Source organism: Toxotes jaculatrix, chromosome 9, assembly GCF_017976425.1.
Source record: "Toxotes jaculatrix isolate fToxJac2 chromosome 9, fToxJac2.pri, whole genome shotgun sequence".
Taxonomy (NCBI): Eukaryota; Metazoa; Chordata; class Actinopteri; family Toxotidae; genus Toxotes; species Toxotes jaculatrix.
Window position 1 is genome coordinate 13,673,796 of NC_054402.1, and position 60,948 is coordinate 13,734,743.

At 40.0% G+C, this 60,948-nt stretch overlaps 1 protein-coding gene across 1 annotated transcript; it reads left to right on the top strand.

Moving 5' to 3' along the window:
- The first annotated feature begins 10,828 nt into the window (after positions 1 to 10,828).
- Positions 10,829 to 59,997, top strand: LOC121187643 (cGMP-inhibited 3',5'-cyclic phosphodiesterase A-like). Its single transcript, XM_041046989.1, has 15 exons — positions 10,829 to 11,743; positions 40,239 to 40,484; positions 43,220 to 43,365; positions 43,499 to 43,614; positions 43,753 to 43,996; positions 44,247 to 44,323; positions 44,733 to 44,929; positions 45,358 to 45,495; positions 46,026 to 46,137; positions 46,474 to 46,581; positions 47,202 to 47,401; positions 48,261 to 48,464; positions 48,717 to 48,878; positions 52,000 to 52,267; positions 53,592 to 59,997. Exons 1-15 carry the CDS (start codon positions 10,829 to 10,831, stop codon positions 53,906 to 53,908), a joined length of 3,450 nt encoding a protein of 1,149 aa, XP_040902923.1. The 3' UTR covers positions 53,909 to 59,997.
- Positions 59,998 to 60,948: the final 951 nt, after the last annotated feature.

The window sequence follows — 60,948 nt, forward strand, 5'->3', positions numbered from 1 at the left end:
ATTGTAGCTCTTGACGTATTAACTTATCATTACTTATCACTGGAATGTTGATTCCCTCAATCCAACATATACTGTATGTGACTGTGGCTGGATTCATTGTCAAAGCACTGATGAACTGTAAGGAAAATCAAATTTTGATTGGGATCAACTCTGAGCCACTGAATCACTGGAAAGACTAGTTGATGTGGCTGTAAATAGATTTCCCTAGGAGGCTTGTCACACACCTCAACCTCTGTATTTACTGAGGCATTGAGGCAGGATAGTGTGCAGCCATGATTGCATTTTTGTGTTGTGCCTGCCATTCAGGATTTCGGTTCTGGGCTCTTCATATCACATTAGCAGTTGTAATAAAGCTTGCAGTAGGATGGGTTATAGGAATTAGTGATAATAGCTTTTCCTAAAGCTTTTGGTTGTCACTGGTTTGCATTCCAGCATTTTGTATCCTGTGTGGATGTATGTGTGCGTCAGTGCTGTCAGCACCACAGCAATGCACGCTAACATGCTGGTAAGTATTATGGTGCAGCAAAGGGCAGATGCGATACAGGTGGGTGAGAGTCAGTAGATAACAGAGGAACTCAAGCCAGTGAGGTAGGACAGATGAAGATGGGGAAGGCCCAGCATCACAGAGACAGACAGAAAGGCTTTGGACTCCTCTGACTGGAGTTCAGCTAGGGACAGCGAGAAGGGATGGCACAATGTGAAGATGATGGGAGTACTGTGCTAAATGGACTGGTTCTGTCACTAACAGTAAGATCAGCAGGGATATGAGGGCTGGACCTTCTTCTGCACTTAGACAAAAGCACACATAAACAAAGGTTGTCTGGAAGAAACAAGACACGTTCTCTGTAAGGCTAATTGTTACGGAAAGACAGACGTTTAGCATCAATGCCCTCGGCTGTTTCTGACCTTAGAGCAGGAGCTGTTTGTATTGATGCTGCATCGCCCCTTTTTCTCTTGGCGTGTCTGTACGTTTGCTTCCTCCACATCTGTGTGTTGTCGCTTGTGCGTTTTTGCGTGCTGGTGTTTCTGTTCAAGCAGGCGCAACCATGCATGCACGTGTACAAATGTTTTTCCATGTCTGCCTGAGTACACCTTCATCTGAGCACTTGGCATTTGTCAGGAAATGCTTCAGAACTATGCCTACATGCTGTGATTTCGTCATCTTACGGAGATTATTTTCAGTGGACATTTTAGGGAGGGATTTTTGCACTTTGTTATTAAAGCCACCCCTTTTGTTGACAGTAGAATTTTAAGGGAAATAAACTGGAAAACAATGCATGTGGATAAATTACTGCATTGCTTTTTATAACTGAACAAATCATCCACTGGTAATTAGAATATATTATCATCCACTTGTCCCAGTTCTGCTGTAGAGCAAAGACAGTGACAGAAATGGAATGAGTACTGGATCTTACATAAGGTGATCAATGTCGGAGTAATTATCAGTGCGTGTTTATGTGTACATACAGTATGTCTAAGTGCTTGCGCTCTATGTAAAGGAGGTGGTTTGATGTTAATCAAAGTTGGCATGGTTACATTAACTTCACTGACTGTCTGTCCTTTGACTCTCTTGCACCTGTTTTCTTCCACTATCTCTGTCAATCGGCTCTATACTGATGGGTCAAAGGTTTACATGGCTCTTTAGGCTTCCATGGAATATAACATGAAATCCTATCAAGTCTTACACTGTGTCAAATGTAATTAGCAAAACAAAAATAGATAAAATGATCGCTTCAATTTTGCAACATGACAAAGAAAATAAGAGATAGCAGATTTAATACAAGAACAAAGCTGGTGCAGTCAGTCCTGCAGCTGGAACAAATATACTATCAGGGAGGTCTGTGCTAACACAGAATTTGCACCAATGTAGAGATAAACAGGAGAGGTTTCCCACATACGGCAATAGCAGAGGAACCAAATTATATTCTGAACACATGTAGTTAAAGGAAGGTTCAAGTTCGACTTTTTGGGAAATACTCTTCTTTGCTTTTTGGCAGAGCATTACATCAGAAGATTGGTATCGCTCACATGTTTGTACAGGAAAAATGAAGCTAAGCGGTTAGTTTAACTTAACTTAAAAACTGGTAACAGGCAGTCTCATTGAAGCTCCTTGAACAACACATTACATCTGGTTCGTTTAATTCATACAAAAACTGAAGTGTAGAAAGAACATTTCATCAGCTTATGGTTACGGTTTACTTCTCGGCCTTAAGTATTTGCCAGGCAACCAGCGGAAACTCCAGCAATTCACTGCTCCCCGCCAAGAAATAGTGCAGCACATAACACCTCATAAAATGGCAAACTGTTGATTTTACACCTAGGTTTCTGTATGAATTAAACTAATCAGAAATAATGTGTGAACTTTAGAGGTACTGGAGGACAAATCATAGCTGTTTCCAGAAGTCTCCAGCTAACCAGCTGCTTGCTTAAAATTTAAAATCTTCTCATCTGACTCTTCACATAAAAGTGTCCAACTTTTCCTTTAATAATCCTTTGTATTTTGTTTTGTCTTTTCAAGACATTGTTTCATGTTTCAGCTTGTTCTTGGGAATTGTTACCTACAAAGTTAGCAAGAAAAGAGAGACTGTGATGCTCTGATTATTGTGAAACCGCACCGGTAGGTAAGTACTGAAAATTATTCAATCAGCTGCCCACATAGAGCCACATGTGCAGCAGTGGGACAAACAACAAACAAAACATTGTGAATAGCAAACAGGTATAAATAGACTATTAGCATAAGGTTCAAAAGCAAAGAACGACTCACACTGGATGGGACACTTGTCTGGAGGACAACAAGAGGCCCTTGGAGTTACACACATAAATACACAGAGACATGGCCCGTGAATAACACTTCCTCTCTTGCTCCCTCCTTCTTGCCTTGTCTCTTTTTGAGTCCAAATTAACCAAATTTGAGTTTTCTTTTTTTTTGTCAGGCCACTTGGACACATGTTCCACACAAATGCAAAATTTGAATTTACATATTAATGGAGAAGTAGGTGCAGTGTATTGTTCATGTTTGATTTTGTTTTATTAATGAATTCATATATGGAATGTGCAGATGCAGCTCTTTACTATGACACAATGAGTGTTGCTAAACCTGAATTCACCTTTCTGTGGCGAATAAATGGAGATGAAAGATTTGTGTGTGTGTGCGTGCGTGCGTGCGTGCGTGCGTGCGTGTGCAGGATGTGTAGGCACACATGTGGCTTGGTTGTATGTTCAAATGCTTGTGTGGCCATATGTTTACTGTATATGATTTACATGTTTTGTGGCTTGAGAAGTACCAAGACACACAGTTTGGAATAACAAGCATGCTCTCTGGTGCAGCCCTGTTCTGTCTAATCACACAGAAGAATAGGAAACAGTCAGTTTCTCTTCTATCATTCTGTTCACTGTGAGGAGAACTCATAAACAGCTGCCTGCATGTATGTCTACACACAAACACACTAAACATGAGCTGAACGCTTACAGATTTCTACAACGGCAGATCACAAGCTAACATAATTCGAAGGCATCCCAAAAATTAGTCTCAAAACTTGAGTTTTTTGCAAATACTCTACCTTAAATGCAATTGGACAATTATATTTAGGCTCAAATCTCATAATGCTTTTGGAACTATGCTGGATAGGCAAGAGAATATGTATTTACACATCACCTGCAACATTTTATCAGATTTTAAAGTCTAAAGATCTTCATAGTGTCCTAAATTCATGAATCCTACAGATTCGAGAAAAACTTTGCTGTACAGCAGCAGGAGTACTCAGTGAAAACACACTGACTGCTTTCTTTTCTTTTTGTGTATTTCTTTATAATATCAACACAATTAGAGCAACAGCCTCGTCCTATATAAAACTGTGAACACTGTTCAGCAGCCTCATCTTGTAGCATTAGTTGTCTGATCCTGAGGCTGACATATAAGAAGACAGACTGTCAAAAATTAATAAAATCACGCTCTTCTATATAATTTATTTGTATTTTAAGCCCCACCTCGGATCTCTTCATCTTAAAGCACTAATGCAGTCGCACCAGTTTAGGTCTTATATTTGTTCTGTTTAAGTGGGATTTGTAAAGCACAGTAGGATGAGCAGCCCTTTTTTGTGTACGTGTGTGGTTTGCAGATAGCCAGACAAACACACACAATGAGAGAGGGTCAGTCAGAGGTGGCAGACACACAAAAATAGAGACCGTGTGCAAATAAATTGGACTGAGACCAGTGGTGAAGCACAGGTATGACTCCTGATAACACATCTTTCTTTCCTTTTTTCTGTCTCTTTATAAGGTGAGGTCTCACAATACCATGCGTACAAATAAAGCAGCGGGTGAATACTCATACTCAAACCACATCTCCTTTTCACCTGTAATCCCATAGATACTGCACACACACATATATGACACACATACTAACAAATACATACTACATGCATGCAAACATACTGTATATGCACAATGGCAAACATGGAAGTGCTCTGAATTTTTCATAGTCTGGCTCTTTCCTGATCCAAGGCCTTTGACTACCTGAGTTAAAGTCACACACTCTCTCACACAGAAACACAAACACACACACACACACACACACACACACACACTGAGGCTGCTATCACAGTCCTGATAAGCAGGTTTTTTCATCCATGGATTCCTGAAGGGTTAGCAGACACAGCTTATCACACTGCTGACGCAAGGCCATCCTGCCGCCCAGTAATGAGACTCTTTCTAGTTTGACCAACAGGGACTGACTGGTTTGGTTGTGTTTCCTGGCTCTGGCTTGATGAGATCAAGGACCAGCATGAGCCTGTATTAGACTGGATTGCCAGTTTGAAGGAAAAGGTTGAGCAGACCATGCTGTGGATTTTCTGCTAATGTCACAGATTTATAGCAAGTTTTTTCCCACCTTGTAAGACTTGGAAGCAAGAGACAAGAATATTTAAACACATATTTCATGATCACAATATAAATTTAGCTTCTACCACACACATATTTACACTACAAACCTATAAAGATGGGAGTATTTAAGCTACATGCTCCAATCACTGGTGCAAACCAGGCCACTGTTGGAGATTTATTCCTGGTGGAGAGAAACAAACAGGATATGGCACATTTTCTGCTGCTCTAACTCATACAACAACAACTCCTCATCCATCATATGCTAACAATTAAAGAGAGATAGAGCTAGACTCAAGAAGGTGTGTGTGTGGGGTGCCTGTTGGGGTATTGCAAGTACATATCTGTGTAATTGTGACATCTTCCCATTTAGCAAAGCAAGTCCATAAAATGAACTTGAATAAAGTCCATAGTTTGACAGTGATTCCACCAAGCAATTTTGCATTATTTGCCATTTGAGAGACAACTACATAAGTGTAGATGTCTCAGCTAAATTCAGGGCTGGAAAGTAAAATGTTAAGTGGCTGTCTGAATCTTAGATTACAGGACATGGCCTCTAGAGGACATAACAATATTAAACTTATGATATTTAATTATTTTTAAGGTAGCAGTGTGTAAAGCCCTAATGGCTGAAAATGCAATTTCTGACAGGCATCCTGCCCATCTCACTGTCTGTGTGAAAAATCAGTGACACCATCTACTCTTGTACTCTTAAACTGTTATGTATTTTGGTTTTCTGTAACAGATCTCAGGCAATACTGATAAGCCAAATCTGAGTTGTTCCATAGCCTCCTACATCATTTGCGAGTCAGCAAGTGTTTCTTACTGATGCGTAAAACACCACTTGTTTCATGTAACATTAATCAGAGCTCTTATGAAGATCTTGTTTTAAAGGTCTCAGTGCAGATAAGGTTTTATTTTCAAGCCTCCTACTGGATTTTCCAATTCAGAAGATTTTGTTTTTATTGTGGTTGAAGATTTAATGAGAATTCAGTTTTTCAGTTTTAACATCTCTAACCAAGAGTTTTATCTCATCATTTTTAACAGATTGTAAGACTTTGAAGTACATTTCCTTGACCCACATTTTATCTGACAGGCTGTTTATCATTCTTTAAAAGGAAAAAAATATAATTATAAACAGATTTCTAGCTCTTAAGACCTACTTTCTTTGTGCTGACAGTTTTGCATCCTGTGCATTTTCAGCTGCTCAGAGATAGAAGATGAAGCTACAAGCAAGTGACCAGCATCATAACACATTTTGGTGTAGAGCCAAAAGGAAGATGACATGATATGTGACTGCACTTCTTGCTTAGATGGATCAGTTAGTCACTCTCTCCTGAAGCGATGATTTTTATATTCTTTTCTGTTATCTGCTGATCAAGTTTTTTTTTTTTGATCAATCTGACTTCAGCTACAGAGAAATGCAAAACAAAATAGCTGCACATGAATTGTTTTCATTGTTTTTGGCTGATCGTAGCTCTGTTGTGTAATGTGCATATAAATGTGTTTGGCCAGAAAACAATGGCTCAGGACTTTGCCCCAAAAGATGCACTTTTTTTTTTTTACATTTTAGAGCAGCACCTCCAGAAATATATTGTACATAGCTCACAAAGATGTATGTTTTGCTTCCACTTCCACACATTTACATTGCCCCCACTCCACACACAAAAACAAACACTGAAAATCATTATAACTGTGCTCTTTATTCCCCTCCAAGGTATTTCAAGCCTTGTGTAAGAGTTGCCTCTTTCTGAACTCAGCTTTTTCCATGACATCCGTAGGCAGTCACTAATTTGGTGTGCATTGTTCAGAGCAGTGAGTCGTTTGTCCTTGGAATACAGGCTCTGCTCAGTCACAGTTGGAGTGTGCCACTGCACCCAAAACTGTAGAGTGCCACAGGCACACATAAAGAGTTTCCCCCCCTCAGAGCAGGAAAAGGGTCAGAGCAGCACCTTCAAACCAATATTCTGGTATTTAGCAAAACATGGCCAGGCAGAACAGTCATCTCCGCACATGTACAGACACTGCAGCACACACACACACACACACACACACACACACACACACACACACACACACACACACACACACACACACATATATATATATACATGCATACACACATATACATATACATAACAGGGGCAGCAGCATAGTCTGTGTTCTCCTTTAACAGGCACAACCACAGGCGGTCTGTTGTCTCTGGCAGCCAAACAACAAGCCAATGACGTCTCTCAGTGTCTCAGAACATGATGGATAGTTTAATGTGCCATTATCCAAAAAGGTTATGACAACAGAAACACAGTCTATGGTGTCTAAAAAGCAGAAGTTCATTCAATGACGGTAAGAGCTGGACGAGACTGTAAACTGTGCACATGTGTATGATTTGGCGATAAACCAAAGGCAGTGACATGCTCGGTTTTGGTTTACATTTTGACAGCCACAAACAAAAACACTGTGATGTGCCAGGGAAATACGTAACAATGCACTGTGCATGCGTATGTTTTACGTCTGTGTGGGTGTTATTTGTGAGAGACAGTTGGAAGTTCCTGGCTCATTAACAGCAGTTAGACAACTGCTTGAACTGGTGTGTTTTGTACTTAAGTTTTTTTTTTCCTATTGCTCACAAATACAGCTATAAAGCCTGACTGAGCTGAAAGAAGAGAAGAGAGAGGAAATCAAAACCTACTGTGGATCAGACTCGTCCCCTCTCGGTGTCCCCCTGTGTGGTGTGGAGTGTATTTTTTCAGTTCTTAAAATGTGCTGCATCTGTGGCTCCTCTCTGTGTGTGTTCAAATCTTCAGAGCCCAGAGGTCTAAGTTAACCATGGCAAAGCTAATTAATCAACTCTAACAAAATTTAAAACTGTCATCATTATAAGTCACCATACGATTTGGAAACTTGCAGTGTTTTGAAAATTCAAATTCATGCTGTTTGTTACCACTATTTGTGTTCATGATTGTAGCTGGTGTACTTTTAATGCATGTACACAGTGTAAATGCAGCTATGTCAAGGTTAATGAAGGTTGTTTCTTTTTTTTTTTTATCACAACTGAACTGATCTTGTTACTCCATCACTGACAATTCAAAGTCACATACCATATCATGTGGTGTTGATGCACATTAGGAAAATATACCGCTTTTTCTTGTTATTGCTGAGGGTGCCAGTCTTTGTGGTGAACACTTTGACTGTATTCCCTGAGATTCTCACAGAGAATGTTTCAGGTGCAGTCAAAAACAAACTAAACAACCGAGAATCAATGGTTCACCACTTTCTGCAGCTGAAAGTTTCAAGTCCTTTGCACATCTGTTGCAAAAGTAAGAACATCTTTAGCTTCGCGAACGTGAGATATTTCTGAGTGAAACTGAATGTGTGAGTGGGATTTAGTTATGAAAAAGCTTGAACTCAAATCCCTCAGATGTGACTGCACTGTTTGCTCAAAAGTGGGCACGGTTTAGTGAACACAGCCCCGTACAGAGTTGTAAAGGACTGTTCACTGCTACCTATACTGTTAGATCAGGAAGAGAAGCGTCAAATGAATAAATTAGACCTCAGTCCCAGTCTTTGGAAACGTAAACAAAGTTTTTGTTTGTGGAAATTCAAACAGACACCTATGATGAAATTGCACTTCTAGCTAGCTAGCGATTACATGTGATTTTATGTGATGGGTGGGGTTAGGTAGTCAACCCAATTCACATTTTATTGCAAAAATGTATGAAACTGCCCGTGAGAAAATGTATTTTTCATTTCACTGTGTTATCAGCAACAGAGAAAATCAATACAGATACCATAGACATTACACAAGCTTACGGGGACATTTTGTAAAGACGCCCTGTCATCTACTCTCACAGGTCAGAACATAAAGCAGAACATTTACATAGAAAGACAATATAAATGTATACTTTCAGGATGTATAAGTGTAGTTGTGTAAGCAGCCACATACAGATGATCTGATGAAAGCCACCAATGACACGTACACACATCCAGTTCTCTTCAAACACTTCACAATAATAGATGACACTGTTACAACACTTCCTCAGTACAACTGGATGAGTGTGTCTGGACAACATCTCTGAGAGCAAAGGGCAAACAATGTTATTATCACCGCTACCTGTGCCAAAATATGATTTAGAGTGTGTTAGCTTTTATTTACAACAAAGACAGGGCTGACCCTCGGCACACTGAGTCTGTCCCTTTAGTGCACCTGTGGGTTGCCATACATTGGACATTTCTTTTTTTTTTTTTGTCTTTGAGATGGTTGCACAACTGCCGATTGACTTGTAAATATTCAGCAAGGGCAAAATAACTGTGTATACCTGTGCAAGGAAATAAAATAAATAAAGCAAGAACAAAACTCTTTGGCCTTTCCTGCATTAAACCGTCCTCCCCTCAGCCCCTCTGACGTCCAAAGGTTTCAGCAGAGCTTTAATAAAAATCAACGATTCACACTGGCAAACGCCCACTGTCCATTGTGATGGGATGACTGAAACACGAGATTTATGCCCTGATTGCACTTGAATGATTGCACTGACCCATGTTGTATAACACCACGTTAATAAAACACTATGCCTATGTTACCATCATAACTCAAAGTACTAATGGGGAAAAGAAGACGCTTCATAAATTTCTGTTGCATCTATACGCAAAACAAATCGTACCCCATCTATCAGACAGATGTTTTGACAGATGTTTTGGATTTCTTTTTCCGCAATTTAGACATTGTACAGCATTTGTAATGCTTGTCCTTTCAGAGAACAAATTTGTATGATTTCGCTGAATTGGTGATACTACAGAAGGAGATAACAGACTTGAAATAGCTTTATGCGATTGCATTGCATCCTTTAAAATCCTCTCATAAAATGTAGGGCAAACAGGTGAAGGCTGCTAACTTGTGCTGGGCCATGCAGTCTGTCACAGGGGAGGCAGAGGATGATGTGATTTAGGATTTTAATCCAGAAAAAAAAAATCATGGATTGCAAGATGATTATTACTAGAGCTAAATTCTGCTTTTTGTTGTTTGTTGGATTGTGCTTTTTTTAATGCTGTGTCTGTTTTGTGGAAGTACACACAGGGTACATCCATGAAAATGACGTGTAGTAAGTGTCACCAGGCCGAGGAAAAGTGACATCAGTAACTTCCCCAGGCATTGAAGATATTATGTAAGTAATAAATTCATACAGGTTCCCCTTTATAGTAACATGTCTTTTACATGTGAGTTCTGAGGGACCTTAGATTGATAAGTGATATTGTTTAAAGTTCTGTGGGACCTGTATGATATCCCTTTTTGATCTCCTGTCATATTTATACAGTGTAGTGTATCTCCAAAATGTATTACAGGATTACTACAGTTAATTCTTCTAATGGGCTGCTCCATCTTCCAGAACAAGCCAGGAAATCTTCATATAAACATGGCATCCATCCACAACGAACTGAGTCACATCCAGGGCAGCCTGCAGAACGAACAGAAACACTGGGAAGAGCTAAAACGTGACGGAGGAATCACCGGAGCGGCACAAAAACGGGATAGTGTCTAGTGGGAGGGGAGAGAAAGAGAGGGAGGATGAGAGAGAGACTATGTGGACGAATGGAGGCAGTGGCCTAGATGTGTGAAACACCAGGGGTTGCTTTTTTGGTTCACTGGTTGACTACCAGGGGCAACTCAATAGTGGACCAAATGTAATGGGGAAGTTCTGAGGAACAAAACTAAAAGAAAAGTTGTGAGCCCCCGTAATTTGGCAGTTTCTTTTCTTTCTTCCTTTTTTTTTATATGCACACTACTTGAACTTTTGTTTTGGAGGCAAACATCTCTGACCAATGCTTTGGTGTCAGCTGCGCACAGACAACATGAATTATCATGGGAATTACAGGTGGAACATGTAGACACTCACACAGAGACTAAATCTATTATTTTCCCGGACGGTCAGCGCAGCATTCCGCTTGACTGATAGTGATGGCCTTGGAGTCAGACAGCGACAGAGGTTCATCAAGAAGCGCTCGTGTAAAATATCCGCGGGCAGCGTTGGAGCGCAACGGCTACGTGAAGACATGTGTCACCCCGTTGCACCAGGACGCAGGGAGCCAGTCGTGGCTGAGACTCGCCGTGACATGGACTTGCCGAGGAGTGTCGTCTGCGGTCTGCGTTGCCTCCGTCTCCGTTACTCTCGCTCTGCTGCTCAGATTGGTCGACTGGGATGCAGGCAGCAGCAGCAGCAGCAACGGAAATAGCAGTGGCTCCGGCTCTCGTCTTCATTTCGCGGCGGGCTGCGCTGTGGAGCTCCTTTTGACTGCGTGTTACTGCGTCTCCCCAGTTTTTACACTCGTATGTGCCTTCTTCTGGGTCGGGCTGTATCTGATACGCTGCGGGGTGCTCATCCGTACGGCGTTTTTTTTGTTAGCGGTGTGCCACTTGGGCGAAGCCGCGGCGCAGTCCCTCCTGCGCGGCGCCGAGGAGCAGCTGCTGTCCCTGCCCGCAACCCTGGTAGTCCTCGGCTGCCTGGGCAGCGGGGCTCTGCTGGTCGTCCGGCTGGGTCAGGGAGTGTCAATCCTCGTCTTCATTAGCGTCATCAGGGCCGTCTCCCTAGTCTCTCTGAGCAGAGTTCGGGCCAGCTGGAGACCCTACCTGGCCTACCTGCTGGGGCTGCTGGGGGTTTTGCTTGCGAGGTATGCTGACCGGCTCCTGCCGGCCTCAGGGACCAGCGGGACGGGGTGCTGTGGCTCTGTGACCGGGGCGAAGGAGGAGGACATCCCTGTCTTCAAAAGGAGACGGAGGTCCAGCTCCATAGCGGCCTCGGAAATGATGGCTCATAGTCAGAGCAACAGCAAGTCCCACCGCAGGACTTCGCTGCCTTGCATTCCGCGGGACCAGGTAAGACACGTCCAACTTTGGACGTCTGAACCAGAGCATAGGGGATTTGTTATTGCTGTGCTTATGACCTTTCAACTACTGTAGGACCGTAACGCTCTTTGGTCTCCTCTCTGTTTCTCTGATGGCTTGTGTGACAGCATTACGCGCGTTTTGTTTATAAAATCGGGCCAGCCGGGATTATAGAGACTGCAGTATCAAGGTTTATTATTATGATACTACTGATTTGTTTGCTCCATAGGCCCCGCATCTACAGTTTCTAAGATCCATCACTGGTCTAGTATTTTTGAGATTTACGCCTGCTGTGGTGTTTTGAATGGCAACATCTTCTACACAGTGCAAACACTGCTGTTTACCTTCACTCTGACACTGCTGTTAATTTGGTCATCATCGTTGTGCTGTGCGCTATGTTTATGCTGCTGATAAGCAAATGGATGGTGCACTTAGCATGCCAAGTTGCTGTGTGCCCGTGACTGAGTGTGTGTGTGTGTGTGTGTGTGTTCGCGCATGCATAGGTGTGAGGTCACATCTAAATATTTTGAAAGCCTCTGTTTATCCTGGGTGCTGGCCAGTGGTGTGGTGCACGTGTTCCCAAACTTTACACATCATGGAGCCAAATTTGATACAAGTGTGTCCTTATAAGAACCTCATCTTGTGTTGCTTGTCAACATTGTTGCTGCAGTGTCAGTGGAAAGAGAGGATTGTGAACAGCCATAGCTGAATTGTATATCACTGTGTTCTTGCTCTGAGGTGTTAACTAAAAGGAAAACCTAAGTAACCCTGTTGTATAACTCACTGATCCTGGAGGTCCACTGACATTTTTGGAAACTCTCAGTGTAGAGAATGGGTAGGGGAGATGTTTAATGTGACCCATGATAATTAGCTGGATGTGACCGAAAATCCATGAATGAGGTGGATGTGCTCTGCCCTGAATACTGGTTCAATGAGCTAACTTGAAGCTTGAAGCACATCTCTGTTTGTTATCCGATTTGAGTTGCTCACATCCCAAAATAGCACTGATTTCAGCTTCCAAACAGACTTTCTTAAAACCGTGGTGTAACATATTTATATTAAGTGTGACACAGTTTAGGATTATTTTATAGAAATCAGCAGGTCAACGTCTCGCACATGTTCTGATTTAAATGTGCAGGTGTAAGGATGTGCTTGTTACAGATCAACCTCACTGTGACTGACTCCTGGTTGTGCACTGACAAACCATAACACATCTATCTTTTTGTTTTACAGAAAGAATTGTGCTTTAATGAATGGTGACTGCTTTGCAAAAATAATGCTCTTTTTAAATTAAATAGCCCTGCAGGATTACCCTTACACTCACATTAAATCTGTATTTTGTGCCTCAGCTACTGGATCACGTTTATTATCACTGAAGAACTATAGAACATTTTTCCATGCCAAATGTGAGCTGGGTAAAAATTCAGCCATAATCATCTATTTGGTAACACAAATGTGTAGAAGGGAAATTAAAGAATGTCAATGCATTGGTAAAAACAGAAAAGGAAGAAAAACATTAATAGTCTTGTAGGCACAGACAGTGGTGTGTGAGTTTTCAGTGCGTATTGCACACATTTTGCACATTGCAGTTATGTGACAATAGCACAGTATGCTAACTTGTATGCATGTTAATTCCCTCGCTCACTCACGCTTGTTAAAGCTGGTGCTCAGGGCAGCAAATATGTTATGTTAGGCCAGAGTACAGGCAACCAAGTAATACCTGACATTGATTATCTCCTCATACCCATGAATGTCTCCAGAACTGAAGGTTTTTCATTCATTGTTTTGCCCCCCTGAAATAAAGCCAAAGAGATGTTGGGGGAATAAAAGAGAAACTGGTGATGTTGTTGCCACATGAGAGACAGAGATGGAGATCCATACATATGCGTACACAGTGGGGATTCATAGTGATCACTAATTAAATGGCTCATCGATTCTGTCCCTTTGATTTGTGGTGTAATTGTAGTCGACAGGGTAAATGCTCAGAGGTATATATACCTTACATAAAAGTTAAATACTCAATATGATAAAGTGTCTGTTAATTGTTGGAGGTTGTTACCTTGTATGTGCTTGAACACTGGCATTCATATTTGTTGGCACTTTATAGCATTACAAATTTTGGTTTATACAGATTTTTACCAAAGATTTCCTGGATTTTTTTTTTTTTGTTAAGTTGCAGATTACATTAAAACGATTTCATATCCCTTTGCATGAAACCACTAAGTTTCCTATTGTAGAGGGGACACTGGTCATCACAGGCTACAGTTACCAAGCTCATTTGGTAATGAGGATAGCTAAGAAAACAGAAAATAATGATCCCTACCTTATTAATCCCTTTAAATAAGGTCACTCTAGTGTTTTTTCTTATCAAGGCGTTAGGCAAATCCCTCATATTGATTATATGGCCATTCTCATAGTTTTAGCCTTTTATGAAGAAGCCTGAAATTTTTGTGTTCTGTGTGGGTGGTGGTGAGCCACTTAGGGCCCCATTGCAGCAGAGCACATTCAACTTTCAGAGTGCCCTGATCTGGATCACACACTTTGTCCCATCTCACGAACTTCATTCCCTCATTTGGACACTTCAGCCTATCCCACATCAGCTGTCCAGCTCTCGATGCTTGGTTGGACACTGCTAACTGGTATCCAGGGAACGCTGAGTTAGTGGACTATCCAAACTATTAGAACAGCTCCATTACCCATTCTACCCTGTCATGTCAGGGACAGCAGTGATGACAAATTGAACTTTAAAACTAAAAAAAAAAAACTCGCAATTGACCAGATGCTGAGGACAACATGTCCTTTTGTACTGCTGCTGTGTAATCTGTGGGACCAGTGAGAGGAACACAGAGATTGACTTAGGGCACCGAAAGGGAGAAACACAAACAAAAGGATTTCACATTGGGTTCCACCAAAGTGCTGCCTATATATCCATTTTCTAGCTTATTGATTCATTGCACTTTTTATAATAAGTGTAGTTGTATATGTAAAAACGTTTACAGTATATATACTACAATACTACATAGCAAGGTGTGCTGATATCCAAAAATAATGGGGGATTCTAGTGTTTGGCCACTTGTTCAATGTAAATCCTGTCGTGTCAGCACTGTTATGGTCTTTACTTTCCTAGAGATTCAACTTTCTTCACAAATTCTTTCTTCACTAACTTTGTCAGAGCTTGTGTGCAGAATACAGTTGCCTGCTGCAGCTCTAAAGAGTTTTGATGAGAGTAGTGAGCCTGAACCAAAACAATAAAGGTGCAGTCTGGAAGGCCTCGACTATTAGCAAATACTAAAAGATGCTAAAAAGCTGCAGAGGTAGGTGATGAATTTCTGTTGGCTCCTCACTGTCAGTGACTCCTTTCACATCTTCACATTTTCACTGTTAATGTAAAAATATTACCTAAACAGGCCTTACATTATATTGGTCATTAGTGTAACCAATGGTTAGATTAGTGTTACCTGTGAGTGTATACACCGTTGTAATGATTGTGAATGTATACAATGAGGTACTCTGTACAATAGCAACATTATCATATAGTTAGTTGTAGCATATATTTGTAGAAATATTCTGTGACTCAGGCTCTGAAATCATTCTCTGTTACCTAGCCCACTAGATCTACTGTCCATCAACTTATTTTTGTGTCCAGTGTTATATATTCGCTATATATTACCCTCAAGAGTTTACATAATGAGTGAAAAATCTATACATTACAACTATTGTTATTATTATTACTTTGTCCTGAACATGTGAAAATGCAATTCTTTGCCTTTACTAGATGTGTGAATTACAGTTATGCAACACTACACCTCCTTGTCAGTGGCAATGCAAAATGAAGGTGATTCATTAGTGTCAGAACTATATAACTCACTAAAGAGTAAAGTACTGAGTGTTAATAACAAAGGGACTGGTGAATGAATGAACAAGAGAGTGATTTTTGGGCGCAGTCCCCTGTCTGCATGTCAAACAGCCCCGGGATCAGGACCCTGAAGTTAAGAACTCTAATCGTTCAGTATTTTAAAAATAAATTTTCCATTTTCCCTATGCCTCCTACCGATACTGCATGTTGTCAAACTCAATAACAGCAGAATCTCACCATGTCTCAATCCAAGCATGAAGTAGAATGCTATCAAATCGTGTGAATGAGCCACATTCCTTAAGTTATTCAAACATGAGATATAAAAATATAGGCCAAGACGTCACGTAAAAAAACATGAAACTTTTCATGTTATAACAAGATAAACTGTATATTATTATAACAATAAAAGTTTATTCTTATAACGTGATGTTTGTGGGTCACACTAATGTGAAAATATCTCTTTACTACATGCAGACATCTTGTTATAAGAATACATTTTTCAGCTTATAATGTGATACTGATCTGTTTTTCTTTTGCTGGCATGGCAACAATGGGCTTCCATACATAACATTTCAAGTCATTTAACAAATTAGTCAAATCAATAACTTGCATTTTCTCTTCCCCCACTCCTTCTCTTTCTCTCAGAGTGTCTCTCTGACACAAACACGCACAGTTTGTAGGTACAGTTTATCCATACTGTGGATAATGAAGCTCTCCAGAGTGCAGTTGTACCTGAGAGAAGTGGGGGTTTTCATCAAGCGTTGGTTGTGCAGTATTTATGAAGCAGGCTGGTGCAGCCTGCCAAGCCAGAGGCAAGACAGGCACTCTGCTGAACTGGAAGCTGGAAAATAGCACTGGCTCGACTCCGTGGCTTTATTTCTGTTTTTTTTTTCTTTTTAAGGTGAATGGGATTTATTGTTTTGCTTTTTTACTGTTATGTATAACAAATGTGCGTATATCAAAATAATGGGAAGTTTCTACACTATCAACTAAATGCAATGTTGAGTCTTAATATTCAAGGATTTTGACATGAATTTTACTTGGTTATGACCTTTCTGGACTAGCTCCACACAGAGGCCCTGTGTTTTGACAGAAGTTGTTTGTCTTTTAGCCAGGGTCTCAGTGGGATGGGGATTTCGGGGGGGAAAAGGCCTCTGCTAGTGGTTTTTGGGTCACATGCAATTGAAAAGCACTCGCTCCCTACAAGATAACAACAGCCATAAATAGAACGTCTAAAAAAAAATCAGCAATATTTCCATGTGTTTTGTTTTGTGATGTTTCACCATGCAGTTTCCTTTCCCTCTCTGTGAAACAGTGACAATAGTTCATTACACAAATGCTAGCATGAGACCGACAAAATGGCTCAAAAAGGTTCAGAAAAGCATAGCATCATACCATGTTAACAAATTAGTTTTCTTGTACTTATGAAGTCTTTGGTCATTTGAAAATGAAGGTCAGAACTTAGGCTATACTGTGTTGCATATTCATCATCTCATCATCATACACAGTGTCTGTGTCCTATGGGAGGCGGGGGGGTGCTCTGAAATCTATTTGAGGGAAGGCCCACATTCTTTCACTGACGCACATACATTTCCAGGGAGACACACAAGCTGTCCCCATTGCCAGAGCTATCTCACTTTTGAGTGACATCCAGGCTTGTTACATCTTCCTTGAGATAAGGAAGAATGCTGTTTTTATGTCTAATAAATAGATAATATAGTGAGGTTTTAACAACCCTTTGGTCATAAAGAATGTTGATATGGGATTATTCAGAATTAGGTTTAATGACTATGTTGTTTTTTTTGTTTTTTTTTCAAGTAAAATCAATGCATTGGTAGGGTTAAGATTAGGTAAACACTGTGATTAGAGCTAATAAAGCCAAGGTATGGTTAAGTTAGACAAATAAGCAACTTTATGGAAAGACTGCTCAACTTATAGGTCAGAATTTACAGAACAGTTACAAAATGTATGAGACGCCTAATACTTGGCCATTTTCCATTCACTCCTATACACTCACAGCAAAATCTGTCGTGTTAAGTGTACATTACATGTTGTGTTTGTCAGGTTGTTTATGAGATCCACTCATAAACAACCACTTTAAAACAGTTTAATTTGTCGCTTTAATATATCGGAACAGAGGCAAACATTGTTTTATATGTTGGACTTAGTCAACTTTAAGATGAGTGTTGAGTCTTACTGGTTGATCATGTACACAAACTTAGTAAGAACAGTAGTGAAAGCAGATCAAAGAATGCACACAGTGGACATGTCGTACATCTGCTTGTTGTACACATCGCACAACCAAGATACGAAAGGGACATGTGCTCCTGCTTGTGTGTGGGGGGTGGGGTGGGGGTGTGTGACAGGCGTAGAGGAAAGAGGTGGAGAGGGAGATATTTTTACATATCACTACACTGTTGTCAACTATGCAACTAAGCTCATCCTTTTTTATATAACAAATAGCATGTACATATTATGTATAAACTCTCTCAGCAGGAAACACAGTAAAAAGGATTGTACTTTAATCCAAAATACATGTAAATCAGTTATAGATAGTAAAAAAACAAAACAAAAAACAACAACACCAGATGAATGCAAATTCAATCAGGGGCCGAAAGCAGCAGAGCATAATCGGATGAAATATCAGCTGTCCTGCTCTTAGGGACTCTTAATTGTGCATTTCTAGAAGAAGAGAATGAAAAAATAAATAAAGTGAAGTGCAGAAATTAGGCAAAGACAAAGAAATCAAAAAGTCAGAAAGTGGGAATTGAATAGCCAGGTCTGTGTTGCCAGAGGTGCAGCTGTGGCCTTCATGAATGGATCAATTCATTCAAAAGAAACAGTGAGAAAAACATCAAAGGTAGACGCAGTGACGGCCACTGAAGATAGTGGAAGAGAGAAAGAAAGATGGGTTGGAAAAAAAAGTGATTGAGAGAAAAGAGCACACTGGCATTAGCACAGGCTGCATCCAGCCCCGAGCAGCAGTCAAATAGCCAAATGCGGGTGAGTGAGTGTGTGTGAGAGAGAGTTTGTGGGGGGGGGCAATCTTGCTTGAGGGGACCTAATGCAGGAGCTACTGCGTGAGAGAGAGAGTGAGAGAGAGAGAGAGAGAGAGAGAGAGAGAGAGAGAGAGAGGGAGGGAGGGAGGGAGGGAGAGGGGGAGAGAGAGTGTTGAAAGATTTGCTGGGGAGGGTGAAGAAAAGAAGGGGAGTGTGAGGTGGTTTGCTGCCAAGCACAGCAGAAGTGTTGATGGTAAAAGGACAACTATCTGGTCCCTGTGTTCAGCCTTTCTGCTGCCGTTCTAAACACACCATTGCTCTGAAACCTCACACGGACTCACAGACGCACTGCTGAGCCGAGTTTGTGTTGATCGCATAGGGTTTGTGCGACAGACATTGCGTGTGTGTGCGTTTTTGTGTGTTGGTCTCTACGTAATGTGAATATGGCTCTGTGCCATATGCTCCCACAGAGAGGGGAGAAGGCAGAGGAAAGAGAGCAAGAGAGAAAAAAAAAAGAAGTATGTGTGAGAGTAATCTCCACGGCTTGCTGCTGAAAGGCAGCAGCAAATAATTTTAACCTGGCCTGGCCACCACTGTATACACGTGCTCACACATTCTCACACATTCACACACACACACACAAACACACAGACACACACACACACACACACATTCATACAGTGGCTTCTCCGCTGGCTGTCCATATGAGGTTTGGTGGCCTTGGACAAGGATTGCCTTGTTACTGGATTCAATGGTGTGTTTTAGCTCCAAAATATGCTTGGTGCGAGGTGAGAGGGGGGAGGGTGGTTGGCCTGGGCGGGGGGCAGCATTGATGAGCAGAATCCAGATCTGTCCATACGTCTGTCTCTCTGTCTGCTCTTCTCTTGCCCTACAGTAAACGCTCTCACCTATGTAATGGGCTGTCAGCAGGGGAGAGTTATAAACAGTTTTGTTCTGTGCTTTTCCTTCTTAACATTTGTCATATCAAAAGTGCAGGTCCTATTTCCCAAAGCATAATTAGGGATTCCCTGTCTTTACCTTTTTCTTTTCTGTGTGGGGCATGGGCAGTTTGGGAACCCTAGGGGAAAAGAGGCAAGGTTTTTAAACTGCATTTATGTAGGAATGGTTGGCATTTACTCCTGTATGTGTTCTTTCACAGCTGGGCCCTTGGTCTGCAGACACAGTTAACACCTACTGACATACCTGGGAGCTGCCCAGTAGCACTGCAGTGTAGCTTCCTCACTTAAAGAATATTGATGGTTTTTATTTTATCTTTAGCAAATAAAAGCTCTATATCTGTTGAAAACACATAAAAGAGCCATACCACTGCACTGGGTGACATTTTTCTTCATTATAATGAACTCTGACAATGCAGTTCACTTATCTGTGTCACATGTACTGTGAATTCCTTCTCCTAACATACTATACAACATATGACACTAGCAGAAAACCAGACTATTCTTGAGTGCTGTTAGTTGCATATTCAAACTCATCGCACTAACCCTAACCCTAATCACACAGAGTTAGACCCAGACATTGTGAATTTCTTTAAAAGTAAGTGCAAGGTAGCTGTAATAAGCTATAATAAGTAGGAAGACAAAACAGCAAAGTACTGTAAACACTGAACAGCATGTTTTGCTTTTCCAGAATAAACTACACTGGTTGTTGTGATCATAAGGAACGAATATGGCTATAGTGATTGTAGGACAATGGAATTCTATGTCATGGAAGAGGCTTAATCAGGCTGTGGCTACACAGACTAGTTGGCAGGAAAAATTCATTGTTTGTTTTTGGCATTTTCATATGATAAGACTTTATTGATCCCTGTGAGCGAAATTCAGGTGTTACAGCAGCTGAGAACAAGTCTGAATAAATATACCAAGAATATTGTTAAAAAAACATTCAACTGTAGAATAAAATCAAGAATATAATACAAAATTAAACAGAATTTGTGTTGATAGTAATAAATAGATAAAACAGCGCCTCGCCTCACACTTTAAAAGCAGTGCTAGTTGATCTTGGAGCAGAGGGCATTACTTATTCAGTAATCTTGCATAGTGACACGGGGGACATGTGTAAGAATCTTCATTTAAACACAGAGCCAATTAAAAATTCTGCCTTTGGCCCTTGTTACCTTGTGTTTTATGATAATAATTTCTCTAAACCTCTGTTCCTCTACACAGATAAATCAGATTATTTATGCACAACACTTCAGCACTCCAGCCTCATTAAGTCAGCCATTCAGTAAACGTTAGGCTACTATTGAGTTCGGCCTGTGACTCTTAGCAGTAACACTTATATGACTGAAACCAGAATGACATCTCAAGGCTGGGAATGGACACAAGTGCTATAAAGCTCTATAGTATCAACAACTGTAAAGCTGTGGAAAAAGAGAATGGGGTTCCTCGCTAAAGTGACAAGTTACAAGACTGTGAAGCCAACAACTATATATTACAATATATACTTGGAGTTTTGGAGTTCCAGCTGTTGCCATTGTCATTGTTGTCCATTTTAGGATGATTTGATGTCTTTGCAAAGAGCATTAAAAACCTCCAATTTACCATGTCTTATTTGCACATACTTTTTAGTTAAAATGAAACTTCTTTCCATTTCTTTGCTGGGTATTCTGCGTAGTTAATTATGTGTGCATAACAGGCATTGCATAAAGACACGTGGACACACACTATATACACAGACACACATACGCAGAGCCTGGCTCCCAGATGTGATGTGTCCTCATAAAGCAGGACCTCTACTCAGATTGAGCTGTTGAGTGTCATTGTGGGTTAGATCACTGACCCAGTCAGTCTCTCTCTCTCTCTCTCTCTCTCTCACACACACACACACACACACACACACACACACACACACACACACACACACACACACACACACACACACACACACACACACACACACACACACACACACACACACATACAATTCTTGCTTGCTGTCAGGCTCATATGTATGTACTCCTGTTGCCACAAATGTTGCAAAACAATAAGCAGCTCAGTTTCCTCAGTTGCTTCCACAATACACAGCTTCCAGAAAAAAACCCACAAAAAACCCACACTTTCTCTTTCTCTTTCTCACACACACACACACACACACACACACACACACACACACACACACAATATGCTCAACTATGTGTGCAGAAGACACACAAATACAATTTTTGTAATGAATTCTAATCACGGCTGCTTTCCTTTTAGCCTTTCTGTTTGGTGTTCACTATATCTATGCATCGTTGAGCACAGGCTCAAATACAGGTGTGTGTGTGCGCGCGTATGTGTGTGTGACTGTGTGTATCCTTCTTAGTGGTTTATGCTCGGTCAACAGTCTGCCGACAGTGTGTTTGTCTTGGACGCCTCCAGCCTGCCTGTAGATTACCCAATCAGATAATCAAGGGTATAATTGCATCACATGCATCTGGGAGTGTTTTTCCCTTCCATTATCCCTCATAATGCACACATACGCATTGTGTGCACACACACACACACACACACACACACACACACACATGCGCTACACGCAGACATTGATGACGTACATACAGCAGCTAATTGCCAGGGGTTGTCTGTGTTGAGAGACAATTCACTTTTGGTCTCATCTGGACATAAAAATGCAAAAGCTGTGTCTTTACTTGCTCTGTTTCGACAGGAGAACATCACTGAGAGCTAAAACTATTTCGAGACACAGACTCTGGCGTACCTGCTCCTTTGAAACTGGCTCTGAAGATATTATAATGATGGGGAAGTGGACCGTGAAATGATGGATAAGAGAGTACAATGTTACTTTGCATCTGATGTTTAAAATAACTTGTAAGGCATGTTGGGCCCTCCTTTCCAAAGAGCCATCCAATGAGCTCATTTTGTTCTAATGTACTGGGTTTTTACTCTGTTTTTTAAAAATATTTTTCACATTTTACACATTTAGTTTCTTACTGGAAGACATTTATTACTGCATTCGGACCAGTGCTTATCTAATCACATGCATCATTGATTCCCAAATGTAATGCCATTTTGTGCTGTAATGTAATTAGCTTGGAAGTGTATTAGTTTGATAAAAGTTACAGTTTTTTTTTTTTTTTTTTATAACTTCTCATCTCATATGTGGAATAAAGAGACAAATATTCAATTCCCAAATCATAATTCAAAGGTAAACAAAGAGGGGGCTTGACACCAACATGCAGGATTGGAACCTCAAAACTCTCTCTCATGTTCTCATGCATATTGCACACCACTGCAGTCCATACATACACAGGCCAGTGTCAAACAACACATACCACACTTCAGAAAATGAAATTCTAATTCAAAGTAAATGATCCAGATCTGCCCCAAAAGTTAATGGATTCTTCTCTGGCCCATTCCCCCATCCCTCCACCAAGTTCAGTGCGAATCGGATCAGTACTTTTTGCATAATCCTGCTGACAAATAAACGGACATGGGTGAAAACGTAACCTTCTTGGCGGAGGCAATTAAAAGCAAGTGCTTTTTTAAAGGGACATGCAAAGTAAAACAATGATGAAACATTCAGGAGGAGTCATCTTAAATTTAACATTTGCACAGCCTAGCTCTGTAAATGAAGAGCATGTCTTGTCTTATCTCAGGAGGAATGTACACACCTGAATACATCCAGTCATTTTTGAGCAGTAAATCATGTCGCTCCATATATTTTTTTGTTTTTATTATTATTGTCTCCTTCCCAAACCTTGATTTGTGCTTGGAGTGCAGATACTCTGAGGCTGCTTATATAAGAACTTTTTGAAGATCTCTTATGAATTGATCAAGAGACAAATCAACCAAACAAATCTGATCTATACATTACCTAATACAGTATGCCTAATATGAGTTTTGCATGCTCTTGCTCATTTAAGTGTTTTTAATTTGATTGCCAATCTATCCTTCAACTATTATAGTTCCAACTCCCTCATTAAAATACACCTCACCTCACAGGTCACTTTATATTTGAGAAGAACTTGCTTTAAAGTTGCATGAAATGTAGTCACATAAAAACAGCTTTGGTGCATCATTTCACAGTCTCAAGCCGCAGTACATAGTCTAAGGGGAAAAGCTTTAGTGACTTTTGATGTAACAAAAAAACTGAGAAGACGTGAAAATGACTGGACTCCAGCATTAATTTGGGTAATATTTTCCCTCAGGGCATTTTGCTTCAGGCCATGGGCATCTGTAGTCAAAAAAAAAAAAAAAAAAATCCCTCTCTCTTTCTCTCTCTGCATCTCTTTCCCTCTCTCAGCCTTTCTCTGCCTCTGTCTCCCTTTCTGTCGCTTTTTTGTCTGCCTGTCCCTCTCTGTTTTCTCTCCCACTCACCCGATTTCCTCTCTGTCCAACTTTCACAGGACAAATGCCAAAGGCAGTATTATTGTGTCCTCAGCTGCCATCACTCACTGTGTTATGTAAGACACTGCTGATGTGTGCGCATGTGTGTGTGCCTCTGTGCATGTGTGCTTGTGTTTTTGCCTGGCTTCAGTCCTGATATGCCTTCTCTGAATTCACAATCATCCCAGCATATCCAAGCTGAGGCCAGACCAGTTTCAGCTCTACAGATGTGTGGTCTGTTTCAGCCTTGACTTATTGAGCTATGGCAATGCTGTGTAAATCGTTATAGAACTGGCAGTGGCGTGGCGGAGAGAATGAAGAGGACTATGTTTATCTGAATGATCCAGGTTCTAGTCCTTATTTTAATGCATAGAGGAAAATAAGAAAAAAATACTTTTTTTTTTCCTCTGGTAGATCAATGCAAAATTACAGCATAAACTGTCATCATAGCTCAGCATGCTTTATGAGTCTGATCCACTTGGACACAATAATAACAGGTACACATGGCTGAGCAGAGACCTCTCAATACAGTACTTTGTCAATCTGTAGGTGTCTATGCAACATGTATTGCAGTTGTGATATTGTAATCCCACGCGACTTTGATTTGTGGTTACTTTCTTTAACTAAAAGCACATGAATAAAATTAGACAACAGACAAGTTGTGGCCCACTAAATGGTTTAAATCTAAACTTTGCGCCCAAACTAGGAATATATCCAGCACTGCACCACAGGGGAGAGAGCAAGAGCTGATCAAAGGACCTGCCTATATACAGCCCACAAGCCAGCACAGGTGCTTGTCAATCAGCTGATTAAACTGGAGCTAGAAACAGGAAAGACCAAACCAAAATGTTTTCATCTGTCATCTCCTTCTGTTTTTTTTCTCACTAAAGGTAGATGAAAAAAATCCACGAGACACTTAACTGAAGTTGAATCTGGTTATTCACATAAACCATGAAAAACTAAACTTAACCAGTTCTCATTTTCTCTCGCGCAGTAAAGTGGTTTGTATAGTGTACCACAGTGACCTAATTTGCCTTATTACATTGCAATGCTTTCAACATGACAGTTCCATATTAATACATGTTTCCACTGCAGCGTGTTTGCTGAAATTATTTTGTTATTTGGGATAAGATTAAAAAAATGGAATACAGATGTCACATTCAACTGCATCATAAAATCACTTTTAAAAATTCACCAGTAAAAAACCAGCAGGTCATAGACCTTGTTTGTAATTGTTCCAGTGCATTGTCCTTTATCTTCTTCTTCTTCTTCTTATCCTCTTTCAGGGATGTGTTTAACCAGGTATGGAGTAGAGAGTTTATTTCAGGTCAAGTTTCAATATTCAGAAATAATTGGATCCATTCTATAAATGGCACCCTGTTTTCTCCGAGCTGCGGTAAAGCATCACAAAGTGAGCGCTTGGTTCTCATCTGAAGAGCAGACGAAGGAGTTGGCCTTGGGCTGTGATGTGTGTACAGGATGGTACGCACACTACACACACACTCAAACACACACACACAGACACACACACACTCTCTCCCTCTCTATCTCTACCAGTCTCGATCGCTCACACAAACATATACAGAGCCGCACACACACATGCACACACACACACACGTGTGTGGCCTGTTTGGTTCCTTTAGGCTTGATGCAGCTTGTGCTAATGTCAATGTGTTCCATTCTTTCATTCAGCTTATTTTCTCCAACATCTTTCTCTCGCTTTCTCTCCCTTTATCCTCCTCCCACTTTTTCCCTTCTTGTCCCCTCGCACTCTCTCTCCAATCTCATTCAACAAGGAATTCAATGAGTAAGTCCTTATTGGATGAAGCTGCTCTGGTGTGAAACATGCTGAGTGTCTTTGGTTTAGCCTGAAGACAAGGCTACTCAGAAGAGCTGCTTTCTCCCTATGGATTTGTTCTCCTTGTTGGTCTCTCAGACCAGTGTTTACAGTGTTATCTTTTGTGTAAACACCCAAGATACACACATACACACACAAACACACATGCCCCAAAAAGAGTCAGAATTTATATGGATCAATATGTAGGTTTTATATGTATATGGATATACAATAGCCTGTGTATTCATCACTGATTGAGTCACAAAGAATTGGTATAAAGAAATAATCATCATGTTCATGTTATTTAGTGGATACTTTCTATTTACAGGCCTCCACTGTGGGGTCTGGGTTAATGTTTCCCAGGTGAAATTGCTCAGATAAACAGCCATAAAATGGTTGTTTCCTGTGGGTTTTGCAAAGGGCGATAGCCCTAGAGTCCAGAAATAACGCTGTATTTTGTTGCGAAGAATATTGGTTTAAATAGTTTATAAATGTGGACATTATTTCTGCTTAGATAATAATATGAAATCCCCTAATCGCCCATAGTCCACCCACACAGTTGTAAGGCATGGCTCTGAAAACTGCATGATATCACAGTACGATGAACCAGCATACATAGCACTGAGCCATGCACCGGTGATCAATTGAAACAACAAACACCCTCTAACTGGGTCCTAATGCCAGCCCATTTGGATGTGCCATGATGCTAACCTCCATCCAAAATACATAGTAAAAAGGAACTGCAGCAAATTTTGCATACTTAAAAACTAATTTGGCACACTTAATTTTCCAAAATGTAAACACATTCACACAAATGAAGACTTTTAAAGTTTAATGTAACATGTCCAAAATACTTTGTTGATATTTAAGCTCATATTCACTATGCAGATAAGTGGGACAGACAACAATGAAACAAAAGCCTCGCTTAATAATAATACCAGCCACATTACTCAGTGACATTAATAGCCATCTCTGACTGCTTCAAAACAAGGAGGAAATAAAAAAGGAGGTAGTTCCATAATGTCCCTGTTTTCTCAAACAGCAATGCTTCACAACCACCTTAACCCATCTGGATCTCTTTTCTTCTTTATGAGATTGCTTCTCGAAAGTATGAAATCGTAAGTCATAATTGCAAGATGAGGTCTCCAAAATGTTTTTGTTTGGTGAATGCAGCGTGCTTCCGTAGAAACGATTTTGCGCAACCAAAATCTAAATCTGAAGTATGGCAGAAAGTGTTACTCTGGCAGAGATGTCTGTTATCAGTTATCCTACTTAAAAAGTGTCATCTGGAAGATTTCAGAGAGGAAACATGAAAGAGCAAAACTTCAAGAAGTAGAGACACAAAATGGGATGTAAGTCATTATGCATGCAGCTCCAAATGGAAGACCAGTGTCTGGACGCTCACGTTGTTCCCGTGGGACTCAGCCTGAAATACTAACGCCCGGCAACGTCGGTGTCAATCAGCGAGAGCAGAAAGATGACAGAGAGAAGTGGGTTGTGGGAGCTGTGACGCACTCCCCTCTCACAGTAATAGGAGTAGAGAATGACAAGCTGGCGTCAGTAGCCTAACATGGGTACAACAACACGAGGGAAAAGCACTCCACTTAGCCATGGAGCCTTGGAGGGAGGAAGGGGGGGTGGAGGAAAACTGGGATGAAATGGTGCGTGTGTGTGTGTGTGTGTGTGTGTGTGTGTGTGTGTGTGTGTGTGTGTGTGTGTGTGTGAGTTTTGTGCATGCATGAGGGCTCGTTTGCGTGTGATGCAGCTTACTCAGTGAAGTAAAGATGACAAGTAGATGTTGCAAGAATAGAAATGCACACATATTATTTTAACAGTTTTGAATGGTATATTGTATGTTTTGTATCTATTATTATTACTAATTATTATTATTGTTATTATATCATTAGTCATTACTTCATTGTTGTCTTGGGACACATTATTATTCATTCAGTCACTCACACCTTCATTCCCTGTAATACAGTCATATGAGCAGCTGATTTTCATTGAGGGACACAAGGCTCTATGTTTTAGTTGGTTTGGTGTTAGCTTATCAATATACTGTTGTTTTCTACTGATTTTCATCAGGATGCTAAGTTAATCTTTTATTGCCTAAATGTCCCAGACATTTGTAATGACATCTCCATCACAACTCTTTACCAAACCTTAATACATTTTGAGTATCAACCAAATTTGGGCTGGATAAATATCTTTTGTTTGAATGTAAGTGTTATAAAAGGTCCTTTATAGAATTCTGGAGTGCTCTTGGGGTCCAGTGAATGTAAATCCTATATTTACTGGTGTTTCTGTCCTAGTTTTGGTCTGTCAAGCCCTGACATAAATATCTGTCTTTGGCTTACTTAACGTTCAGCTGCCTTCACCAGTCACTTGGCTTTCTGTGGTGTTACACCGGTATCATACTGTACAGGCTGGAGCTGGCTCCTGTTCTTATCCTGAGCTGGGAATACATGGTTTCATATGACGCCGTATTATTTCATTAATTTAAAAAAATACTACATAATGCATCACTGAGTGTAGTGTTAAGTGAAGGTGAAAAAAAAAGAAACTAGAGGATAGTTTCAGTGCAGCATTATGAGTACTTCATAAGATTAAAAGCCAAAACATGTCAAACCTCATGCTAGTTTTACTGCTATTGATCACTTATTGATTACTGATTTTACCTTTTGATTCTAAAAGAGAAACACAGTCAACTTAAAGACTGTAATGTCATTCTCTGTTCATGTTTTTTCTGGTCCTTTTTTCTTATTACTCAGGGTGCAGTTACATTAAGTATTAAACACATCAACAGATACAAGGCATCATGCTACAGGCCACGTGATCACATGGCACAGTTCATGCGTCAAACATGAAAAGGAAAATGCAAAGATGAGATGTACTAATCTAAATTTGCTAACAGATGCATGCATGCGTTTACTTGACAGTACATGCAAAGCCTTAGTCATGCAACCCCACTGTGAAAACAGACACACATAGTTGCCTGAGTCTATGTTGGTGGCTGCCAGCACAGTCCATTCATATGAGACAAAAACAGAGATGGTACAAAAAGGTAGAAATACAAATGAAGTGACAAAAATAAAATCAAATCAAATTTTATCAATACATTTTCTGTCTGCTTTTACGCATTATTTCTTTAATTTTAGCACATATATACTGTAGATGTACTACGTAGTGTGAGAAAGGCTTTCAAATTTCCTGTGACGAAGATTAGAAAATATACATGCAAAATTCACTTTTTTTTCTCTCATCCTGTTGTGTCATTCCAGTTTTAACACAGGACATTTAGTCATTTTTTTTGTCTTGTACCTTTTTTTTCTATTCTGTCTGTCAAATGCACTGGTCCAGAGTGAAATATTTAAACTATAGGATGGATTGCTATGAAATCTGGCATAGATATTTACCCTGCTGTATGTCCCCCCAGGATGAATTTTCATTATCACCACATAACATTGGTGATCTTCAACAAGAGCCATCATCAGGATGAAATTTCATTTTGTCCAATATTTTGGTTTTTGGTTTATTACCAAATATCTGCAAAATTATACATCGCTCTGTGTTGTGCTGTATGTTTAATGCTAATTAGTTCATGTTAGCATTCTAACACTTAGCTAAGATGGTGACAATGGTAAACTGTATACCTGCTCAACATCAGCATGTTAGCATTTAGCTCAAAGCACTGCAGTGCCTAAATATAGCCTCACACAGCTGCTAGCATTGCTGTAGACTCTTGTTTCAATAAAATGGAGCTTACATGTTTTCTATTGACTACATGCTTAGATCACTCTTTGTTTTAAATAGTTGTAGCATTGTCGGCTCAGGTGTAGAGATCTGATGGATGTGTCAGTCGGCACTTCACACATGTACACACGAACACTTGTTTGATGGAGTGACGTGAGCGTGTAATGAGATCAATAAGCAATCGCTGGTGTGGTCTGGTTTCACAGTGCATTGACAGGACCCCTGATACACTGATTGGGAACAATTAGCATCAGTGAGCAGCGTTAACATGGTTTCAAGTGATGACGATGATGATCGCATATCTGAATTCACGTGTGTGAGTGTGTGGGTGGGTGAGTCATCATCATCCAGGCCAGGAGTCCCATCACTCCCTCTCTCCTTCACACACACGCTCATAAACACACACAGGCAAACCATGCATACACAGGCGAGCTTTGCCAAATGCATTTGGCAGGCTTGCTGTGTGGAGTGGGTAAACGGTGATTCTTGGGGTCACTATGAATCACTTTGTATAGAAAACTTTATGTGCTGTACCATGAATGAAACAATCTGCTTTAACTGCCCCATGAGGAATACAGCAGTATTAAGCAAAAACACTATGACACAATGATGAGCCTTTGTCACAATCTTGACATAAGTCTGTGAGGTGGAGTTGAAATGGTATGAGATGAAAGGAGATATTTCCTCAGTGCCTGTTGGTAAAATTATTACAGATATTATTATTAATTATTACAAATATTACATAACTTTTTGGTTTACTGTGTAAGACTGTTCCGTCTAATGTAATGCATAATTGTGGAACATAGTTAATTTTTTAACTGTCACCAAATGAGATCAATGTTGAGTAAGGCAACATATATCTGTATTCATCTACTATACATTGTTGTTCTTTATTTGTGATCATCACTCTCTCTCTCTCTCTCTCTCTCTCTCTCTCTCTCTCTCTCTCTCTCTCTCTCTCTCTCTCTCTCTCTCTCTCTCTCTCTCTCTCTCTCACTCACTCCATACATGTGTTATGTCTCTCTCCCTTTTCTCTTTTTCTGCCTCAGCTGGGATCTAGTAAGAACAGTTGCTGGCCAGTAGGGGTTTGGGTCTGGCTTGCTGGGTTCTTCAGGAGTGGAGTGTCTGAGTCGTGACAAACAGAGAGCGTGTGTGTTAATGTGTGTGTACACTTGCATGTGCTTGTGCCTTTGTGTGTGTGTGCAAGTGTGTGCGTGTGCATGTGTAAAGACATCCAGGCAGATCCCCTTTAGCCCTTACATACATGCCTTTATCATAGAATGTCATAAATATGCACAGTTACACTCACACTCCTGTTAGTTCAAAAACAAAAATAGGGTTAAGGACAGGCCACACGGTGATAGCAAGACCTACAACTCCTGTAAATGGTTTCATATTGTTAGTGTGGATTTCATGTGAAGTACTTAAACAGCAGCTCAAGAAAATGTGTGTGTGAAGGGAGGGGGGGCAATAAATTTTATTTCCATTTGGTTACTGTGGTGGATTTAAATAGTAATTTTTACAATGGAAAACAAGGATGTTTTCTGTAAGCCTAAGGGGCTGCCGAAGAAATTTCTCATTTTATTTTTAGCTTTCAGGCAGCTGGTTTTTTTTTTCATAAGTGGGTCAGAGCATCTGAAAAGCTTCATGATTTTGGCTTTGAACGGTATTTACCGAGTTGTAATGATGAGATTGATGAAGGATATACATCATTAGATGCATATCTAGATTAATTTTGTGTTTGTTTAGGAGTAGGTAAGACTAAGAAGTCAAGTCATTTATAATATGCATCATAGATTGCAGTAATTCATGTATTATTTTGCACACGCTTGTTTAAATGGGAGTCTGAATAATGTCTCCCTAGGATAAAGCTCTAATTTATTTAACTTCGATTTTTTTTTTTTTTAATCCCAAATTCAGGCAAGGTGAAACTGAAGGTACTAAGGTATAAAGATTTTTGGGGTCTGTGTTACTACTGTGATGGAGTGGTGGCCTGGCTGTCAAGGGTGTGCATGCTGGATCAGTATGGGATCCAACCTGTTTTGAATCTCAGAGATTTTAATGGAAAGTGAATTTAAAAAGATGTTTTCTGATTTTCCTGTTTTCTGTCCATAAATGTGGTAACTGCTGTGAATTTAGATGGAGGTTATGATTTAAAAAACACTGACATAATTGTATAAGATCATGGTTGTTTTTAAATGCACTCTGGTGGTTCATTTAGTTTTATGTTCCTATTAAATGTATTGCTTTAACACGTAAGGAGGCATGTCTCTGTGAACAGATTTAAATTCTGCATACCACAAAAACACTCATGAGACTTGCAGTGTTCATGTAAACAAAAAGAGCTCCCCCTGCAGTGTGCAGTGTGTGTATGCATATGTTGGCTTTGTCAGCGATATAAAACACAGGTGGAACCATCCCTGCTTGCACATGATGTTGCCATTTTTTTTTCTAAAGGAGACATGAATGAAATTGTTAATATACTGATAAGTTATGCTTACATTTGCATCAGTGAAATTAGTAGCAGTCTACTTAAGACTGAATGATAGAACTGTCAAAGATTATGTGGCTCAGAAGTGAATTAGCCCTCTGTGATTTCCCAGCCTCTTATATACTTGACATGAGAAGTGTATTTGAGGCGTAATGGAGGCCATCATGGGACAGAGGAGTATAGATGTGATATAAGCTGAAATGTGTGTATGTAGATTGTGATAGACTCATTTGGTTTTCTCAAGTCTGATTTCTTTCATGCAGCACTTTAACGGCATTTAAAATGGCATCTTGTTTACTGACCTGGCTCTTAAACAAGAATTATAAACAAAAAAGGTACACGCAGTATTTGAAAATGAAGTATATAAGGCCTATGTTTCGCACGATGAAGGAGCTCAGTGTGATTCAGCATTACAGTGCTTTTATTCTTCCAAACAACCTCCCTCCCATCCTGAGGGGCTCACATAAAACATGAATCCGCTGTATTAGGCAGATTATCTCATCTGCCTTTCAAGATGCAAAGTCATCTCCAGTGGATGACAGTTGCACTGTCAGGCCATCTCATTTTATGGCATCAGCCTATGAACTGTGACAGCTAGGGCAGTCCACAGACGCAACACACACTCACAGATACAAACAGACATGCACAAAAGGCCTGGGACCAGTAATTAATTAATAATTTTTATTGAGAATTAAGCTATATCTATTATTTAAATTTTTTTTATTTTAAATTCCCATTTTGTTTTGCATTAAAAACATTCTTCACACTGACCTTTTACAGGCACTTAAATGAAAGATACAGCCGGACATTAAAAATAAATATGTCAAGCTTACCATCACACAAATGTCACTGAGACTTTTGGTCAATGTTTACAAAAATTGTACTGTCTTTATTGTAATCATATTCAGTGTAATTAAAGAGGACGGTCTTTATTTTACGTCAAGCTGAAATTACAAATGAGCCAAATGCCCAGCTGAGGCTAAGTAACGTAATTCTGAGTTGTCCAAGCTACAAAACAAAGCTCTTAGCTTTTGGCTTGTAAATTTGCAAACACAGCTCTGAAGCATTTTGATATTTTTATGTTTATGTTTATGTCTTTTGCTGTTCAAAGGGAACAGCAAAGGAATGAGTGTTTCTGAGGAGCCTATAATTATAAATGACTATAGTCATTTTAAAGTTGGTGTAGCTTTACATGGTCAATATAAATAAAGATAAGGTCGTCTTTTGTTTAAAAGCTCAAACATAGGGGTGAGTCTTTCTGAGGGAGCTACTCCATTGCACATCATTTTAGAGTTAGCTGGCTCGTTATTTATATTTACAGACATCTAACACCAGGTTTTACATTAGCAGCCAATCTACCAGTAGGACAGATAAAAATTATTTCAACAACCACTTGTTGTTGCAGTTGTCTTGTTCAGTTTCCTGCCCTGGCACAGCAGTTGTTCAATCCTCTGTCCAGCCACAAAACAAACAAACAAACAACAAATAACCAACTAACAACAACAAACAAAAAACTACAATACTTGCACTGACTTTGTCGTTTAGTTGCAGTTTTAAATCCAGTGATAGAACATTAAGAAATGTGGTGACAGGCCCTGTAAGGCAAGGTGCAAAAATAATTTAATGCAGTGCGTTCTAAAGCCACACTGCACAACATTTCTTGAACGTAAAAATAAACTTATTTTATCTGGCGGAATCACATGGTGGAGATGCAACAGAGAAGAGCATCCTGTTGACCCTAACTGAGATGCCATGGCATCCAAATCAGTCTCTGCGTTCTCTCTTGCTGACTAGTTGTCTACTGCAGCTTTAAATGAGCCCTCTTAATTTTTGGAAATACCCGTTTTTGTCATCTTATCAGTTAAGACTATCTATGTCAAATTCATCCTTGTGTGTCCAGCGAAGAGATCAGTTTGGGATGTGTTGTGGTTTAGTCTAGCTCCGCACAAAAACTGGAAGCAGGAAGAAACAGTTAAGTCTAGCTCTGTTAAAGGTGCCTTCCAAAAAGCTTCAAAGCAACCATATTTAGGGAAATCCACTCGGAAACTCATCTTCTGACTGTGAAATTGAATTACACTTTCCTCATATTGAAGAAAAGTGAAAAATCATTGCAGCAAGAGCAAAGCCAGAAGGTGGTGGTGGGTGAGGGGCGTGTGGAGTTGTATGTAGATCAGCCCTCCAGCATTTAGGGTGATATGTCCTTTTCTTTTTCTTCATCGGCAGTGCCTGCTCTTGTTTCATTCTTAGATGGATTGACGTAGAGAGGGATGTAAAGGAGTAGTAAGTAAAGGTGGGACAGCAGAAGAAGAGAACAGAGGTTCTGTGCTCAGATCGTACTCTGTAGTGTCACAGAGTGGGCAGGTTTCTGACAGCAGCTTCTGTTTTTATTCTTCTGTCTCCAGATTATGTGCCAGCCAGAATGGGACTACAAGAGAGCTCTGAGCAGATCCCAGGTCAGTGCAGCCAGGAGGGAAAGGGGAGGAGGGATGTGTGTGATGTGTCTGAGATGTGTGTGCTTTTCTCAGCTTATTGTAGTAGAACATCACTTTGGTTGTTAGTCGGACATTTGTAAACAACAAAATTCAATTCGTTTTTGAGATGATAAGAAAGACAGATGAGTTCAGATTAATTTGGGCAGGACAAATTATTTAAATTGTCTTAAGCATGCAATGCAAAGTAAATACAGATCACCGGTTAAGAAAAAAAAAATCATAACAATCCAAGATCATTCATATAAACTTTGTGACAAAGGTCATAAATTGATATTTTTCACCGCAGATGTCGCTGGTTTGACTGTTCCCACTAAGGCTCCCAGATTTTAAAAGTCAGCATGATCTTTTCAACAAACAGCTGAAGACTGTCTTTATGCTATACCACTTTTGTATTACAATGTAGATTTAATATTTATTTCATCCAGAATTTTCTCCATACTGGACATGAAGCTTCAGCTTTAACCAACAACAAACCCACCATCTTAATAGACTTTTAATGAATCAATATGTACCTCAGTTTCCTGATGTAGAAAGCCCTGTTCTGATAATACACAGTTCTCGCTGCTCGGTTGTCATGCATCACCTGCTATCACAGGAAACACTTGACAAGTAGTGGGCGTAGTATAACTGTGGCCAACTGAGCCCCGAACAACTATTTTATGGTCCATAGACGAGTCACTTTGATCTTTGTCCCGATGTATCCTAGCAACCAGGTATTTTCAATACAACTGATTTCTGTGTACTGCGGGTCTTCTCATCACTGAACCACCAGTGAACATTTGCTACTGGCAGATGCAAAGGCAGGGGCGGGTGAGAGGACAGAGGGTGGTTCATGAAACAGCAGAGAAGGGGAGAGCTGAGGAGAGGAGAGTGCGAGGAAGTGTTTGTGGGCTACATTACTGAAATGTCAGTTGCTCTGGATTGAGACTCTTAGGACTGTGACATTTGAACTACGGTTGAAGGAAGGAAAGCGAGCATAAAGCTATTGTATCATCTATAGGAATCTAGATAGGAAGATCGGGTTTGAGTGGTTGTGTTCAAACTCAAAACGAATGATGCAGAGGAGGCACTCAGCAAGTATCATGGGACGCCATCAGGACAACACACATCCTCCGAAACAGGTTCAGTATTGGTTTAATTGGAATTTCTGTTCTCTAGTCTGGCGGTATGCTGTTTAATGTGCTGTATGTGCAGCTACATGTGCTTTGTGTGCGTGCGTGAGTGAGTGTGCGCACGTGTGCAGAAAAAGGAAAGCCATTTAATCAGTAACGATGAGGTTGTTTAAATAGGACAACTTGAAGCAATGTCTAAATTAAGCCTCTTGATACAGCCTAGTTTTTAGGTCAGTTACACATGTGAGAGACTGGTGTTCATAAAGCAGGAGAGTGAAGCCACTGTTGAAAGAATCAGTGTCATATTGTTCTTAGATGGCTACTGTTTGTTCAGCAGCATGTCCTCTCATGGTGGTTGTGACATCTATGTATTACATCTATATGTTATCACAAGCCAACACAATGGTCTGCATATTTTTGTTATCTTCAACTCAAACTTAAGAACAATTGCATCGATATCTATTGACTTTGCATCATTTTAACACATTGTGAATAAGGGAGGAAAGTTGATTTATTGCAAAATGACAATTCCAAAGAAATGTAGTAATCTTTTCTGCCTCAGAAGACAAAACACTTGTGCCTGTGCGCCTTCGGAAACACTTACTTTGCTAGTCATTATTAACAAATCAATAGATACATTTGTTAAGGATTAATAGCTTTGCAACTGTGAGGCAACCCTGCTCTGCATTCCTGCAACTGTTTGCAATTCTGCAGCCTTCCTCCTGTATCCAGAACATGAACGTGGCCTCTGGCATGCTTTGCTGGCTACTACTGCTTCAGCATTAATTCTTAAGGCTGAGAAAGGTGTAAGGGAATTCTGCATATCTGACACTTTTACCTCTTCTTACTATTGGTATAGTAATACAGAAACAATGGAATGGGCAGCACCTCACTGTAGTGCTGTATTTACAGTTGATGTAGAGTAGACTGTGGAGGAGCTCAGCTGGCCTGCAAGAGTGAGCTGTTCTCTTTTTCACTTGACTGGCCATGGCCTGCCTGTGGACTCAGCTCCTCTTTTGCTCTGTGTCTATCACTCTCTTTCTCTCGCTCTATCTCTCTGTCGCTCTTTTTTTCTTTATCTCTCTCTCACTGCTTTCACCATCTGCCTTTATGCCTGATCTGCCTGCATATCTCCTAACTGCCTCTCAGGAGAGGGCTGGGGGATGGTGGTAGAGAGAGAAAACAGAGGAAAAAGAGGAAGAAGATTAGAAAAAAGGAAACTTGAGGAAAAATAATGGACAGAGAGCAGGAGAGAGTAAGGGGAAGGGGGGGGGGGGGGGGGGGGGGGGGCGTGCCATCTTCAGAGCCAGTTCTACCAGTGAAAATTCGGTTTGGTATCTGAATCATCGCCATTTCTGTGGAACTATCTTTAAACTTGACTCTGGTGATAATGTAGATTCCTCTGATTATAACACAGACATACATATGTGCTCAAAGGGAATAGTTCTGCAGTGTGCATGGTTCAGACATGATAACCAAAACATAGCTTTATCAATGCATGGGCTATTTTTGCATTCATTTCAAATGCAGTTACCTGCTTTTGTGCTTGGACTTACTTTTTCAAGCTCCTTGCATTAGGCTGCCTTTTAAATGATCACAGATAAAGGTAATTACTTGTAATAAGGTAAGAAAAATTATCAAGGGGATTTCCAGTGGTGTAGGATTTCATTCAGTGCTGCTGCTTTCTTACTTTTTTTTTTCTGGCCATAAAACAATATAATGAGATATAATTTGATAAATAGTCCAGTAATAACTCTCATGAAGCCATTTTTATTGATGCAGGATTGACTCAATATCAGGGTTATTTTTGAAAGTATATCTAAATTTTTTTTATAACATATTGTATGTATCCATCTAAATGCCCAACCATCCTCTGAATGGATGCTGGTTTAGCAAATGATCCAAATCAGTAGTTCTATTCTTAGGACATTGATGAACACAGATCTTATTTTACTTATCTGTGTACATCATCACAGACCAGTGTTTAATATTGTCTTCTGTTACAGTGCACTGCATTTGTTGGGGGTTGTGACTCATCTTTCTGTGTGCAGCTTGTACTGTATTACCCTGAAAGCCTGACAAACTGATCCCAAGGGGCAATTCTGGTACATGCATGCCTGTGTGTGCATGTGTGTGTTCGTACACACATCTGCGTGTGCCTACTGTTGATTTACTCATTGACCATCGCTCCCCCTGCTGTCTCCTGTGGTCCTTTATGCTGGGAGGAATCGATAACCTCCTCCCTCAATTTGCCTCTCCATTGTGTCTCTTCCAGAGCAGCACTCTTTAACACTCGTCATCTCCTTAAATGCTTTTGCATGTTGCAATGAATTCGCTGCTTGCAAATGCACACAAATACTGGAGGTTGTTTTTTAAACTCTAAGGTAAAATACTAAAATCTGAAATGTTAAATATCAGTGTCCTAACGGAGAAAAGTGCCATAAAAACAACTGTAACACACACTCACACAGACACACACACACACATTCAAGCTCTCTCTATCTCACTCTCTCCCTGACATTAGCTGAACAGAGTCCATTACTGCCAGGTAATGGGTGAATGTCACAATAGCAGGATGTCATAAAGCTCTGGAGTGGTCTAATGGGTTTTGTTCAGGTTGAGGTGACACATGCACACTCGCACATGCACACATGCAGACACGCACTCTTCCAGGAAACTATCTTCATGTACTTGATGCATTTACTCATCACATCACAGCCCTGAGCCCTGACATGTTTGAAGAGCTAATACAATCTGTTTAAGGAAGCAAATTATGAGAATCATCTGTCACTTTGTTTGAATACAGAGGGGTGGTCCTGCTCTTGTTGACTTTTATGTTCCCCCTTTACTCCACCCACTCATGTCTATCTTTTTTCTACCTTTACTTTAGTTAACTTCATTTAGCATTGGAACTGCAACATACAATTATGCACAAATACCAGATATACTGTATTGTTTGTAGCAAAATGCTATGGACCTTAATTTAGCTAAGGTTAAGCTAAGTTAAGCTCTACTATGAAATTTATCTGTGATCATATATAAGTGAGCTAGAGAGAAGTGGTAGCTTGAGTTAACTGCACACCCGAATAGAGCAGAATAGGTTAAAAATAAATAAATAAATAAAAAGTGCACAAGCAGACAACTCCAAGACTCAGGTTTGAAAAACCACTGAATGAAATCACAGCCCAAGTGAAAAACTTCGGCACAGATGCAAGCAGAGTGGCAAAAGCAGAGCTTGCTGCCAGTCGATAAGCCTACAGTAGTAGCCTCAGGGGGCAGGCAGATGGGAGTGTGACGGCTTATGGATGGGGCGATCATGTGCGCTCATTTGCTTCATGTGCTGGCACAGCGGGGGGAGAGAAGGATGCAGGAGGAGGGCAGGAGTGAAAGATGAGAAAACATCAGGGCCAGTTTCAATGTCTTGATTCTCGTACAGCCATTGTTCCATTAGCTTACTAGTCATTTAGTTTATAGTCCACTACATCCAACTTTACTCAGTTGTTCAAAGTGTGCCTCTTTCTGGCTAAAAAAAATCTTATCTTTGTTGCAGTAATATTCAGCTCTGTCCTCAGCTTTATGTGTTCAACCACAGTCAATCAGTGACATTTCCACATAACTGATAAGTAAATGACACATTATACATCTTAAGAACACAGTTTCACTCATCGCTGATGACCTTGCCACATAAAAATGTCACGTGTTTTTAAAATACTATTGCAGAAAAAAAAATTGGTATCTTCTTTTGGAAGTCCTTTTATTAGTTCAGATTGTCTCATGCCTTTCAAGGGAAATTTAATGGAAAACTGAGTTAAAAACAAAATGTACAAATTTTGCCTTTAGCTTCCTCCAGACTCATTTGCATGGGTCGACTTTGCGTACTACAAATGCTAAATTCTGCATGCATTCACTTAGACATACTGTACACATATAAACATACTTTTGTGTGTGTGTGTGTGTGTGTGTGTGTGTGTGTGTGTGTGTGTGTGTGTGTGTGTGTGTGTACATGTGTTTCAGAGTGTGAGGAAATTGATTATAAGCTAAAGAGGAGCTGATTAGCACATGTTGACATTAACAGTGGAATCCATCACTGAGACCACACATGGTTGACCTTTGACATAGATGAGCCTTTGGGTTTATCAGTCGATACACTGAATCACTGACAGCTAAATTTCGGCAGGAGTGGGTAGGAGAGAGCTGTGCTGTTCCTTATATGGATATTGTAGGATGTCTATTAATGCTTTCATAGCTATAATGTGTTTAACACTGTCAGTACCCCTTACAAACCTATTATGTTAAATCCAAGTAGCTGCCCCAACATGCCTATAGCTTTATTTTCAACTGTAAGATGTTTAATTTAGTATAAAGACATGCATACACACACACACACAAAGTACACACACAGTGCATATACTGTCTCCAGTAAATGGACAAACATATCCTCATTCTGTCTCACGTATGCAGATGTAGAAACTGTTTGTGTCAGTGAGGTGTGAGGTTTGTTCACGATATAATTACATTACAGTAGAAAAGATGAACGAAAAATGATTATCTGATTGTCTTTCTCTTCCTCTCCTTTTCCCTCTCACCTGCCTCTATTCTAGTCTTCGGGCACCAGTGTGGTTGTGGATATCGCGGTTATGGGTGAGGCCCATGGTTTGATATCTGACCTGCTGGCAGACCCCTCGCTGCCCCCTAACACCTGCAGCTCTCTGAAGGCCGTCAGCAACCTCCTCAGCACCCAGATCAGCCTCCAGCCACTCCACCGGCCTCGCATCCCTGCAGACACACACACCTGCTCTGACTCTGAGGAGGGGCCCGAAAAAACAGAGAGACTTGCCATTCCAAAGGTAAATATTTTTTCTTAAATCTTCCTTAAAGATGTTTTTTTTTGTTCATTCTTCAGACTAAGGATGTCAACTTGAAGTTCACTCACCAACTAATAGGAAGCATTCATAAGATAAGAAATCCTTTATTAGTCCCTCAGTGGAGAAATTGCATACTCATATTCATTGGTTCCCAAGGATGAGTGAGGCGCCTTCACACTCACTGTAAGAATTATACTAATTGTTTTCAAACACAGCTATAGTCTGTTGTACAGAGCTGATTTACACAGATCAGGAAAATCAACACCTCAGTAGTTCCCAGCCTGAGGGTCAGGACCTCTCAAAGGATCCCCAAATAAAGCTGAGGGGTCACAAGATGAATAAAAAGATTACAAATAGCAAGAAAACAATCTATTTACAAAGCATTGTTTATTCTTGACTTTCCTCTAATCTTCTCTAATCTCTTCTTTCTCTAATCCTCTTCTTGTGAAATACCAAATATACTTTCCCCTCCACAGGCCTCTAGATCTTTCACATTAAACAGTTATTTCAGCACTTAGACCATGAGCTTTGGTGTAGGTCACAGTTAGAAATCACTTCATTTTAAGGGGTCAACATTACATCTTTCTAACCCTAAAGCCTCAGATATTTTATCATTTTCAAACTTGTTGTCTTCAGAACCAACAAATGCAATTTGTCAGACTTCCAACAGCTACCTCTGGAGCCTAAAAGGCCTTATACAACTTACATATGCAGTAGTGCTGCACAAGTCCTGTAAACAGACTTTGATGTGGAAAAAATCAGTGGAGTTCCCCTTTAAAGTTTAAGAAAGTTTCCCAGTAGGAGGCAAACATCATCATCAGTAAAGGAAAATGTCTCTGAATAAGTGAAGCTAGATGTATTGTGTGTTCATATAACCAGCTGTATCAAAGTTGCATTTCGTTGTACTTTTATTGTATGTCAGTACACACATACACATACACACACACACCTGCATGGCCAGGTATACGTCTTCCGGCATACATCACCCCTATTTCCTCATTCATTGCTGGCGTAGTGTGGGGCTCTAATGTAGCCAACAGTGACGCACAAGGCGTCCACAGGGCTTTTTAATGTTTTACAAGGCTGGTGCTTCAAAATGTATGCAGGCACTTAAGGCGGCAAGGAAACTAAATAAAGCGTGTGATGCAATGCAGGATAGCCTACCAGGAAAGTGACTAGCAGCTTTAACTCTGCCTGAGTGCACTCAAATGCTCGACCCATGTAGTGGAACTCATTGAGATGCTGCTTCATTTTAGCTCACTGGGGATTTGTGAGTCTGCATGTGACAATGGGTTAAAGTTGGTGATTCAGCTCACTTGTGCTGCCCCGATGTGTGGCTTCTGAAGTAAAGACAGAAATAGCAGTTACATAAAGGTAATCAGAAATGTCGGTGACTGGGGGCCATTCCTCACTCAGGTTTTGACTTAGCTTAACAGGACAGCAAAACACTTTGTTTCATTTCTTGTTAAAAGCTCGGGAACAGTTTGTAACTTTTGCTTGTAGTTCCTGTCAGCAGTATGTCATTTGGCATTCATGCGGTCTTCTCTCATTTTTTTTTAACTCCAGCTGTTCCGGCTTCTTTCTCTAGTTTATAGCAGTTTCCAGACATTCAACGACCTTTTGATACACAGATTTATATATTCTACATTACTTCATATTGCTGCCACAAATTTTCCAAAGCACCCTAAGGTGTTATAAGGTGATATTCTTTTCACTATAGTACACAAATAAAGCCACAGAGACCTATCGCAAGATGCAACATGAAGAAATGTATCATAATGAAAATTATGAATACTTTTTACTACTATTTTTGACAGCTACATCATAATAGCATAATAATGCAGTGCAGACTGTTTCAGATCTGCACTTAAAACTGCAATATCTCACAATAAAATGAATTATAGCAAAAGTAGACATGATGCTCACAGTGATTGATTACCGCCATGTGCCCTTTTTTTCTCTCTCTCTCCTCTGTCATTCTTTTTCCTCTACTATTAGAGATCTTTGATTAGATTTTCGTCACTGCAGGAGAGAAGCATAGCACAGTGCAATGTGAGATCATGCGTGTGAATTTGGATGGCAACGATACTTGTGTGTGCAGTTGTCTGCTTAAGAAGCCAACAGATAAAGAGAGACGGGGACATGTTTTTTTGTGAAATGTGATGCTCTGCTGCCCTCTATACAGAGAGAGGGGGAGAAGGAGGAGAGACCCATTTAGAAAAATACACAAACTATACAAAGATACAAGCTGACAAATAACTGAACGTAGCTCATGGCTTTACAACAAAATTTACAACATTGGATAGATTGACACCACAGGGGAAATGACCATGCCTCTTTTCTACTTACCATCCTGTCTTCCATATGGTTTAAAAAAAACAGGAATGGGCTGGAAGAACAAATATGGCATGCTTCTAGTTTGATGTCTTTAGTTTTTTAATGGAGGAGAAAAGGAGGCACAACAGTTGTTATAAAAAAAAAAAAAAAAATAGCCCGATTTGTTGGTTTAAACAGAGGCCTAAGGCTGAAATGTCTGATAAGTAGAGCTACGTCCTACTGGGACTTGGCATTGTGATATTTGTGAATCATGGAAATTGTCTTTTTTTCCGATTATGAAGAGCTGTAATGATGGAATGTAAGTGGAAATGGACAGTGGCCTACTTAACTAATTCACATCTGTTAGACTGATACATGTATTTTGTGTATCTGTGTTACAGCGTCTAAGGCGGAGTCTGCCCCCTGGGTTGCTGAGGAGAATCTCATCAACGTGGACCACAACCACCTCAGCTACAGGGCTGCCCACCATCGAGCCAGGCCCTGTACGCCGAGACCGCTCAGCCAGCATCAAACACACCACAGACAGGTAATGCCAATCTCTGACCCATTGACTGACGCACTCACGACAACCAACAGGAACACAATAACTTTGAATAATAACAAATCAAGATGACGTTACAGTAATTGATCTGTCTGACTTTTTTCATACATCCAACCAGTGAATCATGGAACAACTCAGTGATGATGACCATTTCAAAGAGCCGCTCCATGTCTGCCTCCTGTGCTGCCTCTGTCACCTCCAACCACCTCTACAGCAAACCACTGGGAAGACCAGGTGTGTGTGTGTGCAAACCTACTTCACACACTGAGTAAAAGTTGAGTATACTGAGTAAAGTATGAGGAGAAACGAGATCTCTGTTTACATTAATTAATTTTTTTTTTTTTTTTTTTAATTGGAAACAATCTCTTTCAGGTTTCCCCCCCTCCAACGTATCACCTCTGGGCTCTCCATGCCCGTCTCCTCCCGTCCAGGGCACTCCTGTCTCCAGTCCTACAATAAAGACATGTTCAGTGCAGCTTCCTGAGCCGACTGGGCCTCTAACAGAGCGGGAACCTGGTTCTGTGGCCCCCAAGAGCCATCACAGAGCCTTAACTCACAGCCAGAGCGCCCCAAGTTCCACCACCCCGCACTGGCGGCCTCCATCACTTTGCGGCAGGTAACATACATCCAACCACACACTTATATGACATCTTAAAGATTAAATGCACAAATACTGGAATACAGCTTTGACAGCATCTGTGTCTGTATGTGTGTATGAGTGTCTATTTGTGTGGCAGATAGTCACTTCATTAGTCTGTGCTGAGAAAACAGGAGCTGTTTCAATAATCATACGAGAGAGGATGAACAGGATGGACCAGAATTTGTTCTTTGAACATGTCACTGCTTCTCTGCTCTGTTCCTATCAGCTGTGGCAGGCCATTCAACAATCGACTGAACCACGGGGTAGAATCTGTCGACAAAGGAGACAGAATACCCCATCCAGGTAAACAGCAGAGTACAGCCTGCAAGCTCTCGGCTTATGTTCAATATCACACGTACCTATCCACGTCAGCTGGAAAACATGATGATAATAAAAAGACACCCAGCCATTTTGAGGGTTTAAAATTGCCTGTTCCATAGAGTCCAGTAAAAGCAGTGTCACAGGAGAGATTTGGTCATAGCAGTGTTTCCACTAGTATTCCACAAACAAAACACAGTAATGAAGCAGAAGTTTCCAGTTTGACAGAGACTCTGTAAACCTTAATAAGGAGAACAATATGTTGTACTAGCCTGGATGTATTAAACTTGCAGACTTTAACCTGGTTGTTACTTGCCCTAATTGCAATTTAACTTAATCACCATAATAAATACATTCAATTTCACATTTTGTAAAATGTGTAATGTTTCCCCAGATGAGCGTGCAGTAGCTTCATCAGACTATGACAGCACCTACGACAGCACCTATGAGACCAACCACAGTGACAGCAGCGACTTTGCACAGAATGAAGAGGAGGGAGATGGAAGCAAGAAGCCGCCTGAAGCAAGGGAAGGTTGCAGGGAGTATCCATCAGAGGGCATCATTCTTTCCCCGCTCTTGCCATCACCAGAGGTAGGCGATCAAACAGGCTTAATTTGGCATTGAGAAAACAAGTCTCAGTTATCTGTTATGAGCTCTAATGTGCTTAAGATCCCTCCAAAGACAACAACAACAAATAAAGGTGATGGATTTCTGCAGAAAGATGATGTGTTTCTTTCTCAATCAGAGCAAATGAGGAATTTTAGTTATTAGGTTGAATTTTTACAGTGATGTAACTTTTTTATTTACTGTTGTTAGGTAAAGTGTGTACTGTTTGAAAATAAACAGATTTCCTAAATGATGGAAAGCAAAAAGCGATGCAGTCTGAGTGAATTTTGAATTGAACTAGACTTGCCTGTTGCTGGTGACAGAAAACTTGAAATTATTACTTTACTGTACCTGCACATATTTATCTGTATCTTTCTGACATCTTCACTGTACCCTCTACCTGTACCTGACAGGACAAGCCCGTCTTGGTCCCGGAGGCTCTAGTGAATCCAGGGCCGGAGCCACTGATGAGTCAACTCAACAACTGGAACTTTCCCATTTTCAGTCTAGTGGAGAAGACTCACGGCAAGACAGGCTGCATCCTCAGTCAGGTAAACACTAATTAGTGACGCTGTGACGCACATGACATTTATTTTATGAAAATATATCGATACTGATTCAATAAAGGGGAACACATATTGACAGAAATTTTCACATACATGTAATTAGCAGCTTAATGTGGTTGTGACCTTAGCTGTCAGTGGAAGAGTGAACGTGTTAGCACTACTATGAAATATAGATTTCACAGAGTAGTCAAATCCACAGGAGATATTCCTGAATATGAATGAGAACAAGAGAGTGTTCTCAGAATCACTAAGATACTCTGCCACTAAAATTCAGTAATGCAAAATAAGTATGTTATCCTTTAGATGAGACAAAATAATACTTTGGAAGATCAAGTGACTGGGCCCACAAAACCAAGACTTAACAACCCTGCTGTGACTAAAACCATAGCTTAATGTTAAAATAATTTACAATTAGGTTAGGATTTTTTCTTATTCTTAGACACCACTATACATTTAATCTTTACATAGGTGATTCTCAGTAATGATATTTTTTTTCCCCTTGTGTTATGTCCCAGGTTTCCTATAGGCTCTTTGAGGACACAGGTCTGTTTGAGACCTTCAGGATTCCTGTACAAGAGTTCATGAATTACTTCCATGCTTTGGAGAATGGATACAGGGACATCCCTTGTGAGTAGAAGATTCCCATTTTTAATCACATTGCTCAAGTGAATTGTTGTTATCAAGCATTACCTTTATCTGCCACAAGGTGGATGTATTGCTTTGTTGGTGAAATGAATAACCACTAACAGGCCTGTTTTGTGCTTCTGTTATTTGTGGCATGTTTACATTGTTCACAGTTGACAGTAATGTCAAGCTTCCTGATAGCTTATTTATTCCCATTTAGTATTGTCAGTTTTTAAAACGTTTAAAACTGCTCCAGCTGGTCACATGTATGAGAATTCATCAGAGTGGTCTTACTGCCCTCCAGTGGTGGGAGTTAGCATTTATTTTACTCTTCCCCAGACCACAACCGGATCCATGCCACTGATGTGCTGCATGCTGTTTGGTACCTCACCACTCAGCCTGTGCCAGGCCTTCCCGTCCTGCTGACTGAGAATGGGATACACACTGGTGAGGACTTTTCAAACACATAGTAGTTTCTCATGACTAAAGCTCAAGATTGTTCCCTTGAGCTCACTCCCCGGACAATTTAAATTTCTAATTGTGTTTCCATTGTATTAGATTCTAGCTGCAGCATTTTGACTGGTGTAAAAAATCCAAATCCAACCACAGTGCGTCCCTGTGGCTTAGGGGTTAAGATGCCAATCAAGTACCACAAAGGCCGCTTCTGTGGTACACACAGACCTTTATTTATTTATTTATTTATCCCCCTCACACTCATTTCCTGTTCTTCTTTCTATTTTCACTTAATAATAAAGTCATAAAATGCATCAGACAAAAAGAAGAAAAAGAAAAAATCCAACATCACGTTTGATGTTGATTTGCCAAATTTGTTAGTTTTCCCTGCCTATTTTTGTCCTTCTTTACAGTTTCGCAAGTAGTGTGATAGCAAACTATCCTGTTACACCCACTCTCAACTTTTTTTGCAGGCAATATGCTGGTGATAGATATAATAGGTAAAAGGAGTGAAAGGAGTCTAATAGCGCTTTAGGTTTAACAGTAAGTAATCAAGAGCTATTCACCATCAGTGACTCAGAATCGGTTTGTGCTCCCTCCTTTCCTGCCCATAGACTCAGAGAACGGCATTACACCCGGTGCCACAGGCTTCCTGGTGTCCAAGATGAACTCTGTGCTGGAGGAAGGCTATGGTTCCCTGGCTGGCCTTATCCCCGGCCTGGAGCTCATGGCCCTGTATGTAGCTGCTGCCATGCACGACTATGACCACCCCGGAAGAACCAACGCCTTTCTAGTAGCTACCAGTGCACCACAGGTAAGTAAATAGATATTCTTCACTTGAATGTCTAGTAATGAGTATGTACAGCACAAGCAAACAACAAGCTCAGATATAAAAAAAACTCCAACGCATGTGCCCATTACGCATGTTACCTCCAGCAACTGCAGAAAATATATCATCTGCATTAACAGGCCACGACAGCAAGCTTGAGCTATGCAGCAGATAATTATTAATTTAAGCATATTAAGCTCACAAAGTTTCATGATTTGAAGAAGACAGTTTCTCTTTATAAAATGTTCTGCAGCAGCAGATTGACATTATTTCACTGATAATGAGCTTAAGGTGCTGCAGTGTGTAGCACTATCACAAACCTTCAGAATAGTTTAGACGATATGATGTGAAGATTAGTAAAGCAAGCTGTTAAATTAATATATTTTTGTAATACTTAGCTGAATATCCAAAGTATGGATAAATGTGAATGAGACTGCTTATCTTATATCTCTGTCTTGAAATGATCACAATGAAAACGCCAGCCAGCAGTCAAAAGAAAATGAAGCTCAGCCACTTCAATAAAGTAATCCACAATTACAACCAAAATACTGCTCATACTGTGCATAGAAGTTGGCAATGGAAAAAAAAAAAGAAAAGCAGCCAGCCAGACTACTTAATCAGCAATCAGAACTGCAGGAGAGTAGTCTGTATGCAAGTCAGGGTTTTGATTTAAGCCTTAAATTATTATTATTATTATTATTTTTTTTTTTTTTCAGATTTTTCATTCCAAAACACACTCTAAACAATAGCATGACTTAAAAAACAAGGCCAAGTAAACTCCTGTGGGTTTCCCATCAAATACTGACATTGAATGCTAATTTCACATTCTCCTCTTCCACTGCAGGCCCTTCTTTACAATGACAGATCAGTCTTGGAAAACCATCATGCAGCTTCAGCTTGGAACCTCTTCATGTCTCGACCTGAGTATAACTTCCTGGTTAACCTTGAACATGTGGAGTTCAAGCGCTTCCGCTTCCTAGTCATTGAAGCCATCCTGGCCACCGACCTCAAAAAGCACTTTGATTTCCTTGCAGAGTTTAATGCAAAGGTAGAAACATTCATACCTGCCGCGTAAACTGTAGAAAAAGTGACCATCTATCATCCAGCTATAATTGTTATTGTTGTGTCATCGGTTATTTCTGCTCAGCTCATGTTTTCTTGTTTAATATCTTAATCTGTTCCTATAATAAAAAACAGTCTTTTCTTCCAGATTGTCATAAATTTATCCACAGGGAATCCTTTACAATCCATAACTGAGTCTCTCTCCTTTACACACACCTCCCTGTGCGCAACTCCCCAGGTGGGTGATGAAGGAGTGTCTGGTATTGATTGGACTAACGAGAACGACCGATTGCTGGTGTGCCAGATGTGCATCAAGCTGGCTGATGTCAATGGACCACTGAAGAGTAAGGAGCTACACCTGCAGTGGACAGAGGGGATTGTCAACGAGTTCTACGAACAAGTAAGCTCATTAAGATGTCTGCAATCTAATGGGAACACATAGTTCATGGGTGGTCTCTGGTTAATTATAACATCACTTTTAAAGTTAATAGCATTTGGACAGATAAACTTCACAGAAATAGATAGGAGTGTACTGTAATAAATACAGTAAGAGGCAAATTAAATCGGCTGTAAAACGTGCAAAACCTGTTTTCTGTCAGATGTGAAACAGTGCACTCAGTTGGCATTTTATTAGCTACAGTAAAACTAATGCAGTCTCATAAAACAACAGTCTTGTAATAAACCCTCCTTTCATGAAGGTTATAATGTTCAGTTTTTGAAATTGTATCTGTATCTATATTATCAAAATGACTGCTAAGTAAGTGCATGTGTAGCTTCAGTTTGGAATTTGACTAATATCAAACATAATGAAAATGATATATATAAAAGATAAGAATGGCATTTTGATGCTCCACTGATCCCAAGAGGCATTTTATCCTTTTCCTTGCCTTCCTCCACAGGAGGGTCATAGGTCACAGTCAGCAGCATATCAGCACCTCTGCAGCTAATATGGATTTATGTGTGTAACTGCATGTTCCCCCTGACCAGAAATAGAATATTCAAAACTCTTACCTACTAGCTCATGAATTTGTTTGAGACTACTGTAGATGGATGCCTGGCAACAAATCCTGCTCTAAACTAACATTACCTCTGATTGGTCAGTTGAAGTTGATACAGATAAAATCCGATTAGCCAGAGAGATGTGATTACTTGCCTAGAAACGACATGTTGTAAATAGGATAGCCCTAATTTGAGACTTTTAAGCCAAAATTGAAGCAAGAGCAGATTTTTCTGCATAATATTCATCCATTCTTCATACACAGATGTGCAGGCAATAAGAGAAGTTTGATTTATTTGTTTTGTTTATTCAGTCAATTTTTAATGAAGGGAACTGTGCAACTGCTAGAAATCTCTAATAAGAACTGTGCTTATTGGTAAAGAACATGTCCTCTCTTTGATCTATGTCTGATGTTTAGCATTCTGCTAGTCCTCTCAAACTCTGTTCAGTTCTCATAATAGCTTTGAGAATTATGTATGTCCTATGAGCGGTAGCATTGGGGTGTGGGTGAAGTGAGAGAGAGAGCAGGTGAGAGACAGAGGGTGTGCATATGTTTTCCTCTTCAGAGGGGAGACAGATGACCTAAATGTGTCATCCTTGACAGCGCTCATTCACAGCCATACAGAGGAAGATCACAAGGATGGAACTGGGGCGCTCAATGGCACCAGAGTCAGTAGAGATGTGCACATACACACACAAATGCATTTACATTATGCTCTGCAATGCACCATTTTAATATTCCAAACATTAGCGCTTTCTGGTTACGTTAAACAATTCCCTATCTCACCCCACTCATGTTCTTATTATACATACATACACATACCTCTCACATGAACCACCAGTGCAGTGCAATGGTGCTATCCAGGTTTCTGGTTGCCATAGCAATTTAAGCCCTTGTCCCTCTGACCTCCTACTGAATTGCTTTGAAAGCCCTGACTTTAGAAAACAAAAGCACAATTTGTGACTGTCACAGCGTATGAAAATACAAAACACAACACAAACAAAACACTATGCAACATTAACCACAACCAATTGCCTATATTATCAAAAAGAGGTAAAAATAATGGAAACAAGGTTCCTCTGTTGGTACAAGTCCTAAAGATTCATTCATTTATACTCTGTTGAGAAAATCAATTCGTACTATTTCATTTTTCATTTATTTTCTTTCAAGAACAATTCTAGAACCAGCGGGTGCCTTTTGAAGGTTACTATAAATATGTCCTGAATTTGTGGGAAGACAAACAGTGTCACCAGGAATGCAATCAGCAAATATAACACTGCAACCATATTTTCTAAGACATGTGCTCATCAGAGCTCTGTCTTTGTGGACGCAAGATAGGAAAATATAAAAAGGCATGAATTACAATTATCCCAAGGATGAGGAAGGAACTGCATGGCTCCACTTTGGCTTCCATTACAATATGGTTACAAACCTCTGATATACTGTGGGGAGTCGGACTTTTGTTTTTGTCACGCACAGTCTACTGTATTCATATTTGGTGGCAAAAGATAATTAGTCAGAATATTTATATCAGCATTTGCTAATGGCTACCCTGTGTGCACAAATATACAAAGTCCAGTCACCATTACTGTGGCAAGTCTCTGCAAACTGTCTCATTTGTATGATTGATACCTTACAGATCAGCCATTGATGTTTTTCTATTTGTAGTCTTCTTGACCTACTTTCAGGAGGCTGCAGCCAGACGCAGTGTATCTGGGGCTTTCTGTGCTTGCCAGTAGAGTTGTACAGGAGACAAACTGTCTATTTGAGTTTAAACAGCTGGGGTGATATAGAGTTGATCTTACATGTGTGAGCCTGTGAACATTTTAGTATGTCATATATTAATATATAATTTATTTAAATAGTATGGCACTTTTCTTAATAGTTACCAATGGCATAATTGTACAAATGACACAATAAATGCAAGGAGGAATTCCCACAAGAAAACAACTAATCCCAACATGAAACACAGAGAGAAACATTAATTTATATAACAGAAATCAAAGATAATAACATGTCTGAGTTCAACAGGCAAAGTGTTCTAAAGTCTGCAGGTGTGAACGTCCGTAATGTTTTAACTTAATTCAGCTGTTTTATGTTTTTTTTAACAAGAAATTATGCCATATTTTATTTTGTAAACAGCTCTTGAAATATTCAACCCAGGAACAACACAAACAGAAAACACTGTCCTATGATTGTACTATTTTTACTGCAAATATAAGGTGTTCTGTAGGTAAATCTGCTCTGTTCATTTATCACTTGCTCTTTTATTCAAAGTGAAATGCTTTTGACATCAGAAAATAAAACTAATAAAATAATTTGTGAAGGCTGCAGGATTCATTTCAAACCAAATTATTTTTTTCCTTGTCCTGAAGCTATGAAAGTATTGGGCAGGGGAGAGAAATGTTCTCTCTCTTTTGAAATCTCATCACTGTATAATATAAATGTTCCAATTTCCACTAAATTTTTTTTTAATAATTTCTGTGCACCTGACATATTTGCCATGTTTGTTCTCTTCTACAGGGCGATGAAGAAGCAAGCCTGGGCCTACCTATCAGCCCATTCATGGACCGGTCTGCTCCACAGCTCGCTAAACTACAGGAATCGTTCATCACGCACATAGTAGGACCTCTGTGCTCCTCCTACGACTCTGCTGCTCTTATGCCAGGACGCTGGGTTGAGCAACCTGATGGAGAGACGGAGCCAGAAGAGGCAAAGGAAGAACAAGATACAGAAGAGGAAGAGGAGGATATGGCAGACGAGAGTGCATCAATGAGTTCTGACACCTCCCGTATGTCAGCCTCTTAATTATTCATGTTGCAGAAAATATCTTGCTGATTATACTGCGTTGTGTGTGGCCTCTAATAATATCTGCCTCAGTGAGTATTTATTCAGGCAACATCACTTTGTTAAAACTACGAGATTAATGTCCTGTTGCTTGGTGAGACCTGGGGTGAATTTTACTGGAGAGTTTGTCTGATTTTTTTTGATCATCTCTTGGGGTAAAATTAAGGTCAAGTAAAGATTCTAAATCAGCACTGTTGGAGAAGCCTTTTTTAAAGTCACAAAGAGAAATCAATCACTGGGCTTAGTCTGAGAGTTTTAGTGGTGTCGGTTGATTTAAGACTTGATGGATTTGGAGAGGAACAGGATCAAAATCTTAAGCCCATGTGAAGCCATATCCAAGTAATGCCCTGTTTCACCTCTGCTTTATTCACCGTGTGCACCAAAACTAATTTCTAAATGGGACGTAAATGCGTATTGTTTCTTAATTAATATGAAAAGGCGGTTTCAAAGTATTCATGTGAAAGAGAGAGCACTGATATCCACTTCATCATTATTCATACTGCAGCACATAGTGTATAGTTATAACTGGCTTTCTCATCTTGTTCAATTTGGCCAATTCAAATTAGTTAAAAGGTGAGCTGTAGATTTCAGAAGCGCTGCTGTGTAAATAGCATTTTATTCTTAGAGTGCTTAAGTTTAGTTTTTTGTTTTAGTAATTTATTGGAAGGCATTTGTATCACTGGAGCCACGTCCTACAGCTGTGACATATGTGGAAAGAATGGAGGAAGGGAGACTGCACAGGCTGTTATAAAGCTAATGTAATGAAGGGCATAGATTTATAGACATTTTGGGAAATATGTTTATTCCTTTTGTTGCTGAGATTTAGAAGAGAGGATTGAAGCCTTTCTCATATCTATCTGTGATACATGAAGGAGATGGTTTGCTTAGCTTAGCATAAAGGCTGGAAACACAGGGATAATAACAGCTTCTGCTCAAAGGTTTTAAAATTAGCTTTATCTGATTTCTTGAATCCATGTAAAAACAGTAACTTCAGACACTTAGAGTAACTCCCTATAGTCAGTGGCCCAGCCAAGAAACAGTATAACACATAACCTCCCATAAAACCACAACATATTTTTTACCTACAGGATGTATATACATATATATATATATATATATATATATATATATATACACGTTTCTAGTATTTACGCTAAGCTAACTGGCTGCAGACTAAGAAAGCAAGGAAGCATATTTCCAAAATTATTTAATGCCATACACTTTCTAAGGAGCTTGTCAAACTGTCATTTTTTTTTTCTTCCCAATAGAGCAACAAGAAACCAAAAAGGTGAGCAGGAGGAAAGTGTTTTGCCAGATCACACAGCATCTTTTGGAAAACCATGAAATGTGGAAAAGCGTGATTGCTGAAGATGCCCAGGAGGAGGCCCAGAAAGAGGACCCCAACTGCATCGGCAGCCCCACTGATCCAATCACAGCCATTCACGAGGAAGAGGAAGAGCAAGCAAGCAAAGAGGAGGAGTCGACCGACGGCCTTGATGAAAGGGAAGAGGTGCCGGTTTTAGAGGAAGAGGAAATCCTTCCGCAGTCAGAGACTTCAGGGGAAAACGAGGAAGAACCAGAGTGATGAACTTTGACCTCCTCTTAAACCAGGAATCTGAACGTTGTCTAAAAATGTTTGTTTCTTTCCTAACTAAACTCTTGATATGGTAGCCAGCACATCACTTTGACACAACACTGTAGAAGATGTTTTGGGTAATATGTGCCTAACAAAAACAGGGTTTAAGGACAGGGATGATGCACGCCCAGTGCATCTGGCAAGGGGGGAGAGGTGAGATGAGCAAAAGGCGAAGTGGCTAAGAGGCAGAAAAAGAAGCTGAAAAAGAAAAAGAGACTATATTTGTTTTTGTTGTAGTGTTTGTTTTAGTATGGATCTGGTGCCCTGCCCTCGCCCAGGCTACCCATCCTGCACTATGAGCCAACCATGCTGATTCACTCATTCACTCCACCAGTGAGTAATACACTGTCACAAGCCCCCCACCCACCAACCCACCCTTCTTGCTGCTCCCATGCTATCAGCACACTGTGGAGCCCCTGGCTGGTTGAGGGTGTGCAACAAGCCCCTTCTCCTTGAAGACAATGGGATGAAAGCCAGGGAAAAAGCTGTGTCCACTGAGGCTCAGATTTGTTTCAGAGGGAGAGAGAAAAAAGAGCCAGTTGTAGTACATTGTGTATACAGACATACACCCACACAAGCTTCACAGACACACACTCACATACACAATGCTAAAGTAGAAACACATTCCATACACAGAACTGATAGGAAGTTTAACAAAGACCCCTGTTGCTATAAAAGCTTTATTTTAGCTCAAGGAAAAACACACAAAACAATAACGTACAAAACAATGTTTTGTTCATGTCAAACAATGTTTGTCCTCAGTTGCATGTTTTCTGCTTGTCTTTTATAGCTCAAAGTCAGTCCAGCAACACATTTCCAGGGCACAAAACTCAGGAAGGCAAAGATCCGTAGAAGAAAAACAGAAAAAACTAAAAGGACTTACAGTGTCCTTGTCCTTTTACATGATTTTCTGTCTGTGCGGTTTGAGATGTTACTGATGGTTCCCTTTGTGCATGACAAAGGAAAGGTAAACCAGATTATTGATCGGACTACGCTGTCAGTTTTATTCCATATTGTCGCTACACTGCAACACAGCAGATCATACTGCTAATCACATTCAAACTAACATACAAGACACAAAACTAGGTAATAAGGCAAAATTGTTTTGTTAAGTAAATATCATTTGTGTCCATATTTCCCAACTTGTTTGCTTAATCTATACAATAATGTACTCACGAATGACAAGAATTCTTTATAATTTCTAACGTGGTATGTAGGCCAAATGCTTCAGAAAGTGAGTAATCCAGTAAGCCATAGTGGCCCCGGTCAGAGCTGACTCACAGCTCTAAATCACCCAAGAGGATTTACGTCAATAAGACATAAAAAAAAAAAAAAATTACCCTCTGGTGCCTATTGCCATCCAGGAGGTGTTGTGTTCAACAAACTATGTGGTCTCAGACAGATCCAAATTATTTAAGCTTTCATTATTTTGTCACTCAAAAAGGCAAAGAAAGTCATATGAGCATTAGAATTAATGAGGCTAAAGCTGCATAGTCTCCAGTGCTGATGTCTGTAATCGTCTGTGACATTGTCAGGTTTTTTTTGTTTACACTGAGGAAATCTAAATATTTTGCATACTATATGTAGTCAGTCCTTAATAAAAGCAAATAACATAAGCAGAATGAGAGAGATGTAAGAATTTGACACAGTGGAGATGATGTTTACATTCTGCATGGTTTCTTTAGGCCAGCAGACTCTCCACACCTCTACATGGTTTTTTCTCCATCTGTACTCCTCACTGATGACATAGCCCATGGCTTAACAGGTGGTGTCATGCTCCCCTTTGATGTCTGCAGAGATTCAGATTGGTGGTGATGGAGGAAAAGTGTGAACAAGGGAGAACAGCCCTAGTAATGAGGCTTAGTAATGCAAGACGCAGGAGGAGAAGAAGAAGAAGAAGCCTTTTAGCTTGACTTGTAGTTGCTTATGAAGGGTCAGAGGGGTTTCAGATCTTTTTTTTTTTCCACATTTCAGTAGAATCCTCTAGATGTAACCCTTTGAAGATGAGCCAGTTTGGTCTGATTCAGAATAGTGCGATAATTTACATTAACCAAGTCTGAAAAATGTATTACAGGCATATGCAGTACAGTGTATTTGAACTGACATAGGAAAAGGCGGGGGGTGGGGGGCACTTTGTGGATTCAGATCCAGAGATTTAGGGATGCTTTGTCTTTTCACTTACTGATCTGTAGCAGGTACCTTGTGTCAAAACTGCTGTGTGAACAAGGGGACATGTTAACACAGAAAGACAGAGTTTTTTTTTTTTTTTGGAGGAGCTGTCTGGCTCAAGAGGTGAAGTGGACTTGGATGGGTAAAGCAGAGTAGGGTGTGTTTATATCTGCAGTGGCACTAGCTGTCAGAGACATTTAAGTAGCATTGATCTGTGATTTTGCTTCTGCACTGTAGCTGGTAGGGAATTTGCAAAAAAGACTAGCTGATGTACACATGAGATGACAGACAATGCCCAGGAGCATTGAAATGTGCCAAGTCACTGTAAACATTCACAAATAAAAATCGCAAACTGATAATTTCAAGCCCAGCAAGTTGAGAGTGGCAGGTGAGCTCCTGGGTGAAGGTTGATCACTGTGATCAGTACAGCAGGGAGGGGGTAAGGGTTTTAAAACTGAAACAGTAACAAAGCAACGACAAAACAAGAGCAACCAAAGCGAGCGAAAGGTAAAAATACAAATGTCCACCAAGGAAGAAAAACACTTTACGCAACCAGTCCATTAGACATTATTCTCATACGCTGGATAAAAACAGACTAAGGAATCTATTAAAATGACTTGTTTGTAGACACTGTCTAGGTTTTTACTGGCTGATCTTGCCGTGCTCTGACCCAATTTCTTAACTCAAGAGTTTTTCTAACGTTAATACTGTCTAAATCCTCAGCTGTATCCATTGCACTGCTATCAAAATGCCCATTGTGCAAATGAGGGCTAAACCGTGCAACATAATGCCCTTGACCGCTTATTCCCGGTACTTACAAGAGGGTGCAGTGGATGAGCTTGTTTTTACTGCTATGAAAAAGAAAGCTTGTGCTAACCAAAGCTTGAGCTTATTGTTTGTGTTTCAGTTCAAGTCGAGAGCTCTTAATAGGTGTTGAAAGTCTGTTTATTTATTTATTTGTTTTTGATTTAAGGTAGCTATTTCAACAACAAAGGGTTGAAGGGTCAACTTTTTTTCTTTTTTGAAGAACTTAAATGGGTTTCGCTTTACAAACTGAAATCCAATAAAAATTAAAAGCAAAATTATGTCCAGCATTGGTGTGAATCAGACAGGAAGCCCTGGACAAAAATAGTCCACAATAAAAAAGAGCTAATGTTGCTTGGCAACAGAAAAAAGGAAAAGGCAAAGTGATATCTGACCCCTGAAACAATGTGTGTCTTGCCTACCAACATAAATGGCAGCAGTGTATTTGTAGCGTATGCAGCAAGACTCACGTGGATTTACAAGTCCCCTCCTGGACCAAACGTCTTCCGGTCGCCTCTCTTTGCATTGGCTTGTCATGTTGAGCGTACCTGTGGCAGTAAAAACACGATCTGTAAACATCAGCTGATACACGACAGAGCTACACAGCTGTGGGTTTTTTAAGGTGTCGACTAAGTGTTTTTTAAAGCTCTGTACAGCAACATACTTTTCAAACTTCATTCAGAAAATACCCAAGACTGTAAAAAGTTCTGCAAGCCTCCTGCCTCCAAATGGCATTTGAACAGACATCAATGAGCTTGAGCTCCATGCACTGTAAATACCCTACCCACCCTACAATATATCGATGCCTCACTTGCAATCTAATGTGCATACTATTGCAATGGATTTTCTTTCCTTGTATCTCACACATGTACTATCCCATACTCCACCTCTATGCTTGGAAATTTGTAGACTTTCTAGGACTCCCTTCAGGTTTTTTTTTTATTCTATGTGATCAGAGAAATCAAAGCTCACTAGAAATCTAGTTCATCAAAATAGACGCTTCCCACCTCTGATCTCCCCTTGTAGCCCTGCCTCACTGACTTTGTACTCTACAGTGCAGCAATCAAAGAGACTTTATCAAAGCTGTGACAGAATATGGGGGTTGCTTTTGTCCTAAACAATCCAAAGTATTGGAGCTTACGTGTATGTAGTCATTTAGGGAGTTTTGAGTAAGCTATATGGGAGTGGTCAACTGTTTCCTTCCATCCTTTAAGAACAGGTTTCAGGTCTTTTTGCAATGAAATTCTACCAATCATACCATAGCAGTGTTTTTGCAAGTTTGAGCTTCATAACTACGTATCATGTATGCTTATCATAGTTAATGACAAGTTTCAAACGCAGGCTTCATAGGTTTAGATGTTAGAGTATTTTTTGCCCTCATTTCCAGGCAGCCATTGGTTTCTTATCATTTGTGTACAGTATGAAAATCTATAGGCACACTCTTGAAACTTGCATGAGTTAAAAAAAAAAAAAAAAAAATATCAACGTGAATCTACATCACTTCGTCACAACAGTAACATTGCATTTATTAATGCAAACTAGATGTTCACCGGGATGGATTACACAATTTTAGAAGGTTGTACGTAAATAAACAGAAACCAATGGATGACTGGAATGGCCTATATTGTTTGCCAAAAGGTTAGCTACTTGTAACCTAAAGTATACAGGAACTGATCTGTAGTAAATGGGCCAACACATGTAAAACTACTGGAATGGTTCTATAAGCGCTCTCTCGAGAAGTTGGAGGAAATTTTTGTGATCAAATTATTTTTTAAAATCCTAAATACTGCAGATTAGATCAAAATTCTTGACTACAACGACATAAAAGCTTATGTCGTTTGTTGGTGTTCTGGTTTTGATCATCATACATAGGTACACTGGCCAAGGGTTTGTACCAAGGAAGTGTAGGTCATCCATAATTGTTTTCTGTTGTTTTTGAAAGTTGTTATATGAAATTTTGGCCAGAAAACAACAAAAGTCCAGAGTCTAAAACTACAACTTTCAGTTTATCAAAGCCAGTATCAGTGGTTTCTTGTAAAGAACAAGAAGAAGGGGATTGCTGCACACTGGATTAACTTGTGCAAACCAAAGAAACTTTTTGAACTCTGTGTTTTTTTGTGATTTGCACAAAATGAGCCCTAAAAAGGAGCATGTTTCTTGCATCTTCTCTTTTTTGTCAGTGTTGGCCAGAACCTGGTGAGGATGCCTGGATATGCATACACTTTGTTCTCATGTGAAGACAGGACAGATTAAAGCAACGTAAGAACCATCTTAGCATTCATCTAACAGACCGGAGCGCATGGTGTTGTCCACATGCTTTACTGTCTGTTATTTCACTGCCGTGTCAATAGGCAGCAGTAGCACTACAATGGAACTGACCAACTGTTCTTTTCTCAGACTGAAGCCCTTGTACTTTCTTTTTGATGGTTTGAACCAAAAATATTCCTTTTTTGTATTGTTTGTTGTTTCAGCCATTTAAAAAGGGAGCTATGCTCCTGTGCCATAACATTTTCACATGTATGTATGTATGTATGTATACATTGTTTGAATGCTATATTCATCAGCTTTCCTTGTTTGTCACAAAGGAAACCAAAACAAACTTTTTTTCACCACCTTTAAAGCAAGACAAACAAGGCTGGTATGTTTTTATCTACTATAGCAGGCACTTCACACGCTCAATTCTTTCTTCTCTCCAGTATCTTGCACTTAACACATGTAGCAATACCTACAGGATGGGGAAATTGTGTGTTTCACCAGTATTTGTTTAAGTGGGATATGACATTTTATTTCTAGATATTGTTTGACTTTGTATAAAAAATATATACTGTACAGATTCAAAAGTATATTATAACAAAAAAACTTTTAGAAAAGTATTTATTTTTACTGTTTTGTAATTTAGACACAATACTGTAGCTCCTCTATTGCCAGACTTACTGGAAGTGCCTCTCGACAATGTATTACAAAGTAACTATACAATATATTGGGATTATTAGAACCTGTCACTAGCAGAGCAGTGTTGATGTTGTAATGTGAATATTGTTGAATAATAACATTTATAAAATGCTGCGCATGTGTCTGTCTTCTACTTAAGCCATTTCTCCAACAATTCATCGGGAGGATTTCCAGTTAGACTTGAATACATATTTATAACTTAAATTTTGAAATGACTCAGTTACACTGTTAATAGATAACAGTGCAGAATACCAGGTTGACTTTATATGAGTTGCAATTGTTCTAAGAACACTGACTATATACAGTATTTTCAGCTGGAAATGAACATGTAGTCTATATAGTTGCTTCATCAAAAGTATCTCTTCCAGTCCTCTTGGTCCATAATTAGTCAACTTGACACTAACTAACATGCAATTTAACCCTAACCCTAACCATTTATTATCTTTAATAAATGGTGACAAATTAGCAGAGTGACAAATTAATACACATGGGGGAATTTATAGTTTCCAGTGTAGCGGACTAGCATGTCAGAGGAAAGTCACAACACAGAAAGAACATGTAAATACAGAAAAGCACCAGCTCTGGGAACCTACTGCAACCACCACTGAGCCTTGTGACTATGAGAACAAAATGTGTTTTTACAGGTTAAGTTTGGAGGAAAGCCAGGCAGGGAGCCACAAAGGGTCATGTACTGTACATTCAATTTCTGATCGTTGGAGGGTCTACAAACAACATGTTTACAACATGGCTTAGTCATTACAGTTAGACATTATTTACTTAATATTTTTTACTTATTTGTTGATGGTTTGGGACCCTAATGTACTACTACTATTGCCATGTCTTCAACCATCAACCCCATAACTCAATAAGAACATGAGTCATAAGCGTACAAATACTAGAAATGATCTAGTTAAAACTGAAACTGGCATAAATCAGCTTAAAAACATAATGCAATTTGGCTGCCAACAGTTTGGTCCGAGATTCGAATGTGTTGTACACGTAGCGGCTAATGTAGCCTTGATCCTCGAGCCTAAAGCAGAGATAAAGAGCGGGCCGCAGAGGTC

Excerpts from the sequence above, each read along its gene's own strand:
- LOC121187643 (XM_041046989.1), top strand. The coding sequence starts at position 10,829 with ATGGCCTTGGAGTCAGACAGCGACAGAGGTTCATCAAGAAGCGCTCGT. Across the intron at positions 44,930-45,357 it reads CGCTCTTGCCATCACCAGAG|GACAAGCCCGTCTTGGTCCC; the intron begins GTAGGCGATCAA and ends TGTACCTGACAG. Across the intron at positions 45,496-46,025 it reads CAGGCTGCATCCTCAGTCAG|GTTTCCTATAGGCTCTTTGA; the intron begins GTAAACACTAAT and ends GTTATGTCCCAG.